The sequence below is a fragment of the Leuciscus leuciscus genome (genome assembly GCF_965113295.1).
Source record: "Leuciscus leuciscus genome assembly, chromosome: 5".
Classification (NCBI taxonomy): Eukaryota; Metazoa; Chordata; class Actinopteri; order Cypriniformes; family Leuciscidae; genus Leuciscus; species Leuciscus leuciscus.
The window spans coordinates 40,850,817-40,915,435 of NC_138729.1; the positions used below are offsets into that span (position 1 = coordinate 40,850,817).

Here is a 64,619-nt window from a genome sequence, read left to right on the forward strand (position 1 = left end):
CGCGCTTGTAGCCAGAACTGCAGTGGGCGCATGCGAAGCAGACCCAGCTGGAGAACTGTGGATGCTGCTGCCATGAGACCGAGCATCCTTTGAAACTTCTTTAGCGGGACTATAGTGCCGCGGCGGAAGGTTTCTGTCATGCGCTGAATAGTCAATCTGCGCTGTAGCGATATTTGAGCTGTCATTGACAGCGAGTCCAGTTCTGTGCCCAGAAAAGATATTCTCTGACTGGGAGACAGTGAACTTTTCGCCCAGTTGACTTTGAGACCCAGATTCTCGAGATGTTCGAGTAAAATGGTTCTGTGTTCTATGAGCTCCGTATGTGACTGAGCTAGAACCAGCCAATCGTCCAAGTAGTTCAAAACTCGCATTCCCCGAAGTTTCAGGGGAGCGAGGGCTGCGTCCATGCACTTCGTGAATGTACAGGGTGCTAGGGACAGGCCAAACGGTAGGACTGTGTATTGATAAGCCTGGCCCTCGAAGGCGAATCTCAAAAATCGCCTGTGACGTGACGCTATTTGTATTTGGAAATACGCGTCTTTCAGATCTATTGACACAAACCAGTCCCCGTGGCGAATTTGCGCGAGGATTTTCTTGGTTGTGAGCATTCTGAACCGGCGTTTTGAAAGCGCTTCGTTCAGTTGTCTTAGATCTAGAATGGGTCTGAGACCCCCGTCTTTTTTCGGAACCAGAAAATATCTGCTGTATAGCCCCCCTTCGCTCTGAGCTTGAGATAAAGGCTCTATTGCCCCTTTGCTCAACAGTTTCGCAATTTCGGTACGAAGTACACTTGCTACTTCCTTTTCTACCGTGGTTTCGACTCGCACCGCACAACGGCGGGGACGTCGAGCGAACTGTGGCGAATAGCCTCTTTCTATAATGTTCAGCACCCATTCTGATACACCGGGAAGCTTTGCCCACGCATGTGCATGCATAGCTAAGGGTTGAATGAGATCGGAGCTCTGGTCGTGACATAGTGGCGACCGGGGAGCTTCGGTATGCTGTATTATAGACACCGCATTTGCAGCGCTCGAGGCGGGGAGTGTTTTGATCACAGCGGGCGGTTCGCCCGCGCTCGGCTCTCTCACGGCAGGTAGCTGAGAGACGGCGAGCGTGGGGGAAACCGAGGGATTCGTCATGTCTGTGAGTGAATGTGGGCGCAGGACAGCGGGCACATTTGCACTGAAAACACCATCGACCTGAGTCGGCTGTATGTGTGTTGGTTTCGTTTTTACAGAAACCGAGAGACATGCAGCGTGTAGTGTTTGTGGGCACTGGGATGTGGGCACGCTCACTACATTCTGTGCGCAATCGACATGAGTCGATTTTATGTGCGCGAGCCCTGTGGGGCGGGCTGTGTCTGTGTGTAGGAATGGGCACTGGGCAGTGGGCATTTTTACTACACTCATAACACCGTCGGCCGTGGCCGGAATACCAGAAAATACGCTCTTTACAGGATTTATCTGGGTCGCCGTGAAAACGGCGTTTGTGTACAGGCAAGCGGGTAATGTAACCGACTTGTTTACTGCAGAGTACACTGGAACAGTCGCATGTAATGGAACTGGACGAGCGAGAAGTTTTGGTGGAAACCCGGCCGCAGCGGGGCTTGAACACCGTCGTTTTCCTAAGCTGGCTAGGAAGACTTTGAGGCCTCGGGCTTCATCTCAATCTTCGGCCGAGTCCCACGCTGTGGGGGGCGGCGGCCGGCAGAGCGAGAGCGTGGTCTCTGGTCCCGGGCCTGTCGACGCTGTGAAGTGGCGGCGGGGGGCGGCGGCTGCGAGCAGACGGCTGTTTAGAGCGGCCTGATGCGGAGCTAGAGCGCTTTGGCAAGAAGTGCTTCATGGCCTGCGACGTATTTTGTACCTCAGCGAATCTGTCCGCGAAATCTTTGACGGACGATCCAAAGAGGCCAGTAGCAGAAACGGGGGCGTCGAGGAACACAGAGCGCTCCGAGTCCGGCATTTCTGAAAGCGTCAGCCAGAGGTGTCTCTCAGCAACGGTGAGAGAGGCCATGTTCCGCCCTATGGCCTGTGCAGCGGATTTTGTAGCGCGGAGAGCGAGGTCCGTAGCGCTCCTTAAATCCGCCACGTTGACTGCTTCCGTGCCTTCCTCGTCCAGCTTTCGCAGAAGGTTAGCTTGGAAGATCTGGAGAGTGGCCATAGTGTGTAGCGCTGATGCAGCCTGCCCAGCGGCGGTGTAAGCGCGACTGTGCAGGGTAGAAGTAGCGCGGCAGGCTTTTGAAGGTAGCGCCGTCTTAGTCCGCCGTCCAGCAGAGGGCGGGCAAAGATGGGCTGCTACTGCCTCCTCCACCAGAGGAAGAGCGAGGTATCCTCTGTCTTTGGCACCGTCCACCACGGAGAATGCCGCTGAAGCAGAGGAGCGCAGCCTGGCTGAGAAAGGGGCGCTCCAAGACTTTGCCAGTTCTTCGTGAAGCTCAGGAAGAAACGGGGCGGGTCTTGAGGGCGTGGAAACGCGGTCCCCTTGTAAGAAACAACCGTCCAGACGGTTGCGTGTAGGCTCGGCGGGCGCGGACCACTCGAGGCCGAGGCTCTCTGTGGCCTGTGTGAGCAGACGCATCAGCTCAGCTTCAATACTGGCCCGTTTTCCTGACGACTCGCGGGCAGAAGAAGGGGCGAGGTCCACAGAGCTCGCCCAATCCTCGCTGTCCGAAGCCAGGATAGAGCAGTTGTCCTCCTCGAAAACTGCCGCTTCTTCCTTGTCATCTCCGGCGGAAGCGGCGGCCAACGGCGGCCACTGTCCGGGAGTGAGAGACTCGAGTGAAGCAGACGGCGAAGCTGGCAGGCGCACCGGCGAGCTTTTCTCGGTGGGAGGCTCAGGGATCCGCTGAGCACGGCGCTTTTTACGGCGCGGCGTCGCAGCGGGAAGTGCAGGCTCGTGGAAGGTTGCCATGCGAGTCCTCAGAGTCGCCATAGGCATAAGCTCGCAGTGAGGGCATCCGCCGTCGGCGAGCGCTAGAGCTGCATGTCCTTCACCCAGGCAGGAAACGCAGATGACATGGCGGTCCCCGTCGCTGAGTGGGGCTCGGCACGAGCCACAGGATGGACGAGACATCTTGAAAAAGACGCTCTGCTCTTTTAGAGAAGGAGTGTGAGTCGCGGCGGCGAACACACACTATGCAATGAAAGGATATGACGCCGGATAGCGTAGCAGGAACGGCGGTTGAAGGCGGCGCGGCCAGCGACTCCAGGTACCAAACTCGTCCCGCTGAAATGCTTTTTCCACGGCGCGGCTTCTTCTCTCTGGATCCAGCGATGCGTGAGCTCCGCTGAAGAGATGAAAAATCGGTAAGCTAGCCTTTCGATGCTATATTTATAGCCCCAGGCCACGCCCGTTTCGGCGGGACGTGACGTATTGGGCGCGAAGCGCCCCCATTGGTGCTGACGTCACGATAGGGCCTTATCGATAGGCTGCTGCAGTTGCCGCAGGGCAGCCAATAGGCGCGCGAGCTGTCTCGCCTATGTCTGCATGCTGCCGCAACGCGTTTTACATTATTTCAAAATTAAGGATAATTTTTTGGCTTCAGTATCTCGCGGAAAAGAGATTTTCCCCTAGCGTAAGATTTACGCAGTACGAGAGTACCTCTCGTAAGAGAACTTACACATTACCGCCACCAACTGTGGAGCATAAACCAATAGCTACTACAACACAGGTGATATATAAATAAACCAATCAAACCAATCAAAATCCTCTGGAAGCTTGTACAGCCCCCTTGCGGCTAAAGCTCCACCCACTTGCTGCTAACCCACCCATTTGCAGCTGGCTCCGACCTCCGTTTATACCCTACTCGATATTCCGAGTAGGGGGAGGCTGCAGACCTGGAGCCCGGTAGATATACGCCCCAGGCAGTTTTACGCCCCAGCAGTTTTACGCCCCTGCTGTTCCTGATGCGTCCAGTAGGGGGAGGCTGTACAGCGACACGAATTGAGGTATATTAAATAATCTGCTAAAGTTATTGTTGTTTAGCCATGAAGAAACATTTATTATTTATAAACGATTAGCTTGATAGAGCAAAAAGTTCTGGACGGTCAGGTTGATGTTCTGTCTTGCTTAAACTTAGCTAACCACGTGTAAGTTTAGCTGCCCTAGTCACTTTAAAAATTAATTTTCTTTTGCATTTTCTTTTGTTGCTTGTCTTTATCTTGCGTGAGATGGCCTCTTCTTCCTCTATGTTTACTCCTTTCTGGTTTGAGTTGTTTCTTATAAATGAGATGATCTAACTATCTAATTTATATCTAAATATACATTTTTCTTAAAATAGCTTACTGATCTGGACTACTGATCTCTCTCTCTCTCTCTCTCTCTCTCTCTCTCTCTCTCTCAACTTGTATAAACTATAATAAACACCCATCTCTTTTTTTAACTGCATTCCAAACCAATAGCTTCTCTAGTAAATAAATGACTTACAGAGGACTTACATTACATACATGGACATGTTTTTAATGTCATTTTCAATTTTCTTTGCACAGTTCATCATCAGTGGCCAAAAGAAATCAAAGTGTCTTGACACTTTTTCCAAAAGTGTTCCACCAACAAGTGCCTGTGCCGTTGTACTTTGAAAATCAGGAGCAAATTGATGCAATCCACACTCACCTGACATAAATTCTGGCCAGCACACACACACTGTGACAAGATCAAATTCACCATGGATGTCCTTTTTACATTTTTTTATGTTTTTTTATTTTTAATTTTTAAATGAAATACCCACAGATATGAAACTCAAATTAAAAAGGCAGTTTGGGTTCTCTTAACTTTCTTTTATGTGGTCTGTGACTCTTAGGGGGTCTACAGTGATTCTGCAGGGTCTCCAATAAGTCTTATAGTTTATCTTATTGATCTTATTTGCTCAGATTACAACTGAAATCACATCATCTTGTCACTGGTGCACATCATAAAAGCAATTTCTCATTATTTTATACAAATTGCAAATGCTTCAGTACATTCATGCAATTGATAATGTACAACTGTCTGCTGTTTCCTACATTATCAACTCTTTATGTCATGTTGATAAAAATATAGGCCTATTATACTATTTCTCTGTTGAATTGTCATACTTCTCAAAACATAGGCATTAGTTCCTTGCATAAGTCATTAAATGCAAAATGGTTGACTATAAACTGTCAAGCATGTTTTCAATACATTTCTATTAGACTTTATTTTGTAAATGTGTCCTGAATTGATGAATTGCAGAGGTGTATTTAGAATTTCATTAATGAAGGAAATAATGAATTGATAAATTAGGAAGCAGCAAGGCAATTCATAATCAGTTGCATGAATTTACCAAAGCATTGGCAATTTGTTCAAAAGTAGTTATGAGAATTTCAGTAGTGATCTGAGAAATGTACCAAAGCAACTGTGATAAAAAATGAAGTATTCAGGAATTGTATAAAAAATGTAACAGTGAGTCCTGCAGCGTGTGAATTTGAAAAAAATCTAATTCACCATGGATGTCCTTTTTTTAATGTTTTTTTTTTTTCAATCAGTGAGCAGAAACATACGGAAGCCCTGAACCGCAACGTAAAAAAAAAAAATTATGTAAAAAAAAAAAAAAAAATTACACACAAAAAAAAAAAAATATGTAAAAAAAAAAAAAAAATGCTATCATTTCGAGATTAAAGTCGAAATGTTTCGAGATTAAAGTCGAAATGTTTCGAGATTAAAGTCGAAATGTTTCGAGATTAAAGTCGAAATGTTTCGAGATTAAAGTCGAAATGTTTCGAGATTAAAGTCGAAATGTTTCGAGATTAAAGTCGAAATGTTTCGAGAATAAAGTCTTCCGTAGAAGTTGTGTGTGTGCTTGCCGTTATTTCACATTGCCGCACATGCGTGTGCGTGTGTGTGTGTGTGTGTGTGTGTGTGTGAACTGGATCTATACAAAATAATAGCTTTTTACTTTTATCTGGGCTTTCAACAAAGGGATATTCTACAACATGACATTAGGCTATAGGACTTTATAAAATATACTGTCAGACTGGATCAAGATCCAGCTTTATGAATGAATGAATGAATGCATGAATGAGGCATTTATATAGCGCTTTCATATGTCTACTGTAGGCCTACACTTAAAAGCGCTTTACAATCATTTCAGGGAATCTTTCCTCAACCACCAGTGGTTATTATATTTGAGGAAATCACGGGATCCGGCCAAATGATTGGATACAGAATGATGCACTTAAAATGTATCCAGAACGTACGGTGTCTATTATAGACGGCAGTTCGACTTCACAAGCGCATGTATTTACACACACGCACACGCATGAATGCCTGTGCGGCAATGTGAAATAACGGCAAGCACACACACAACTTCTACGGAAGACTTTATTCTCGAAACATTTCGACTTTAATCTCGAAACATTTCGACTTTAATCTCGAAACATTTCGACTTTAATCTCGAAACATTTCGACTTTAATCTCGAAATGATAGCATTTTTTTTTTTTTTTTACATAATTTTTTTTTTTTTTTTTAATTTTTTTTTTTTTTTTTACATAATTTTTTTTTTTTACGTTGCGGTTCAGGGCTTCCGTAGAAACACTTTGACAGGAGGATAGAAAAACAGTTAAAGAAGAGTGGCAAGCCATAGGGAAGTCATCTACACGAGTCATCATAATTCATAAATGGTGTTGATAAATAATGTTTTTGTGAACAACAATATTGTCTATTTCTTCAAAATGGCCCTTGGAATTTTAGATAAGGGATACATTGTGTTTGTCTTCATAAAATGCTATGTAGGACACTGTTTTGTAGCTGTATGATGACATCCACAGGATGTGCGAAACAGTGGAAGTCTTCATGTTTTTAAATCTCGCCTTAAGACCCATCTTTTTCGGCAGGCTTTTATGTGAAAATATTTTTATTTTTTTAATATTGGTATCCAAGGTTTAATAATCAAGTATTTGATTATTGTTGATTGTTTTATTGTGTTTGTAAGGTGTCCTTGAGTGTCATGTAAGGCGCCTATAAATAAAATGTATTATTATTATTATTATTATTACCTAATAGTGAATACAGTAGATATTTCATTGAGGATCCATACGATTACACGGTGCTGTATGTCTAATAGGCTAAATATGGTTAATATCTAAATGTAACTTTATATAAATTCACAACAACATATTTCACTCTGTCTCCTGTATATAAAAATATTCTATATTATAAAAATATATCCTATATTCAATGAACTATTCTACAGTAGGTCATATATCATAACTTGTCATCTGATTCAACTATGTGTATTATTAATTTTTTAATTCACAAAAACAAATAGTCTTCTGTAGGCTGAGTGAAGCCCAACTGAATATCTACAGATATTTTAATCCATAGTGCAGATTTAATGTGTTATTTCGCAGTATATCCCCTACTGGACGCATCTGGAACAGCAGGGGCGTAAAACTGCCTGGGGCGTAGATCTACCGGCTCCAAGTCTGCAGCCTCCCCATATAGGACATTCCAGCCATTTTCTTCTCACTGACATTGGTGTAATGTTGTGATATCACCACAAGATGGTGTGGGCAGTGTCCCTAAATGTGGCCAACATGTCTAAGATTTACAAATTTGACTATCATTGTGTCAAGAGGCAAAAATGTCCTCATATGAGGTCGCAGGGTCTCAGGAGGTTAACTCCCAAATAATAACAATTAGATAAAAGCGTCCTCAGAAATAATATGAATCTGAAAAAAAGGAAAATATATATCCTCCGATCTGCTCCTTCTAGAATATAATAGGTTTTCTCTCAGGAATTCTCCGAATAGCTTCAAAATCGCAAGATCTGCACAGAAAATACTCGGCAAAAGTCAATCTGAATTCGCCTCGTCTCAATCAACAGACAGCGATGTTTGAGTGTATATTTTTGAAGTAAGAATTAATATCATATCACGCGTCGCTAATAGCAACTAAAATTAGAATCATCATCGCACGCCAGGGCCGTCGCCAGAACAAACCAAATGGGGGGGCATTTAATTTTCATAGGGGGGCACACTTTTTTTAATGATCTGAGACAGACCAAAACAACAACCCATATTAGGCTATAACTAAAATAGACCACAATAGTCTTGTTTTGTTCAATTATTCAAATAAAATACTTCACCGAATGATCTCAACGTCTCTGTTTATTTTCTCTTAACATTTCCATATTTAGCTAGTAGCCTATTTTTATTTTTATTTTTTTTGTTGCATTTTTCGTCACATACACAACACGTTACAATGTTACAATGTTTACATTGTACTGGTAGTATAAAGTTATTATTATTTCTAAACAAAAATTTCAATTCCATTCTTGTGATTTGATTCCGATTTTGATTCAATATCGACTAATTTGGATACATGTTTATTTTAAATTTTATTTAAAAAAATTATCTCGACCTAATGCTCTAAACATAGAGGGCCTAATCTGCTGGTATTATTAAAGGTTAAAAATAACAAATTAAATTAAATATAATGCAGTTTTTGTTATAATAACAATTATTTAATGGCATAAGTAAAAATATAATAAATATGTAATATAGTGCTCAGCAAAATCTCCTCTCTAGCTATTTTTTCTATTCAATTAACATGCTATGGTCATTAAATGGCTTTTCCTGAGGTAAATGTAACGTTATGTGACATAATTGTTCTCCTGCTGTTATATATTGACCTCTTTCCGTGGTTGAAAAACACTAATTGGTCGATATTATGTATACTTTCGGTAAGTTGTACTGCATCTTTAAATAAAAAAGTAACAGATGATCGGTTCACGTGCACTTGAACTGAGGCGCTCAGTGATCTGTCACGTCACATTTACAAGCGCCATTTTTGTCTGAATTTCGTAATAAAATTGACGGAATCTAAGAGCTGAGAATTAGTTTATATATATATACTTACACACAACTGCATATTGTAATTTGAATAAATAAAAGTACTAACACAATACACAAAAATAACATATTGAAAGGTGTGCTGCTGGAGACTTGCCATTGGCTGTTGTATTTGAATAATTGATGAGGTAGGTCTTTGCAAGGTTTGGGCGCTGTTTTGGGATGTTTTAACAGTCCTTTATGAATATAATTATATTTCAAGTTACCTTCTGTGCAATAATGCGTTGAATAATTAATTTTCTGAATCATTTCTGAAGATAATGTGTTATGCATTTCTAGTGTTACCGTTGTAGAGATTACTGTTCCTGTGAGAAATAATTTTTCTTATAATAAATAATGTTTCTGCTGAAATAATTTTTGTAAGAAAGTGAAAATGATCACAAGTAATAACGAATGACTAAATCAATATTGTTATGTGGTCGTTAGGGGGGCACAATAAGTCATTTGAGGGGGCACTGCCCCCCAATGCCCCCCCCCCCCCCCCCCCCTTGGCGACGGGCCTGACGCACGCACATCTGAAGTCGGCATCAATTAATTTACTACGCAACCAATCGCAGCGTTCGGGAGGAATCACATGACCTCCAGTCAGCTGATCATCAAATTCTGCGTCCTGTAGCTCGGGTCATAGCGATGGTATTATAATCATTTAATCGTCGTGATATTACTTGCAAAACACCCCGATGTACATGCGAAAATGTCATCAAAACAAATCTATCCGGACATAAATACAAAAGATGGAGTATTTGCATGCTGATGATGACTATATAGTGACGTTTAAAGCCCGACACGCTTCTGAAAGGATTGTTGTGTGTGAGAGAACGTCGTGTGTGTGTGTGTGTGTGTGTGTGTGTCTCCAGGTATATTGGGTCAGCATATCTTCAGAAGGCCACCTTCTAAAGCGTGGTATGTTCAAGTCATTTCGAAAAGATCGTAAATACGAGTGGGAAGGGATGTTTTTAAGCCTCGATGTTTACGAGTTGGGCGCGTGTCTGTGAAAAGAAATGTGGTGGAATAGAGTGGTGCAGAACCATAGAGATGAATGCAACTTGCATGTATTTTGAAGCCTAAATGCAGTAGCCAGGAGTAAAATACTAAATGCTATAACGAACTACACCACGGTCTCACGACTTCAATGTCACCACCACTAAGCTTCACACAACTCTTTTAGTTTTTGTCTAAAAAAAACATTTTCCCATAAAGTTGAAGTTTTAATAGTTTATAAGAGCACAATTATAAGCATAACGAGAATGTAAAAGCGGACTGGGCATAGGCTACCTGTTCGCTGTGATGACGTTTAATCTGCTCGACTGCCTCTGTAGTCCCATTTAGCACTTGTTAGCAAGCCTTTTTCAAGACACATAACAGCTTTAAAAAATCACGAGTGGGGTACCACCAAACAAGTGTTTTTTGCAGTAACATTCTAGTTTGGTTCCCTATAGGGATCTCCCAGTCACGTGACCCCTAGCCGCGTGTCAGCCATTTTGAGGGAATACTAGGCTATAGCACAAGCGCACATACATGAGAATGCGGATTATCACGTTTTATGGCTGCGAATTGATTAAAATAATGAATAATGGTCACTGTATACTATTAATTATCTTGAGCCTGCTGAAATGTTCCTATAAATATATTTTCTTTCCAACTGTGCAATCTTAATAATAAATAGGCTAAATATATTTATCTACTAAGCTGCAGCAGTCCTGTGCTCGTCTTCCCATTAAGTTTTTTTTTTCTCTTTCTGACATTTCATACCTGTTGTTACATTTTTTTTTAATTAAATTGACTATAAAAAAGATTGCTTGTGTGTGCTGGTGTTCATTCCAGTCTTTTAAAATAGTTGAATGAATGAATGCTCGCGAGGTGCCTGTAACGATTTTAAATAGGCTAAGGTTAGGCATTTTAATCAATAATGTACACAGGGTAGAGGAGAACGACAGTCAACTACTTTGAATATTATAGCATTTTGGGCATAAACATGTAAATAGTGAAAAGACTGACATTGAAAAATGACACAGAATGATTAAAATGTAATATTTAATCCAAATAAATAAATGTTCGTGGTTCGCACTGATGTTATTCATTTGTTCTCACACACTTCAGCGTCGCGGTCACTGGCCACTATCTATTATTAGCGCAGCGGCCGTCAGCTAACTCTTCACGTCAGGTCATCATAAAAAGAAATATACAAGAGGAAGATAAAATAATTAGGAATCATAGATCCATATGAAGCACCACGAGTTCTTTTTACAGGCATTAAATGTGTAGAAAAACTTCCTGACATTGAGTTCGGTGACATTTACAGCTACCTTATTCACTTCCCATCACGCTATACCGGAGCTTCATTAAAAGCAAATAACAGTTAAAAGCTTAGCAGGCTATCGGTATCACGAGTCCGGATGGGTCAGCAACACTTTGATTTGGACGCCAGCGGGGAAGGATTTTTCAATCATCACCGCAAAGGTTGGTCAATAGATGAATATTTCGCGACGAGCTGTATTATCCATAGACAGTATAAGGTATTATCACCAGCGGTTTAGCATTTTTGGCTAAATTTTCGTCAAGATGGCTGCTCCAAATGGCGTGACGTCACGCGGGACGTCCCTATTGAGAATGAGGACATACTCATAGGTAGCTTGCTGTCACGTGACGAATTGAGGCTGTCCACCATTTTGGGAGGATACGCTATCGGTTGCCAGGGGCAAAAGTGCAAGAGCAATACAGAGACGGAGCAGGAAAGACGGCTCGAGGAATTATAATAGAAATTAAGAAGAAATGGAGAAGAATGCGGCAAAAGAAAAGGGTCCTTACAGGGAGAAACTTACTACCAATGCCAAACAAAAATGATTTTTTTTTTTTTTACTTTTAAATTTTTAAATATGAAAAAACTGTAACACATGGTTCCTACGGTTTCTACGACAATCGTGTGAGACACTGGAGCAGTTTTTTACACAGCAGTGTTTTCCAGGCATTCTAAAATAGTGCGACAACCTCCTCTACTACCAATACAAACAATGAACGGTGCTGGCGGGTATCCTCCCAAAATGGCGGAAAGGGGAGGATGACGCAGTCTCTGAGGGCGGGGCGCTGTGTCGTGACGACACCTCCTCATTCTCAATAGGTCCCTACAGGTCCTTGACACCAGTGGGGACGTTCTGGCCTGGGAACATCACATTTCCAAATAAAACATGGTCCCCTAAACGTTCCGATAACGTCCTGAATGAGCCGTCGCATAGACTGTGCGAACTGTGCAACCGCACAGGGCCTCGCCACTAGGGGGCCTCGCAAATTTTTTTTACCACTTTTTAAAACATCTCGCTGCACGAATAACAATTCTACAAATAAATAAAACATCTCCAGTTAACTGGCAGAGCATTCATTTCGTTCGTTTTTTTTAAATAAGAGACGATCTAGCGCTGATATGTGTTTTTTATCAAGTGATCAAAGTGCTCGTTGCAGCTGCGATCAGTGGCGCGGATACAGTGTTTTCTAGTGTGGCTCGCGCACACGCCGCAGTGTCTTCCTTTGGACGCGCGCTTCAATCCGTTGCGGATACTCTAACATAATGCACACAAATGTGTCCCTGCTTGATATACAACCACTGATGAACATAATCGGTTTTGATAAAAAAAAATATGTAAAAAAATAACGTTATACGAGAAAAAACAACAACATATATATATATACGAGTGCGAGTTCGAACCCAGAATCTCTGACACACTTGGCGAAAGTTCTACCACTGGACCATTAAGATATAGCCTACATTAATTAAGTAGGCGGATCTATTTATGTATTCGGACAAATTCTCGAGCTGACTTTATGTACAGGACTCGTTGCACAGTTGATTTTTTTCCGTCTGAAATAGATAGCAAAAAGTCATAGCTGAGACTATGTGCATGATTATGCTGTAGGCTACTGTTCACCCCATACACACAGTTCAAAAAAAGCGTGTATTCACCGACAATTTTATCTATTAGAATATATACACTATTCTAGAGAATTTAAGTTTTTAACTTTGTTGCAACATTTTAAAGAGGACTTTTTATTTCAAATGTTCTGTTCCAACATGATAATGTCAAAGCAAGCATAGAAATGAACGGGGACTGGTGTGGACTTGTACAGGCCAGTCAAGTTCTTCGATGTCATCTTTTTGTAGTAGCCTATTACGATTTATTTTCACTGGAATTACTGTAATACCCAAACCTGTTAGTTAGAAAGGGGTGTCCACATACTTTTGCCATATAGTGTATTAAAACAAAAAGCACCATTTGTGGTTTCTCAGATGGCAACACTGAGAGAATAGGCTACCGCTCAAAAGTTTGAAAACATTACTATTTAATATTTATATAAGTCTCTTGTGCTCATCAAACCTGCATTTATTTGATTAAAAATACACACACAAAAAATATTGTGATAAATTAATACAATTTGAAATGAATGGTTTTCTATTAAAATATAGGCTACTTTAAAATATAATTTATTTATGTCATGTAAAGGTGAATTTTCAGGATCACTGCCCCAGTCTTCAGTGTCACGTGATCCTTCAGAAATCATACTAATATGCTGATTTATTATCAATGTTGGAAGCAGTTGTGCTGCTTAATGTTTTTTTTTTATAACCTGTGATACTTTTTTTCAGGATTGTTTGATGAATAAATATTTTTTTTAAAGAACATTTATTTTAAATAGAATAAATATTATTGTAACAATCAATATACACTAACGTTCAAAAGTTTGGGGTTAGTAATTTCTTTCTTTGATTGTTTTTTACTTTTATTCAGCAAGCATTTGTTAAATTATATATATTTTTTAAAAGTGATAGTAAAGATTATATTCTTAGAAACGATTTCTATTTTGAATAAATGCTGTTCTTTTTATTCATCAATGAATCCTGAAAAAAGTATCACAGGTTCCAGAAAATATTAAGCAGCACAACTGTTTACAACATTGATGATACTGAGCATCAAATCAGCATATTAGAATGATTTCTGAAAGATTGTGACACTGAAGACTGGAGTAATGATGCTGAAAATTCAGCTTTGCATCACAGAAATAAATTATATTTTAAAGCATATTAATATAGAAAACCATTATTTTAAATTGTAATATTTCACAATATTATCAATAAATCAGGCTTGATGAGCATAAAGGATTTCTATTAAAAACATTAAAAATAGTAATGTTTCCAAACTTTTCACAGGTATACTGATAGCCTACAAAATTAAATATTTGAGGCACCCTGACCCTCAAAAGGGTTCGGCCAGTGTAGCATTCTGAAAATCCAGTGGTAAACCACTGGTAATAAATGTTCAAAGTTATGCAAATTTATATGTACATATGTTCATTCTTTTGACCGCTCTTAAAAAAAACAAAAAAAAACAACAACTCTAATACCCAACCATTTTCTCAAACCATCACTAAACAATCTTTAAGCATGTAATTTCTTTTCTCATGAAACTACAATCTCATATTCCAACAAATTATTCACTCTGAATATTCATTATTTCATTATTCATTATTTTTTTAATAAAAATGTTATTAACGGAACCAAGTGAAGCTTGTTAATTAAATTGAAAGTTCTGCTAATTGTATATATTGTTATGTAGGCCTACATTACATGACGTTTATGGTGGTAACTCATTTAAATCTTTGTATTTACTGTTTTAATTGGATTCTACTTTAGTCAGGGGAGTTTTTCTATTTCAGTAAAGCAGCCAGTTGATCAGCAGAGGGCGCTCATGTGATAACCTGAACTGGGTGATTTTGATGCCAAGGTATAAAAAATACAAGTACATAACAAAAATGTAAAAATTACATACAATGAAATAACAAAGAAAATAATTTTGAAAATGCGACCCCAAAATAGCCGTGTGAGGACAATCCCAGAAGATATGAAGAACAGTTTCATTAGGGGCACAACAAAAAGAACAACTCATGTCTATAGGGTGAAGTATTCATGGCTAAATAATTGGGTCATTAAGTCATTGGGTGAATCGCATTCATGATGACGCCTTCTACTGCACCTTTCGACATTGTTAAACTAAAAATATGAGCAGCCTATTCCACTCATAGCACACCCAACCCCTCCCAGTGTATTTGACTAAATGTAAAAAGAGTAAATGTGCCTGAAAGGTCAAGAGGCTTTTCTGGTTTGCAACCCTTTTCTCACAAATTGAATGTCAGAATGAGATTGCTGAAATTGGGATGATAATATCCATTTTCCATGGATTGTCCATTGTTGAAAAAGTGTGGGAACAGGTCAAAGGATGCTTCTCAGGTCTGGCCCTATAGGATCAGAATAGGAAAGAATACATTGCTTGTGTTTCCACTGCACTTTAAGACATAGGTGCTGACAAATGTGCATATACACATACACTCCTTCAGATGTGCTAACCTACATGCTGAGGCCTGTTAGACATGTGTATACACATGTATACAGAAGATGAGCTGTGTATTTTAATATCTCCACCTGTAGATTAAAGCAAGCACAATGCCCACCGGGCTGCATAAGAGCACACCAGAATCATAGTTTCAGAACCTACCATATTTTTTGTCATGCTTACACACTGTCAGGTTCTGCAAGAGAGAGGACCCAGAATGAGCTTGAAGGGAAGTTTTATTAACAAGTCTGTAGAAAGGGCGCAACAAGGAGAGTGAGGCGTGAAATAGTTCAAACAGTATAGGGCAGGCAGGAAGGATGATCTCTTTGATGTAGCACCAGTCTTGCTTGCACAGTCTAGCTGTCAGACAGTGAGGGTCAATGACCTGGAAATCTCAGGATGCAAGGCAGGGCAGGAATAAACAAGACTCACAATGAACAAGACAAGACAAACAGGCAAAGCACAAGAGAAATTAAATAGGCAAATTAAAAGTAAAAACTGAAACAGAACAATGACTAGAGAAGCAAAAGAAAAGGAATAAAATGACTGGAACTTGCAATCAAAAATTAAAACAATAGAACAAATTTATAGGGAACTAGAAACTAGATAAGCTACTGGATATTATAATCTAGAGTAGAAATAAAATCAAAAGAGAAGAAACCAATGACAAAAAAAACTAACTAGCTAAAAAAAATAATTTTAAAATTTAAGAACAGAACACCCAAAAATATGTTTACATTTACAATTACAACAATTCATATATTCTGTTTTGATAGATAGAGAAAACAAGTGTGGCCACCTAAGCGCATTGTGTTAACTTCGAGTAATGAACCTTTCTCCAGCACAATCCGCCTCAAATGCTTCAGAAAGCCTCAGTTTCCCATCACTATGTTTAACCATAGACAGGCAAGCAAACAAGACTGCACAAAACAAACCAGCAAAAACATGAGGGAAAAAGGCACAATATAAAGGGACCAGAGCACGTGAGGATCAGGTGAGCACAATTAGTGAAATGAGGACTAGACTAAACAAGGGGGTGTGGTATCGGAAAGAAGGGGGTGTGGTATCGGAAAGAAAGAGGCGCGACAAGAGGACTGCATGGCAAACACAAACAAAGACAGGGCCATGTGCTCATGCACAAGACAAACAAGGAAACAGTGACAAAACAGACAAGACTGTCAGGGCGGGACCCTAAAACACTGCTTGAAAGGGCTGAAAACACAGTCTGGGCTTCATTTTTCAGAGATCGTAGAGATCATTGGTGCCAATGGTTCTACTTAGGCTTTAGATGCTTATGGGAAATAACTCGGTATGATTTAGTAATCAAAACGATGATTAAAAATTAATTTGACCACTGAAGCATTAAGTAGGCTAGACTATTTTTGCAAGTATTATGATACAGTAACACACAGCCCTACATTTAATGTAGCCTGCACGACAGACTTTAGAGCAGAACATGCTCCAATACTCTTACTCTTAACTTGTTGTTGAAGGGATAGTTCACCAAAATGTTTAAAATTGTCATTTACTCATCCTCAAGTTGTTCCAAACCTGTATGAGTTTCTTTGTTCTGTTGAACACAAAAGAAGAGATTCTGTAGTAGGAAAAGTAGGAAATACTACCTGAATTCCGGAAAAGTTGAGACTTTTTTTTTTTTATTTGAATAAAATGAAAACTAAAAGACTTTTAAAATCACATGAGCCAGTATTTTATTCACAATAGAACATAGATAACTTAACAGTTTAAATGGAGAAATCTTACAATTTTATGCACAAAATGAGCTCATTTCAAATTTGATGCCTGCTACAGGTCTCAAAAAAGTTGGGACGGGGGCATGTTTACCATGGTGTAGCATCTCTTCTCAAAACAGTTTGAAGACGTCTGGGCATCGAGGTTATGAGTGTCTGGAGTTTTGGTGTTGGAATTTGGTCCCATTCTTGCCTTATATAGGTTAGCTACTGAAGAGTTAATTTAATGATGCGCTAAATGTTCTCTATAGGTCAAAGATCAGGCCAATTCAGCACCCGGACTCTTATACGACGAAGCCATGCTGTTGTAATAGCTGCAGTATGTGGTTTTGCATTGCTGAAATCCTGCTGAAATACACAAGGCCTTCTCTGAAATAGACGTCGTCTGGAGGGGAGCATATGTTGCTCTAAAACCTTTATATACCTTTCAGCATTCATAGTGCCTTCCAAAACATGCAAGCTGCCCATACTGTATGCACTTATGCACACCCATACCATCAGAGATGCTGGCTTTTGAACTGAACGCTGATAACACACTGGAAGGTCTCCCTCCTCTTTTGCCCGGAGGACATGGCGTCCGTGATTTCCAACAAGAATGTCAAATTTGGACTTGTCTGACAATAGAACACTTTTCCACTTTGAAATAGTCCATTTTAAATGAGCCTTGGCCCACAGGACACGACAGGGCTTCTGGACCATGTTCACATATGGCTTCCTTTTTTCATGCTAGAGCTTTAGTTGGCATCTGCAGATGGCACGGCGGATTGTGTTTACCGACCACGGGCATCCAATAAAGGTCTTTGGTCTTGTCCCTTACTCACAGAGATTTCTCCAGTTTCTATGAATTTTGATGATGTTATGCACTGTAGATGCATGAGATTTGCAAAGCCTTTGCAATTTGACGTTGAGGAACATTGTTTTTAAAGTATTCCACAATCTTTCACAGATTGGAGAGCCTCTGCCCATCTTTACTTCTGAGAGACTCTGCCTCTCCCTTTTATAGCTAATCATGTTACAGCCTGATATCAATTAACTTAATTAGTTGCTACAGTAGATGTTCTCCCAGCTGAATCTTTTCAAAATTTCTTGCTTTTTCAGCCATTAATTGCCCCATGCCAACTCTTTTGAGACCTGTTTCAACATTGTCTGTTTAAACATTTGTTATGTTATCTATGTTTTATTGTGAATAAAATCTCCAGTAGCCGATATAAAGTGCCCCAAATAATTAGAAGGAAAGAAAGAAAGAAAGAAAGAAAGAAAGAAAGAAAGAAAGAAAGAAAGAAAGAAAGAAAGAAAGAAAGAAAGAAAGAATGAACCTGATCTTAACCTTCAGATTAGCGTGGCGTAATTTACAGAGGACCTCATCCAGCCGTTGTAGTTGTTCCCCAAATGCTCTCAAAAACAATAATACTGTATAATCTAGTGAAGGGGATTGATTGGAATCCACTGCTGCTTCAATGTATGTAATGAGTGATTATAATCAAGGTATTAATCAATATTTTTTCTTTTAAATATCAAATGAGTTGAATGACTTATCTGGAGATTTTACTTTCTTATAGAAGTTACCAGTTTGATTACTGAAAAGTTCTTTTCATGTATTCTTTAATGTCTGTATTTGATATCTGAATGCAGTAACAGTGCTTGCTCATTTAGCCCGGCTTCCAGAAATGAAATAGGGACTTGTTTTGTGTTTGAGAAAGGTCTTCTGTGTTAAAACATACAGGGATCATTGAAGCCAATAGGTTAAGGGACCATTTCTTTGTTAAAGCCTTACTTTCCAGTTAGACTAAAGTGTAGCTCTCCTTGAGAGAAAGAACGCATTATCTTGATGTTTTGAGAGGACTCTCCTGTTTATAGTTAGAGCCTGGCCAAATCCAACCTTGGAAAAGCTGTGTGTCGGTGTGTGTGTTAGTCTTTTTGGTTACAGGTTGAGGAACCAAAACTATTGCAAAACTCAGCAAAACTATTTCTAGATGGCACAACTTTTAATAATGTGGGAATCGCCTCCAAAAGTTGTTGTACAGATTGTTGCACGGACATTTAAATCGAATGTAAAAGAACGTGATTATCAAACATTAAACAGCGTGTAAATCAAAACTGCTTAATATTACCAAATGAAATGAAGCGTAACCCATGAAGAGAAAACGACTGCAGCTTTGGGGGTGTTGGACTCGATCTACTCCATCTGTGTTTTGATCATCGTTCTGAATCTGATCTAGGCGTAGTCTTTGACAAAACTGTGATTTTCTCAATTTTTTGTTTAAAATGTTGCCTTTCTTTATGAAACTGTACCAACATACAGTTGTACTTTGATAAAAAAAAAGGCTGCATTAAGCTAATCAAATGTTTTTAAAATGAAAGTACAGTTAAAGGTATTTTTCAAGTATAAAAAATTATATCTACATTTGAACATAGTAGTATACTGCAAGTGCTAAAATAATATAGAAATAGTCAATATAATGTTATGTTCACTTAAAGAAAACTTACAAGTATACTTGCAGTATAAACTACTAAACTAGTAGTTTACTGAGAGTACACTTTAGTGTGTGTATACTTTCATAAACTAAAAAATGTACTACTTGTATTCAAATTGTAAACTACTAGTATACTTACAAGTTCACTTGTAGTACAGATGCATTACAAATGAGAAACCTAATGTGTACTTAAAGTTTACTACTCTTACACTTATAGTAGCCTACACTTAAACGTATACTTTTATATACTAAAAGTGGGCCAATTTAGTCCCAAGCAGTTTTGAAATAGTAGACTTACAAGTTTACAACAAGTACACATTGATATTATTAGTATACTTACTACATAAAATATACTTAAAATATACTTGAACAGTATACTTCATAAAATGAACTTGAAGTATACTACTTTTTCGTAAGGGGAATACTGCAGGGGACCCCAAATCTGCACACCCACTCCTGCACAAAACCTTGGCTATAGACGGTGACTATAAGAGCGAACTCTTCTGTCCACATCAAGAAATAATCCCTGATGACCAGAATACATTTTATATTTTTCTCCCCAGTTAAGGGCAGAGGGCCCAATATCTACCGCTACACATTCAAAAGTCCAAGACACAACAGAAGGCTATAAAGGGGCATGAACATTTAGCTCAGAGTATTTATGAGAGAAGCATTCCGTACATTCCCTGCACCACTTCTTTACATCCTCAAACCACCCAGGTTTGATTGATTTTCTGTGTCCCCACCCGTAATAGCCTATAACAAGGGCAGGGAGGCACACACTGTCTGAACTGCTCTCTGCTCACAATTCATTGCTATATTTTTCTTTTTAAACGAGGGACAAACAACAACAAATAAGACTCACAGCATACACAGAGTGACAAAAGCTTTGTTGAAGTTCTGCGTTAAGCCATCAACTATCACAAGGTGACGAAGCAACAAGCTGTAATTTGAAAATTTTGTGGAATGGCAAGAGCTGCCTAAAAATGTCTAATTTTGTGGTGCACTGAATAAATAACAGCATATGGTAATAATATTACTGATAAATTAATTTTCCTAACTTGATTTGTGTACAGTAGATAGGCCTACAGTTGATTTTTTTTTATCAATTTGTTTTGTGTTATATAGTATATGTCAAGTTTACAGATGCAGAAAAGTGCCTAGATTGTGTGTTATGTCATCACTGCTCATTATCACACAATATAAGATTACTTGTCAAATAAATAAATGAACTTGAAATCATTTTAGTTTATAGTGATTGCTGAGAGTGATATAGTCTATATGACCCAGTAAACATGACTTCCAATAATCCTGAAAATTGGTTTAAGTGTTAGTTCAGCCTCATATTGTTCCAAACTTCTTCTGTTAAACACAAAAGAAGATATTTTGAGGAATGTTGGTAATCAAACTGTTTCACTGTAGCCTTACTATATGTGAGCCTTACTATTTCCTTAAATTCCTTTAGTAGGCTAATTTCCATCAGAGGTTTATTTTGTCGTTGGGTTCATGTTGTGTGTTTGAATGGACAAGATGATATATGTATGAGCGCAGAGCTTTTAATTAATTAATTATGTTTTTTTTTGTTATGAATGAATTAACAAATGCAGTTGAGGGCGGGTTTACTTTTTTTTTTAAATACCGCCTTTTGCCTAAAGGGTACCGCCCCTCGCGCCTTCCCATTTCTGCAACTCATCATGAGTCGGCAATTTAATATAAGTGCCTTTACTCGATACGTGAAAGGTAAGATGTTTGGTGTAAACTTAAAACTTTAGGTTGCTGAATTTGAATTAAATTACTGACATACTGGTCTACAAAATGGTCAATCTAAATCCTCAAATTTGTAGTCTTACAGTAGGCTATCCAAACCCTTATCAACATCAATCAAACATTATCACGTTTAAAAGCTTTTATCACAATTAGCATATAATGTTTCAATTCGGAAATACAGGTTAGCCTACATTAACTGTGCACAAAGTAAACAAACCACTACACGTGCATGCTCGTTATTTAGCTCGATTTTAAGGTCACCCGTGTCCTTACTGACCATAGACTAAAAAAATGGTACTGACACAGCGAGAGCGCGCGTTCGCAGCGGACTGACGTCACTCAATGGGCGGAGCCAAAGGAAGCCAGCCCATAATGCAGACAGCTATGTAACATACGAAACTATACTCTAGGGGGCTTGTCTTAAAAAATTGTGTAACTGAGCTAAAGAGCTATATAAGCAGGTAACCACTTGTGCATATTATGTATTCGGAACAGTTAAAAGATAATGCGGTATCTCGTTTTCTTATAGGGGTAGATTTAGTTAGCCAAAGATATGCTGAACAATACATCTGTTGTAATACAGAGCGGTGACAGTGACATTTGGTAACAAAATACCGGCAAAGTGCAACGTTGTCAAGCTACTTCGTTTTGAAAGACTAATGCATCCTCCTTTGAAAAATCGTCATTTTTGATGCGATATTTATATTTTAAGCGCTAATAATAATAATATTTTTCTGCGCTGTAAACGTTTGTAATGATGGGAGTTGGAACTGATAATAAGACCACGACCTTGTCTAGTAAGTATGCACTGCAGCAGCTTGGAGAGGGAAAAGAGGAGGTGGATCTCGGCAAGATGACACCCGGCAATGCTGAAGCCATGAGGCTGGCAAAAGCTGAACGTCAGATAACGGAACCAAGAGAAACGTGGGGTCGACGTCTGGAGTTCGTGCTCGCCTCTATCGGTTATGCGGTGGGTCTGGGGAACGTGTGGCGCTTCCCGTACCTGTGCTACAGGAGCGGAGGAGGTGAGTGAACGAGACTCCTGCTACTCTTCTCTCATGAATATATAGCCATTCCGATGTCACCCATACAAAATTTGCCATGGTAAACATAATAGTTTTCATCAAAATATGAATTATGAATTACAGTTAACAATTGCTACGGGCATTTTGAGTGTCCAGAGATGACAAATTAAATTACTGAGAATATAATTATAAATATTATAAAAATTAGAATAAAAATATAAAATATAATTAAAAGGACAACATTGTGGCTTTATATATATATATATATATATATATATATATATATATATATATAAGAGAGAGAGAGAGAGAGATAAAGTAAGTTTTATGTAAGTTTTACTTTGTTGCCAACCAACATAAACACGCAGGAAGCCATTTTGTTGTCATGTGACAAAAAAACATGAGGACGGACCTATGGGACGGATCCCTTTCAATGTAATAAATTAATTTATATTTATGTATAATCACATAACTCTGACCTTTTTATGAAAAGGCACTTTTCTGTTCAAGTTAAAGTGCGTAAAGCTTAGGAAATTTCTTTATAGGCATGATTAAAAAATTATATTTGAAAATAACTTTTTTGAACATAATGATAAGTTTACATTTAACACTTCTGTTGTAATAAATTATGTTGTAATCAACACTTAAGTTGTAATTAAAGTATTTTTTAATACTTTTACTTAAGGCTCTACCGCCTTTTTTAGAGTAAAAAAAATCGATAGAAAACTTGCGTAAATACAGTGATTACAATTTACACCTTTTTGCAAACTACATTTTTATGACCATTATATTCTGTTTATTTAATCTGTATTAAGATAATTTTTTGGAAGCTAATTTTGTGGCTGTTGTGTAACTATAAGATGTAACAGTAGATCCAGGACAGGCGTGTGTGACATTGGATATGTCTTTTATTTTCTCACGCCAGACTATGTTTCATCTTTGCGTTGGTTCTGCCAATGTTTTGTTCTTTTGACCCTTTTTCCATTGTTAATCATTGACTTAAATCATATTCATTGACTTAGAACGGTTGTTGTTCCCATGAATATTTATCAATCATAAATTTTCCTTTCTGGGTTGGCAACATGCCAAAAATCTTAAAAAGATGTCCTAAAGGCATGCAAAAATTATTTGAAATCTTAAAAAAACTTGAATGGTTAAAAAAGACGCAATATATACTGTTCTGAGAATGACAATAAATAAAATTCAATTTCTGTGATATTTAGAATAAATATGTTTTTATCACAAAGTTCACTGCAGATAATCCTGCCTCCTGTTGTTTCATGTTTGTATATAACCATATAATTCTTTTAGCGTGTTCAGCGCACATCCATATCGTCCAGATGAATGTTTGCTTTCTTTACCTGTGTTTTCATAGATAGTAAAACCATTCACAACCTCAGATTCTTGATTTAAAAAAATAAAAATAATTATCATCGTCTAAATGTTTTTTCATCTAGCATGTCAATCAATTATCTTGCCCTCCTGAAAGACACTTCCTCTGTTCATGGTAAATTTACATTAACATGAATTGCAAGAAAATAGTCTTAACCTCACAGAATGACTCTGCGGAAACAAAAAGGGCATTTTCCAAAGGAAATGGGGAAAAAGACAAATTAAGGGGTAGGAAATGTAATTACAGGACTATTTGACCATTGTTAATAAACTATTGATCTATTTATCCCTGTCAAATGTATGAAGACAAAAATAAAACATTTGTGACCATTGAAAACAGTGATTAAAGAATATTTAATAATTTGTTTATTCTCATTATTTATTCATTATTTTCTTATCTTGCCTCATGTTTTGTTTTCCAATCTTTTACATGTTCCAGGTGCTTTCTTGATTCCCTACTTCGTCATGTTGTTTCTCTGTGGTATCCCACTGCTGTTCATGGAGTTCACTGTTGGCCAGTACACTCGTCTGGGGCCGGTCCATGCTCTGGCTAAAATATGTCCCCTCTTCAAAGGTGAGTGGCCCATGTCTCCCAATCACTCACATATCCTGGGTTCTATTCTACCATCCAAACATAGTACAGCAAATGGGAAGTCTTATTGATTTGTATGTTGTTTGGGACATTCTGGCAATTCAGTCAAACTAATGGCTGACTGTTCAACTCTCAACTGTGTTCAAGTCTGTTGAATTATAATTTGACATCAAATGAGTTTAAGTAAGAAATAAATTATATAAAGATATATTCCTTGTAAAATCTCTGGACGACTTTGCCTGCTGTGCACCTTGTCGCATTGTTTTCTTTATCAGTGATTTTTGTATGTCCAGAGGCTTGTTCCATAAAATAAGTTTACCAAATAAGCCAAGCTTTTTTTTTTATGTTAGTCTGACTCATTGTCAGTTGATCTGGTTCCATAGAGCAAATTTAACATAGCTCAAGCTCAGTCACTCTGGCAACTTATGCTGGGAAACTAACCTGTACTAATATACAGTATAAACTAATATATATAAACCTACAGGTTAATATAAACTTAATGACTGTTTGAATGTATAGTGGACAAGGATTCATTAAAATATATGAATACATTTCACTTTGGTTTGAGTTTATGGCAACTGTAGTTCCTTCTATGGTTAATAGTATGCTTGTTCTCTGTTTCTCTCTCTTTCTCTCTCTCTCTCTCTCTCTCTCTCTCTCTCTCTCTCTCTCTCTCTCTCTCTCTCTCTATATATATATATATATATATATATATATATATATATATATTACCATTTCAGTTGAATGTAATGTTTTTTTCTGGGGTATGTTGCCAGGTCTATCCCCAACCCTCCCCATTACATGATTTGGGACACACACACACTCACGCATTCACACCTATGGCCAATTTGACATATCCAATCCACCTAATCTACATGTGGACTGTGAAGGGGGAACCCACGCTAACAAAGGGAGAACATGCAGACTCCACAGAAAGGACTCCTGGCTCAACCGTGGCTCAAACGGTGATCATCTTGCTGTGAGGCAACAGTGCTACCCTCCAATCCATCAAAGTGCCTCCATCCATGATAAAAGTAATCCACACAGCTCTGGGGGGGTTAATAAAGGCCTTCTGAAGTGAAGCGATGTGTTTGTGTAAGAAAAATATCCATATTTGAAACTTTTATCGACTAAAATAACTAGCTTCCGGCAGATGGCCATTCGCATCGATTTACGGCAAAAGAGTAACGCTTGACCTGACGCACAACGTAATGACGAACGCGGAAGCGTGGAGGATAGAGCAATACAGAACTCCAGTCATGAATTATAGGTCTAAAACGAAATTTTTAAAGAGAAATGTCGGAGGAGCTTGAGTTTGTTGCTCAGCCCTGTTTGTTTGAACCGCGAGAGGCGTCAAAGCTTATGCTACTCCTACATCCTCATACATACAAGCTACAAGCTAGTTATTATAGTCGCTAAAGTTTTAAATATAGATATTTTTCTTACACGAACGCATCGCTTCACTTCAGAAGGCCTTATTTAACCCCCCAGAGCCGTGTGGATTACTTTTTTGATGGATGGATGCACTTTGATGGACTTTGATGGACTATTCACTGCCATTATAAAGCTTGGAAGAGCCAGGACATTTTTTAATATAACTCCGATTGTATTTGTCTGAAAGAAGAATGTCATATACACCTAGGATGATTTGAGGGTGAGTAAATCATGGGCTAATTTTTATTTTAGGGTGAACTGTCCCTTTAAGAATAGTGTGCATATCAAATGATCTTGACTCATTGAACCAGGGTCAAATTAGTTGGATTGCGTGAACTTAAATGGTCCTTTATGGAACCCCTTTAGCCCGACTGATTTGTTCATTTAAAGTGCCCCTATTATGCTATTTTAAAGTTTCCTAATGTTGTTGTGGACTCTCCTACAACATGTTTACATGCATCAAAGGTAAAAAAAAAAAACAGTTTAATTTCCTCATAATATACATTTGCACATCATCACATTTTCAATGACCCTCAAACGACTTGTCAGATGAATCAGTAGGCTTGTTTGAGATGAGCAAAATCTGCGCAGAACCGATCACCTGTGATCAGCGCGAGATGCATGCCGGTTAGAAATGTGTCCGAGTGCGGTCCGCCTGGCTCTGATGTCATGCTGACGTATGTCAAAAATCTCTCGCGAGCGCAAGGCGCACGTGTCGGATTTTGCAGTCGAGCGCAGTTGCTCTCCACCGACTGCGCTGATCAAAAGCACGATGGGAAACGACTTGCTGACGACACAGCTTAATGCTCATTGGTTTAAACAACTGTGATGTATTGTTCTCTTTTAAAATGTTTGATTTTAAAACTCTAATATCAGGTTTTATGTGTATATGTTATGTGTGAATATTCCCAAACTATCTGACAGTGCGATCTCTTTGGGTTATGCAATTAAATTTTTATAAAAAAAGAAAAGAAATAAAAACACATATGTCTGTATTAAAGAAAAAAAATATTGATAAACATGTATTTGGAATGGAATTAAATAACAAGTACTTTGGGTGTCTTGTTAATTTTATTTATTTTCATATAAAAGCAACAGAACTTGAATTACATCCAGTTTATTAGCAACACTGCACGAGCGTGAATCCCGCGATATCCATCTTTGATCTCGCAATGGTCAGATCCACTACGAGAAGAGAGATCTGTCCGGCTTGCCTGCGCTTTTTTCACTCCTCCCCTCACTGCAGCCGCCTACTCTCGCATACATTTCAGGCGAGGCAAGGCGCATCTCAAACAAGCCTAATCTCTCTAAATCCCGCCTTTCTGCGAGCTACTCTGCTCTGATTGGCCAGACAGCTCAGTCTGTTGTGATTGGCATATCGTGTACAGCGCGTCAAAAACAAAACCGCCCATTGCCATAACAACGTCAGCTCTGCTTGTCCTGAGGCTTCCTACACCGTAAACTAAACACAGTAACGAACAATGACATCAATTTTACCATATCAATGCGAGCGTGAGTCCAATGATGAAACATTGGAAGAACTGTTATTCAACCTGAACCTCCATCGCAAGTACGACTCGAGCAGGACTCAGTGTTTCTCAGTGATACACTACTCAGTTTGAGGTACATTATATGAGATGTTGCAACTGTAATTCCTCACCATCAGCATTAACAAGTGCATGTCCATCAACAAACCGATTATTTTACTTGTACTCATTTATTTACAGAGTATTTTTCTAATATATTGCGGTGAACACGTGGAAAATGTATCAATAACAGTGCATGTATACATTAGCCGAGCTCTAGAGTAAATGATCTGATGTAACATAAACGTTGGTAAAATAAATATTTCCTCAAAGTAGTGAGAATGACAGACAATCTGCATTAATAGACACAGTTTTAGGTAATCGTGGCCCACAAACTGATTACCAGAAGTATTTCAGTAAGACAGTAATAACGCAAGTTAGCCAATTAGCAGGAGACCTACACAATATAAAACTCAAAACTAAGTATTTTGAACACCATCTTTCAAGAGCAAGCGGTTTGCGATCCTACATTGAACTCCGAGATTTGAGAAGCAGTCGTCAGTGAAATAAAGGGAACACAGCAAAAGTTTAGGATTATACTGCTGTGATATCGTGGTAAAGATTAACTTTAACCACTGATTCTTCATATGCTCGTCCTTGGGCAGTGAAAAAAAAAAACTGGCTTTACCATCACATTATAGAGCACAGCGCCGTCTTCTCGACATGATGCTGTCCAGTATCCACAGGAATCAGTTGCTAGTTTGAGGTTCAAGTTTTCCCTGGTGTCTCGTTTGAAAAACAATTAATTTCATTGACTCAGAGTCGACTCTTACTTTTGAAAGACAATAACTTTATATACGGTGCACTTTCAGATTTAAAACTTTACAGGATGTTTTCATTCACTTAGAGCTATGTTACACACTACATGAAAAGTCATTTTCAAAAATCCAATATAGGGGCCCTTTAATTCAAGTCAGGTTTTGGACTGTAATCCCCAATTTTCTTAGTGCACTTTATGGAACAGGCCTCTGCTTTGTTTCTATTGTTTCTTTTTTACTGTGTCAACAAAGGTAAAGTAAAAGTAGTAAATTGATCTAAATAAAACAGAATAATTCATGACCACATTCGGAACATAGAAACTGGAATAGGCTACAGTGCAATGGATTGGTTAGATTAATCTATTGTGATTTAATAACAACAAAGTCATGTTTTATATTGATACAAAAAGAATCACCAGCTTAAGTTAGTTAAGAAACACAAAAACACATTAATTGAAATGTTTAAAACATTAAATGCATAGCAGCTGGAATAGAACATTATATAATAACTACTAAACAAGATTCATCACCTTTCTTTTCTTTTTGCAAGAAATGCTTCTTTTGCAGCCGGATTCGTTTGCAGTCCCACTTTTAAGTGACTTTAACTATTATGTACTAACATTTAGATGAATAATTGAATACAATGCACTTATTATATACACACATGATTTTACAATGTACTTCTTTTTTGAAATACCTGCATATTACATCTGTAATTAATTTATATTTATCTATAATTACACTGTTGAGCCTTCCCTTAAACCGACCCATACCAGCAAACCTGTCCATAATCTTACCCATATCCCACCTCAATAGCAGCACAAGTGTTTTGCAAAACAACATGAACAAGTACATCATTCATAACATTTTTGATGTAAGTACATAGTAGTTAAAGACACCTAATATGTGACCCTTTTTTCTTTACTTGATACGATAGTGGCATTTAAAATGATTAAAAAAGAACAATAATAAAACATTTTAGAACATTTAGAACAATAATAATAAAATAAAAAATAAGAGAAATCTAGCTTAAAATAATTGTTTATTTATCTTAAATAATGTTTTTATTTTATTTCATATAAATAATGTTTTTATTTTATTTCATATAAATAATGTTTTTTTTAAATATAGGAACATTCATTGTGGTTGCAACACCTGACTTTTGCAACTTGGGTATTAAAATGTGTTTTGGTCGATCGGACCACAATTTGACAACGGAGACAAATTCCCGTTTACACCTGGTATTTTAATTTCTTTTGTCCACTTTCAACCACTTCTATCACGATTTCTTCGAGGGGAGGGTCTATGGGTGGGTGCATGTATGTGTTTTTTCAGATCTTTCAATTTAATAGACAAAATAAGCAGAATTTACATTTGAATTCGCCCGGAGACTACGGAAAAATATGGAGAGCAGCAGAAATATTGTTTCTGCTCTGATAACCTCAAGACCACGCTGAAAGCTGTGAGTGTGTGTTAGAAATCAAAAATGGTGAGAGAACATTGTGCTTAGTATGTTCCATCTTCAAACCAAACCAAACTTCAGCCGAAAAAAGATGAAATCCTGTTAGGCCAGCACGCTTCCCATGATGTTTACACATTAAGCCAGTAAGCAGAGTGTAGGCGGGCTTTTGCAGCTGTTTAAACTCATTCGACAGCATGAGTGTTTACACTACGAATGCAGTTTGACTACCTCTGGAAGTGGTCGAAAATAGACAAGCTCAAAACTTCTAAGACCTCGTTTTACACCTGTATTTAGCGTCGTCCACTTGTGATCTGATTGACCAAAATGCACCTTAATACCAGTTGTAATATCAGGGCCTGAGAGAGATCTACAAACTTTTCCCTCAGCCACAAAGATTGGGATCCTCTGAATGATACATTATCATGCTTACTGTTATTACCTTTTTATAAAAGACTCATGTTGGCAGTTGTGCCAACCTGACATTTGAGAACATACAAATGGCCTTACAAAAGTTTTTCAATTACAGCTTTAAAACTACTTATATTTATAAAAATTTGTTTATAGGAAAGGTTTCAAACATAAAAGGATGCCATAGTATTTTATTTAGGAATTTCTTCTTATTAAACATCAATAAATAGTTTTCTTAGTATGTTCATTTTTGAGGTTTAAGATACCAAAACATAAAATAAAATAATAGGCATATTTATTAGTTGAATGTTCTGAAAATATATTAAAAATAAGTGTTTTTAAAGTGATACATGTCATAAATTTATCAAATTATTTTAAAAAGAAATAATGCACTTGGACACAAAAGTATGCATGTTATGTCAATGACCCATTATCATTTTGCTGGACTATGTTTTGTGAATCAACACATCTCTCTGCATTGACATGGCAGTTCAAGCATGGTTACAGAGTGCAAAGCTTATCTTCTCACCCTTGTGTTTTACTTTCCCTGTAAAAATATGTGGACCTGTAACTATGGCACTTCATATCTGATGATCTGGTGATGGCTGATCTCTTGTGTCCATCCTGTGTTCTGTACCTGAATCAATCCTCCTCATATTTGAACTCTTACTTTTATGAAAACAACAGTATTTCTTCTTATAAGGAATATTTGGAAATAAATACATTTAATTGTTTGTTTATTTATTTACAGGTCATGTTTAATTGTTATATATAATGAAATATTACAAATGTATTACAAAATATATACAATATATTATACAAAATTATATTATATAAATATAAAATTCAATTTTAATTAAATTAAAATAAAGTTTTTCAATTTTTATGGAAATGAGGGCAACCTATTTGTGACTAAAGTGAGTGTCAACATCAAGCCAGCCATCACTGTTCATCATCTGGGTTTCTTTTCTTTTCTTTCTGTCTTTTTTAAAATTTGACTCTTTTCACCTGCTAACTAAAGGCTTCTCTCCTCAAAGACAGAGATAGTCTACCCGATCAAATCTTTTGGGTCCATCCCTTGATATAGGGCTCATTTCAGCCGATTAAGGCTCCTTGCTAGCAGAGGGACTGAAGTAGGTAGTTCTTTCTGTATATTCTTTTGACTGAAATGTACTCTTATGTCACATTCTTTTTGATGTTGCAGACGATCCACCAGAAAAAGTGAGTAAAGTGTAATTCAGTAGCTCTCCTCTATAATATTTCACCTCCTTTTACATTTGTAATATCTTTCGGGGCTTTTATTAATGGGTTCTATCTTGGTATGGTCAGAAAATTAACCTCACTCACTCCTAAGTAGGATACTCTTTCTCTGCTGGAGTAATCATAGCCTTCAACAGTTGTTGACATCAGGGTTGCATGATTTAACAAGGTTCCTAAGGTAAAAACACCCACACTCAGAACAAAACATTGGAAGGATTTTGTTCTGCACTAAACAGGAAAAAGAGAGTGTGTGCAGACAGGCATTTATGTTCAGTTATATAGCACTAATGTTATACAAAATTGTGGAACTGGTGCAATATTTGTCCAAAAAATAAAATAAAAATTCTTACATATGTTTTAGTAAACTGAACTGAATATTTAAGAATTTGCTTTTATCTAGATTAGATTTTAAAGCTTTGCTCGTTTACACAGTTTAAACTTTGCATTGTGCATTTATAATATTTGGGGCCCAGCTGTTCTCCGTAAGATTATAACAATATGGATATAGGGATTTATTTACTCTTTGAAACTCGATAATACATAGTATTTACATGTCAAGTAGTGTTTTCTCCTTTAATAATATGTGATGGTATTTTAGGTTCAAACTTGTTCTTAAACAAACTTGTTCTCAATTAGTAGCCTAATGCATACAAACCTTTCTATAACCTCAAGTTTAACACAACGTTAACAATAATCTTACATGCAGTGGATCTCATTATAGAGTAACTGTTAATTCCGGGTTTGTTGTTCTAAAGTTGAGCATCCAATAATCCTATAATGCCCCTCGTCTATATTATTGTTAAGCAGAAGAATCATTTATTCATAGTTCAGGAGAACAAAATGCTCTGGGGAAGTCTACATGACCTCAGGCACCACACAGAATGTGCCAACAACAACAGCATTCCTGTTTTCAATGCTTTATACTATTCAGGCCTGAAACAACTAATGAACATTCCATTTAGGTGGTGGGAATACAAAAAAACAATGCCAAGATCCATAGAGAGTGATGATAGCTAATCCTAGGACTTTAAGCTGGCATCAAACATGGTAAAAACTAAAATCAGTGATCTTTGCCTCTTCAAGAGGCTTTGAAGAGGCTTTGCCTCTTCATCCGCCTACCATGTCCTACCAAGTCATGTTGAATAGACATGTCTATATTGGATCCAGAACTGTTCAAACTGTTTGGTTTGGCAAGTAAATCATAAACAGAACACTATGAATAACTAAAATAACATATTTTTCCTTTTTTTAATGGCAAAAGCTTATTTTAAGAACTTGAAATGTCTGGATGGGAATGTTTTTGTTATTATATGACACAAACAAACATTAAACTCAAACATCTTCCGGATGTCCATTTCTAACTGTTTGACTTATATGAGATTTCAATCCTGATTACAGTTTGGCAGTAATGAATAAAAACCGCTGGAAGCAAGTCTGTTCTGTATATCAGAATTTCAGTGAGGTGTCAGCACAAAAGAAGTGTATTAAGTTTACCCCTGGCCATTAAATCCCTTTATAAAGAAGAGCATATGTGGTGTGCAAAGAGTTTAGTTTCTCGGTTTTCTCAGATTGCAATTAATACATGAAATCATTGAGAAACAGAAATACTGTTGCGTAAGGCAGTGGTTCTCAGCTTTTGATGTTAAGTGCATCATGCATCATTAACTCTTAACTATGATATTAAGTTGTATCATGTATCAGTCACTTCATGAAAGGTAAATACCTACATGAACAGGTTTCGTGACGTCCCCTCATCCAACTTGGCAGCATGAAAGATTGTTAAACAAATAGTTTGGCACAATATATTTGGGCATATGCAGAAGTTAGATTTTTTAATATATACGTTTTTGTACAATTTAGGTCACCAATTGATATCCACTGTAGAACCAGTTAAGAACCATAGTAAGCTACAAATAAGTGGTAAAAAGCTATTTGAAGCTTACGTTTTCATAAGATCTACTGTAGATTATGAGACTACTTGTTCCAACAACACATTTAATACCCCACAATATCAATCCAATCGGAATCACATGAAAGCAGGGTACAAATATTTTTTTAGCTTTTCAGAATTGTGTGTGCCTGAAATCTAAGCTACAGCATAACATTGAACAGCCTTACTGGATTTATTCATGCAATCCTCAATAAAAAACTAGACTTTCTGTTTTAAATCTCTAAGAACCTCTTGCATAAGGTCTCTGGAGCCATAAGAAACCCCTGGTGTCTTGGCCAACCAACAAAATATTCACTAAGAAAGAATAACAGAAGAACCCTGAGAAACTGTTTTTTATTTTTTCAATGTGTTTAGAAATATTGTTAGATAAGAGTTCTCTTAATATAACTTGACCTAAAGTAAAATGAAAACAGCTGTCATGAAGATTTGCTTTATCTGTTCTTTTGAAACTTGTACGCCAACCTAGAAATGTACATCTGGAGGTCAACGGTTTTATTCTTTTTTAAACTAAACATTTCAGAGCCTCTGAAGAGCCCTAAGCGCTGTTCCAATATGAGTCTGTTCATCAGTGAAAGACTCGGAGATGGTGTCAGGAAACGGCTGCATTTTCCGGGGTCTCACTGTTTCTTTGTCTGTCCTCAGGTGTGGGGCTCGCCACGGTGGTGATTTCTTACGTGCTCTGCACCTACTACAATGTGCTCATGACCTGGGCTCTCTACTACCTGCTTCATTCGTTCAGCCCCTCATTGCCATGGCAATCCTGCAACAACACGTGGAATGCAGTTGGCAACTGTTCCACTGGTTTTCCTGGCAATGCCACGCATCTGCAATCAGCCAGTCAACAGTTCTTTGAGTGAGTGACAGATTTAACTTGTTTACTGGTTAAGGCTCGCACAATCGGTCCAACGACAGTTTCCAAGAAGCGGGTGATGGGTTTCAGCGTGTTCTGTCTTTTCTTTTATCTGACTCCATTTTAATGCGACGTCGAATTTAGGTCGGAATGGCAATTTGTTATTGGTCATTTATATGATACTTTATCTAGACACTTGATTATTCTGTTTAACTCTTTACTTTATATTTTACTCGTTCATTAGGAATCTATGTCGAACAGAGAGCCTCGCGCCGGCCGTTTAACGTGGGTCTCACTATCAAAAACTCGCCAGTCTTGGTCACTTTGTCACTTGGTCACACTGTGATTGTCACTAGCCAGAGTTAATTGACTATACTGTTTAGAAGGCCGCCTTTATGCTTCCTCTATCTAAAAGTATTTTGTTTAGATCTGTATACACTTGAATTAAAGTAACACTATCTCTAGTCGGAGGTCATGACCACTACTACAGATATAAGTAGACCAACATTACTTCTCTGATAGTAGCTTTGGTTTGGTCATGCCATGGTTTCCCACATACACTTAGCTAGAGTATTATTACATTAAAACAGAGGTAAGGCTCCCCTTTTTAGGTTGGTTGATCAACATTTTGTTGTCCTAAACAGAAATTCCCTTTTTAAGCCTTTACAGTCTGAGTACACTTGAACTAGTGCCAAGTGTTAGCCGGAGCTCTAAAATTGGACTTTAGTACGTTAATAACCTGACACAGATTTGCAGTAACATCAGCCTTCACTTAATCTACTTGAGAAAATAATTTCAGAGTAAGTCAGAATAAATTCAGTTGTAACAATTTAATATTATTCAGGTAAATGTATCATGCCAATTACATAATCAATTCCAAGATAATCAATACAAAACTGTGGAATAAAGAGTAAAAGATATATATACCTGACATTAGGAAAATTACATAATGCTGAGTGTCTGAGGACATTCAGCATTACGGGCTCATCTGACTACAAAAAGCATTTTTCAGCATATCTTTAAATATCCAGACTAAGACAAAACATTCCCCAATGTGGGTCATGAACTTAAATAGGAATGTGCATTGACTAGGGTCATAAACCTAGGGAGTTTACACCTTTTGAGGATAGAAAGTAATTTACATGAAAGACCCACCCTCCTCTGTAAGCTAGATATCGGGGTAGCTAGGGGCGAAGGGAAAGAATTTCTAAATTAAGACAATACTGAGATGATTGACTGTGTGATTGCGTCTCGGGTGGGGATGCTTATCTTGCAAGAGAGAGTTCAAATGTTAAATTCCAGAAACGTTTTCTCGGGGAGTAGTCGTTTCTTCACTCTGTATAGGGAACGATTCAATCCAATACGCTCTATGCACGAACGCTGTGGTCGTATTTCCGGTAGAATCTCAGCCAGCGTCTTTACTTCCACGTAGCGCGTTCTATAGCGAAGTGTATCAGCGGCAAAACTTTCATAAAATTAATTTTCTCAGAAACGGAGACAACGATTTTAGAAACCGATTCGCTAGTCGGATTTCCCATGATATGAGAGAATACTCACCCTCAAAGTTGTCGATGTAGCTCGAAATATATAATTTAAAGCCCTTTGCTTTCTTACTCTTAGGTGTGACAGCTAACTGCCTCTCAAAATATTGTTAACATCATTCACGTTAACCGCTGGAAGTTCTTGTAAACAGCGAGTGTAATTTACCATTATCTCCACCGAATGCAAAAACGGCTTCGGACGCAGCACCGGATGTAACTGGGCGTGCTGAGACAAAACGCGGAAGCAATCGTGCATAGAGCCTATTGCAATGTGTTCTGTTTTTTGTTTTTGTTTTTTAGCCATAAGGTCCTAGAAATGACCAAAGGGATTGAGCACGCTGGAGGGATTCGCTGGGAACTCTTTGGCCTCCTAGTCCTGGCCTGGGCCATTGTTTATTTCTGTATCTTTAAAGGTGTCAAATCCACTGGAAAGGTCAGAGTTCCGAGCTCACATAATTTCTGAATAGATTCAATGTGTTTTAATTGTCTAAATGAAGGCAAAATGGAATATTTAAGATACAACTTGTTAGTTAGGGGTTTTGTCTTTTTAATAATATAAATAATGTGTTTGTGTGTTTACAATAAGGCTCAGAATGTTAACTGTTAGAGTAACTATATTTGTTCAAGTGAATAAACCTCAATAAATTATCTAGTTGATAAAGAAACTGATGGGAATAAATAAAATATACTTTTTTTGTGGTTTTGTCCTTATCACAAATAAAAATCCCTCTGTTGACTGACTCTGTCCATAGGTTGTGTACTTCACTGCCACATTCCCTTATTTCATACTATTTGCATTGCTGATCAATAATGTCCAGTTGCCTGGAGCAAAAGATGGTATCCTCTTCTTCCTCATGCCAAACTGGAGTAAACTCTTGGAAGTCCAGGTGAGATCATTTGAATAAAAATACATGAGTCAAGTGGTGTTAAAAACAAACCTACCAGTCAACATTGCATTATAGCTTGTAGAAGAAACATATAATTACTGTAGTACCACTGATAAACATCAACATTGTTGTGGGAATTGTGGCTGTTTACCATTTGACATGTAAATTGACACTTGGTTAAGTGGTCTGGAGTAGGTTTGAAATAACTTTAACACTGTCAATCTTTGAAAACACCTACTATGTATCATGTGTAGGTCACTGAATGAATGGCAGGTTCTATTTTTTTATATTTATGTTTCCTATATGTCTGTTTGTGTTGCTTGTATAAATGCTTATATACATTGCCAAACCCAATAATTACACATTATATTGTTTTCTTTTCATAAAAAGGATCTGATTGAGTCTGAATGTGTTAACTACAAATATGTTGTGATTAAATTGGGATTTAGATTGATTGACAGTGCTTTTATGCCCATAAAATAAAGCAAATGTTAAATATGATTACTGGTAATGCTTTATTTTAAAAAAACAATTAAGATGTCTATAAATGATTTTTTTTATTTTAATATGGACAAAAAGACAAGAACAAAACCCTGCGCTTGTGTGTCTTTGTTAATCTTACGTTGTAGGTGTGGGTCAATGCTGCTGCTCAGGTCTTTAACTCCATTGGCATCTCCTTTGGTTCTATGATATCTATGGCCAGTTACAACAAGTACAACAACAACATCCTTAAGTAAGCAATATGGCAATAAAGTGTTCAAAATACAAAGTGTCTGGGGTGGCTTTGTCCCAGCAGCTGATTATACATTTAAAAACATATTTTTACATTTAAATAAAACAAATGCATCTAATTGAACATAAAACTAAATTAAAATAAACAAATTTGAAGGTTTGGAAAAACCTTTTAATTGCTTTTAAGTTTATTGCACTAATCAGAGCTAAAGGGTCTGTTATCTTCAATAAATGCTTGATTCTCCTCATCACGATTACCTTTTATTTTACAGGGACACATTTATCGTCTCTCTGGCAAATTCAGCCACTAGTATCGTAGCAGGCTTTGTTATTTTCTCTGCCATCGGGTACATGGCTCACATTCACAACCTACCTGTAGATGACATTGCCACAGATGGTAAGTTGATTTTTTTTTTTATCAGTTTCTGCAGCTGTAGAACTAGTCCTCCCATGTCCTTGCGTTTTTCAAGGTTTGTTCACAAGCAGTAAAAACTAAATCGCATGAACTGAAAATACCACATTTCCTGTTATCTTTTATTGCTGTTTTCATTCAGCCATGAATCACAGCTCAGTTTCAAGGACCAGGATCACACAGACAGTGGCGGAGCTACAGGTGGGCCTAGGCCCATCCAGATTGACAGCTTGCCCACCCTGTCAGATCAAGGGAATTTTTTATATTTTTTTTACAAAACAATTTACAGCTATTCAATATTATAGTTATTAATTAAATATAAATGAATTACATTTAATTATTTTAATGACATTAGAAATCCTAATCTTAATAAGAATATGCTAATTATTCTCTTCGCTCCAACTAGCAGAGCCCTTTTTATGTTATTACAAAAATGGCTAAACAGCTATCTATGACACATAACCAAGTATTTGAAGGTTGAGCATGTGAGCTAATTGGCTACTGATACAACAGGAACCAATCAGCTGTGTGCTATAGAGAATGATGTGATTGCACGCAGGTTGAGTTAAGGACCTATTAGCCTGCGCCATCTAGAGTTTCATGACAGAACTTTGTATTTTGTTTCTTTCTGGTTATTGACATCCTAAAACTTTTTATATCCACCTCTGCACACAGGATCTGTTATTCTTCTTATATGATCTTTGCTGTTGTGCTCTTGTGATGGGTGTGAAATAATGCACTGTACATGAGTAGAGCAATCACATTTACAACCAAGTCCTAATGAATCTACACAGGACAGGACACTGGCAATGTGAATACCGCTGTACACTATTAATGTGGGCGTTGATATAAATATGCGCTGCTTTTGTGTGTGAAACAGGCCTAAGGAAGTCAATATCAACACTATGCAAGCTAAGGAAATGAGAATTCTGTGGGGAATTTCCAGCTTCAAAAGTTGAAATGAAGTGGGATGATAAATGAAAAGTTTAGGAGAGGATAAGTTTAAGAGGAGGTGAAGGGTGGATGGGATTATGCCAGAGAAAGAGAATAAAAGAGACCATTCATGGGTGAAACAGAATCAGGAAGAAATGAGCAAAGTGGGCAGAGTAAATCAGTGTAAATGCAAAACAATGATAAAAGAATGTCTTTGAGTTTTGAGCTGCCCTCAGGAGAACTTCACAGCAGTTTGCAATATCATAATATTTGTGTTTATATCACATTACTGTTTACTATATGATGTCATTCAAGTCCATCAATTTATACCAGTTAAAGCAGAGATGCTGCCACCCAATGAAACCTGGGTTAGCTGTTCGGCAGTGTTATACTTCAGAAAAAAAGTATTAGTTTGCGCAGTTTGATATCCTATTTAGCAGTTTTTGTAATATTTGTTTTGTTTTATTTTGGTAGTTTTGTATTTTGTAGTGTTTTCTCATATACATTTTTTGAGGAGGCACTTCCTCCTTTGCGTCCTCAGAGGAAACACCACTGCCTCAACTACGCTCACCTTATCAACACGATTTCACCCAACAGTCTTCATCATTTCTGAGCAATGCGATTATAGTTGTGCTGTTCAGCAGCTTTGCTGTGCATTTCTTAATCATAATAAATGGTTTAATGTCTTTGCAACTTTTATTCTTTCACTCTTTGTTTAATCTTTGAAAGACCAGCAACTCATAATGTAAAAACGGAACATAATGTAATAAGTATTACATTATCATTGTAATAAAATGTTCATAATGAAATAATTTTCTCAAAGCGTACACATTTTAAAAAAAAATTACATAATGAGAAAATTATAATATTATGAACTCACAGAGTTCCAAATACCAAACAGTTTTAGCAGGGATGTGTGAACTTTTTATAACCACAGTACATGATTGTTAGTTGTACCGTATTTTTCAACTTTCCTCTGATGTACAATCAGGCTTTGTTTTGCTGTAACTTATATTAAAGTGAACAGCCTAAATGTTTGCTTTAGTTGCACTCTGTACTGCCTTTGGCTGAAGCAGATAACATGTTTTATCTCACACACACACACACACACACACACACACACACACACACACACACACACACACACACACACACACACACACACACACACACACACACACACACACACACACACACACACACACACACACACACACACACACACACCTCATTGCTATATTGTTTTCTTCATAACATGTTTACACAGTGTTGGTATTTAACACTGTTTGTCATTTTAACAGTATGTATACCGCATGTATACAAGAAGTAGTAGTAGTAGTAATAATAATAGTAGTACTTGTCTGGTGGAATTTGTTGGTAGGTTAAGACTGGATTTAGATGTTTTAAATGTACTGTAAAGGAATACAAATGCTGTATGTTTAATACAAATATAATAATAATAATAATAATTACATGAACATCTGTTGCATTTCCCAGGTGGTTTAAGACTGGATTTAGATTTTGAAAAATGTACCTTAAGGGAATACTAATATTTTTTACGTTTTAAAAGCTATTACAATTATGAAAATATTAAGTTTTTGGTGTTTAAGTTTAATAACTTTCTCATAATGTAAAATTTGTTATTACATTATGAGCAGCTGCACAGCCTTTTCCAAGCCAGTTTCTCCAGCTCTTTTTCCATTCTATTTAGTCTCCTTCTCTTCCTTCCTGCAATATCTTATTTTTGGGTTTGAGTACTGTAGGAACCTAGAATCTGCATTTTTATTTATTTATTTATTTATTTATTTTGCACTGAATGTTGAAAAAAAAGAAGTGTAAACGGTGTTAAGCGGAGCTGAGAGTACTAAACATTAAAAGTACTGTGTGACAGATCTGGTTCTTCTTGATAGCCAAGACCATTGTTGTTAATGTTTACGTTTGCATAACAACTAGTCAACTAGTGTCACCTTTCTCCTGATCAGTGTGATATTTGTGTGTATGTGTTTTTCTGCAGGGCCTGGTCTGGTGTTTGTGGTATATCCTGAGGTGTTCTCCACCATGCCGATCTCTCAGCTCTGGGCGCCTCTGTTTTTCATCATGTTACTCTGCCTTGGACTGGACAGTCAGGTAGAAGAGAAGAGGTCTCATAGTACAAGCATGCACAAACTAGCTCTGTTCTAAACCCTAGAAAGCTGCCTTTCTGTCTGATACCTACATACAGCAGACAGCTGCCTTCTAAGAAGCCATCCGCACAGGAAACACACTCTTGTTTTTCAATTGTTTTCTCTGTAAACATGCGCTAAACTTGACTTTTGCAATGGATCTCACTGCTTTTTCAGCATCGTATACTTAAATATACATATATTTGTATCTTTGCATCTTATACTTAAATACATATGTAAATATTTTTATAATCTGCAATTTTTTGCATTCATCATGTCCAACATATTGGATACATTTAGTCACTGTGCATTCTGCAATTATCTTCCTTACAAAGGATAAACATGGTGCGGCCTTGGTAAAGTTTGGTAGGCCACAGATGTCAAATTTGCTCATTTTATGTTCTTTCATAAAGGTTTCTCAATGTTTGTTGAGCAATACATTCAGTAAATCTCATGGAGTAAAAAAGGATTATATTTAATTTATCATCTGCTTTTATTGCTATGTTTGTATGATCACACAGGATTCTTATTTTCTCTTTGAGCTGTGGAAAGCTGTTTCCTCACACACCGAAAAGACGCAACTGTGTCAATGTCAAATTTGAGTGCAGTTGCAATATCTATACCCATGTGTTTAGATGAAGCAGGATAATAAATGAAAAAGTCTCATTCTTTTGAATGGAAAGGTGATCAGAAAGTGCCCAGCTCACCAGGTTTCGGAACAGAGCTATACGCATGGGTTTGTGCAATTTGTACATTCACATGTGAACATTTTGGACTATTGTTTGTGTGAATGTACATGTGTGTATCTGTGCAGTTTGCTATGGTGGAAGTGGCTGTAACTTTCATCATGGATGGCTTTGGCAAGAAAGCTTTGCAAGTTTTTAAGAGGAAGGAGCTGATTGTTCTGGCAGTGTGCAGCGTTGGCTTTCTGCTGGGGATTCCTCACATTTCCAGGGTAAATAGGCTCTAGTTTCACTTTACAAACAAATATTGTATTCTTACTTTTTGATTTTGTTATACTTGGATCATTTGGATTTTATACAACTATTCCTGACCTAAACATAATTTTAGTTTCAGAAGAAAGATTTGATTTTGAGATATATCTCAGGATTTTTCTGTATATTTTCAAGTACTATATTCAATATATATTTTTTAAATTAACATTCAAAAAGTCAAATACAGTACATCTAAGTTTAAATAAAGCCATGTGAAAATGAAACAGAACAAAAGTGTTTGGAGGGAATGATATTACATTTTTAACAATGTTAACAATACAAATAAAAAAAGGCAATATCTACATATATTTTTTACTAAAACATTTTAATATGTGAAAAATGCTGTGTGTGGACTTCAATAAGCATTCGGGTAGTGAAGCAAATGTATAAAAAAATCTGAGTTTTGAGTGAAGTAATTGAAATGGACAACTGAAGTTTACATTTGGCAGACGCTTTTATCCAAAGCGACTTACATTGCATTGCAAGGTACACATTTATATTCTCATCAATTCTTGCTTTCCCTGGGAATCGAACCCATGATCTTGGCGTTGCAAGCGCCAATGCTCTACTGTTTGAGCTACAGGAAGTTTAGACACCATAAAAATATATAAATCATTTAAAATATATCCTATATATGTAGTCCTTGTTTTGATTATGGACATGAAACCTAACCCTCATTTCAATACTAATGAAATAATATTGTGTGTGTGCAGAGTGGGATATATGTGTTTCAGCTGATGGATCACTACACAGCTGTGGTGTCTCTTATGTTTCTGGCCTTCTTCGAGGTGCTCGCCGTCACTCTCATATTTGGTGAATGTCACTTCCTTCAGTGTGTACTTCAGACTATAAAAAACTCAGATCAGATGTGTCCATTGTACAGAGATTTGACAGTTCATGCTTTTTTTTTGCTTTTCATGCTAATCTCACTTTTTTCTTGCTCTCTTCCACATCTCATTCTCTCACACACACGCAGGAGTGAGACGGCTCAGTTTAATGGTGGAGAAAATGCTGGGAAAGAAACCAAACCTCTTCTTCCGTGTCTGCTGGCAGTACCTTTCACCCATGCTTGTGCTGGTGAGGGAAAAAAACATCAGGATTCTCTATATTTGATAACTGACAACTATATCGATCTGCGTTCCAGAGTAAAAAGCTTCAAAGTGCAGATAGTTTTAAAATAGTACACTTTTTCCCAACAAGATCTTTTAGTAGCAGTGAAGTGAAATATAAAATCTGACAAAACTCATATTTTGTGAGACTGTATTGTGCACACATCCTTTTACAGGGAATCTAGGCATCCTCAATGCCCTTACCTTTCCACATTAAACAATCTTTAAAATCTTAATTGGCATTGAAAAAAGGTTGTACATTTGTTGATAGTTATAGATATTTATAAAGTGGAGCCCGGTTAGTGTCTGTTGAATTTCAGATCTGAGAGGTTGGGTGAGGTATAATGCTTTGCTTTGAATTAAATGGATAGTTCACCCAAAAAAAAAAAATTGTGTCAGTATTTACTCATCCTCAGGGTGCTCTAAAAAGTTTTGTTGTTCTGTTGAAGTTAAGTCAAGTCACCTTTATTTATATATCGCTTTATACAATAGAAATGTTTTAAAGCACCTTTACAGTGATAAACAGGAAAATTATGATTCAATGATGCAAACAAAATTGAGTTCTTCTGTAAAGCAACTCTAAACTGAAAATAGTGTCATTGTTTAGCTGAGGTCAGTTCAGTGTTTATTCAGTTTTGTTAAATAACTGTGTTAAGATCATCAAATATGAAATGAGTTCAATTCAGTTATAAAGCAGCTCTGTAGAAAACAGTGATATCATCGTCCAGCTCTGTTCAGTTCTCATTCCAATAGTCTCAGTACAGTCAAATCAATAATATTGCAGAATATTAAGTGTCCCCATCTAAGCAAGCCAAAAGGCGACAGTGGCAAGAAACCCAATCTCTTCTCAGGAAGCAGACCAAAATACCTTGGAAGAATCAGGCTCAGGTTTGGTTTAATTCTAGGCTGGATCATAAGTCAGACTGGATTGTAGATTGATCATTTAAAATACTTCATCCAGTTCCTCCTGCTTGAATAACGGGATGCATAATGACAGCATTTGGTGGGAAGGAGTCAAAGCTGGCCATAGGGTCTGTGCAGAGGACTTGTCTGGTTCTCATGGTCTCCACTGAGCATCTGTGCCGATTGGCTGTCGTATCGACGAGGTCTTCACAGGGGATCTGTCTCTAGGGTCTTATCATGGTCTCCACTGAGGATCTGTGCTGATTGGCTGGTGTATCGATGAGGTCTTCTCGGGGGATATGTCTCTAGGGTCTTATCATGACCACCTGTTGTGGTCATCCACCATCTGATCTGGATACGGACCGAATTCGGCTGACTAATGGTGACCTCGGGATAAGGATGAAACTAATACAAGCGTAGATGCCATTTTACTGAAGATGTAACTAGTACATCGGATGTTATGGGAAGTGTTCCCGGTTCCGGTTGACCTAATTCATGCAGCTTTATTGATTTATAGAGATGTGATGGTGCGTTTTGTGTATGCTAGGTTAAAAGATGGATTTTAATACAGATTTATAGATAAATAGGAAAAGGATCTACCGCCCGCAATCGATTTTGATATTCTATGTATTATCAGCTGGCCAGAATTTTGAGACCCCAATAAACGTGAAGGCCTATAATGCAATAGGAGCTTGCTCAAGTACTGAGGAGCTTAACCAGATATGTTGACGAATGTTGGTAGCCAAACAGTTGCTGGTCCCCATTGACTTCCATAGAATAAAAAAAAAATACTTGAGGGTAAGAAAATGATGAAAATTATTATTTTTTGGCTGAACTATCTTTCTAATCTAATGACCTCTTTCCGGTCTCTTTCTCTGCAGGGTATTCTGATCTCCAGTATTTTTCAGTATACTCCAGCTCGATACGGTAAGTCCTACACATACCCGCTCTGGGCAGAGGTGGTCGGCTGGTTCATCTCTCTCGCCTCCATCATCTGGATTCCACTTGGGGCTCTACATGAGCTTTGGACCACCAAAGGGTCTCTGCTGCAGGTATGTACAGTGCACAAACACTAACCCTTATATCAATATTTGTTGTGTTTCTCCATGTCAAAATGAACCCAGTGCCTTTCTCTATCTCTGTTGCAGAGGTTGAAAAAGTCCATAACTCCAGCTATAGATCTGGAGTTTGATTCAGAGAAACCATCTTCCGAGTCCATTGCGATGTTTATTGCTCCTTAGACACCTGCGTGTGTGTGTTCTTAATATGTTTACTCATAAGAAGTGCAAAGTAGTTCTGCTTAAACTGTAAAAAATAGCATTTCATGTTTTTACTCGTATTTATATTCCGTTTATTGCATTTGAAATTAATGCTGTAAAGTACAAACATCACGATACTCCTAGATTTACAAAATGGCATTAATATTGATGACAATCTGTTTTTTTTTTTATTAAATTACTTTTTTACGTTTATTTGATTATCTGAAAGCTTTGTAATGTAAAAGAAAAAGAAAATTTAATGTCAGACATTAGAAATGTTATGCATATGTTTCTTCAAGTAAAGAAATCTAAAATATATAACATTGTTATGACAGAGAAATTACATGATTTTGGTTGGTTTTCTCTGTGATTTATGCTTTAAAATTATTAAGCATCAACCTTTTAAGCCTTGTTGAATTATATATTTGTATAGACTGACAAAACCTTGAAATTGTTTAGAATGTTAGGGACAACATACTTGATTTTACACAACAACATCATTTCAAAATTCAAAAACTGCACTAGCAAACACCTGCACAAAATGTTTTCATGAAACTCCTAAATTTCTTAAGAACTTAAGTTCTTAAATGTCAACATCACTTTATTATGTGTACAACAACATTCACTCTCATAGGCTTTAGCCAAGAGAGATGCTTTCAGATGCCTTTGTGTTAACTGAGGACTAAGGTTACGTAAATTGAACACCACATTTACAGCTGCTTGTGACGCATGCAGGTTTTGCCTCTACTTTGTAACTTGAACTGTGGCACATATTCTAAAGCATATATAGATGGCTGAGTAGCAAAAAACCTTTGCCCACGTTTACAGAAAAAGGAGGAAACTGAGGAAGGTTTCAAGTTAAATGTGTGCCCTTTTTAATAAGCACTTTCTGATGTCACCTGTAAGGCCTATCTCTGATATAGATAAAAAAATAAATAATGTTTACTGTTTTTTTTATTTTAGTAGTCACTGTTTTATCGAAAAGTGAGCCAAAGTTTAAATCAAAATTTGCACTAAAATTAGAGGAACATATATTTAGAAATAACATGTTATATTTTAAATTTGCAATGTTCCAAATAGTAATTGATAAATCAGAGATAATAGTGTCCACTGAAGGATTGACAAGGAAATGCAATGCAATACTGTTATTATATAATTAGTAATCAGTAATAATTAGTAATAATCTGTAAAAAATGTGTCTTCACTAGTTGTACCAAACCTTAGCACTGCTGTTATTTTTTTAGTTTTTTTACTTATGTATATCATTGGTCATATGTCATCTTGTTTGTGTTATCTTGGAATGAATAGTGATAACCACAGAAGGATAACCATTCATATTCAAACAGTTGTTCTCTTTTTTGTTGTCATAGACTGTCTATAAAGATGAAACCTTTTTTTATATATTTAAAATGTCACTTTTATGTCATGGCTGGCAGTTTTATATGCAAGTGATCTTATCAAAATAAAAAGCACTGCTTTTTCCGTTTCAGAAACTCTTGTTTCAGATTCTTTTTGCTTCTATTGTGCAGTTCCATATTATGACGTGTAGTACTGCCGTTTCACCACCAGATGTCACCCCAGCTCAATTAACTACTGACATCATTCATTCATTTGTCACAAACAAACAAGTTCAGTAACTTTATCATTTATATAATATAACAATAATTTGCTACATTTAATTAGGTCTTTTCTGGGTACTCAAAGCGCGTTACATATGGAAGGGGAAATCTCCTCAGTATATGTGGATTATTAGGAGGCCCTGATGATAGATAGAGGCCGAGGGGAAAATTTGTGGATTTGAGAGAGTCAGGACCTCTGTTTAACGTCTCATTCGAAGGACGTTGTTTTTTTTGTTTTGTTTTGACAGTACAGTGTCCCCATCACTAGGACCCACACAGACTACAGGGTGAGCACCCCCTGCTGGCCTCATTATATAATTATGTAATATTATTTCTAATATTAATTTCATAATTTATTGTTATATTTAGATTTTTTTTTTTAAACAATTGCCATATAAATATCTAATTTTCTATTTTAACAGTGGCCTAATCTTCCCTAAAGTGACCTAATAAAAAAACAAACAATTATTTTGTTGATAATCCACAAGTTTAGCAAAAGATTTGAATGTGCATTGATTATTTGTCACATTGCAATGTGGGCTAGGGATTGACTTCTTCCTCTAGAATAGATCAATTGCATTTCCTGTGTCAGTGCACTATGTAAGTGAAAAGCGGAAGCACTAATAGAAGTCAGTTGAGACTGCAGTTGGGATGGCAGATCAATACCCTCGCTCAGTGCAAAAGCAGGCAGGATGCCACCACAGCGGCTCATTTATAGCCAGCAGCAGATCAATACGCTGCGACAGAGCAGTGGCTCAGTGGGAGAGAGAGATGTGCCACACTGCTGTTAGCGTGTGCAAGCAGAGGACATGGATGTTTGTGTTTACAACAGGCATGTTCGTTTTCTAGGAAGTGGAGAGGTGTGTCTTGTCTGTATTACAGAGTGTGTAGGCTTTGGATCTGTGTGGCATTGGGAAGTGATATCTTTGTGACCTGACAGGACCGAATGCAATGAGAGAGGAGCTCTGGGAGGTGCGTAGGTCTTTGGAGAGCTGCCCTGGGTCTTGGCCGACCTTTCTGTGACCTCTGGCTGACCCCTAGCTGACCTGTGGGATATATTTGCAAATGAACTCCAGCCAAATCGGCCTTCTCTTTCTCTTCCCTGGCGTGGGAGAGCGCAGGTGCACTATATCACACTCAGTGTAGCTGCAGGGGAGGGTTCACATTCAGTGGAAGAGGAAATCAGGCATAAAGGGAAATGAAGACACATGTCCCTCTTTTCCGTACACACGCACACACAAAACAGGCTGTGCTGATTGGGGGGGGAAACGTTTCAGCATTTGCATTGGCTTCCAGTAAAATTGCTACTGTAATTACTTTCACAGTTGTCCAGTTTTAGCTCAAGAGCTGATCCTGGATGATATTTTTGTAATTTCTCAACTGTTTGTCTTTTAAAGTGTGGCAATTTTTGTGGGAAAAAATATGTCCATCAATCAATCAGATTCCCAGTCAACGTGGCGATTTTGCGTGACCAACTTCAACCCGATCCTGTAGATTCCTATTGAGCGCATTTCACCCCCATTCGCCAAACAACGGTGAATGTAACCACAGCTTTAGGGGGTGTTTACGCCGTTTTCAACTAAAAACAGAAAACTTTGGGCCTTTTATTTACACACCAACAGCATTTTGGGGAGCTGATAACGTAAAAAAAAAAAAAAAATGGGTATCAAAGTGCAAGTGCAAAATTAACTTGATGGACAAAGCGTGTAAATATTAAACTTTTGTTGATCACAGAGCTTTTATTTATTTATTTATTTTTAATCCAAAAGCCTATGGAAAAATCCTATTAGGTTTTTGTCGAGGGAACCAGTGTGATGCTAACTGCCGGTTGGCCCATTCACGCCACTGGTTGAGTAAATGTATACGGAAGGTCTAAAAATTACACAATTCTCTTTCTTTTTAATTTCTTTACAAGCAAATTATCCCAGTAGGCATATAGAGTTTCAGAAGAGATCTCAAATATGTCTCACATTGTGCTCATATTTACCAATTTGCTATCAAAAGTTAGATAGCCTACTATTTTAAGATAAAAAATATCCTCATATTCCTCTCACACTGTAAAAAATATCCTGTTATGGTAAAAAAAGTTAAAAAGTCAGCTGGTTGCCAGAAAAAATACGGTGACGTTTCAGGTATTATGGGTGGCATACTGATGCTTGTAGCCTATACAACTTATAACCATATATTTATTTCATTAAGTGATATAGTGTTACCAAGTATATATACCAAGTTACTTAAACTATCAAAATCTGCTTTTTCACCTTAAAATGTACTGATAACCACTATAATATTAGTAAAACAGAATCAGAGTTCATATTAAACTATAGACTTCACGGAGCACATTGGAGACACAAGACAAAACACAGGCAGGCTAACATGCATGACACTAAAATAATGCAATAGGCCTAAACATTAACTAAATAGCAAGGACTTCTGGAAATGTCTTTGTAGATTATATAATTCATGGTTTTTACTTGCAAAAAACATCAATTTGACAGTATTTTATGGTAATATTACATCTAATGCAATGTCCAACCATTTATAATTGTTCACTGAACATGTGTAATGGTCATAGGCCAGTAAGAGCCTCAAGAGGCACCCCCTTCGAAGTGGGTCAAGTGGGACCGGTTACATGTAGTACATACTTAACCAAATTTATAGTTGTTTTCTGTAAAAATTGCTAACATTTTTACAGTGTACATAAAAGTATCTGAGCTATGCAATCCACAATCATTTATTTGCTCTTTATTCTTACTGTATGTCAACAATTCTCTCCTTTGTTTGTATTTTTTAGTAAGTAATTTTTGGAAAACGAGACGAAGTTGATACTGAGAATTGGGTCTCTTGATTTATGAAACAAACATAAAACAATATTTACTTTTACAGTGAATATTTCCTCTGTAATGCTAATCAAGAAAGACAGCAATAAGATTATGTAAAACTACAAGCAAATGATAAAATGAACGAATGAATGAATGTTCAAACAAACAAGGCTCTTACTGTGGATTCCCATTAGGGAATGACGGGGCAGCTGTGTAAGTGTTAACAGCTGAGTGTACACAGTCTGCCAATCTGTGTATTTGTGCCTGTCTTAGAGTTTGCTGAATGAAGAAGGTCTGCATGTTTGTGCAGGGAAGCTCTGTGTCTGAAAACTATAATAAGGATGAATCAGAGCAGCTCAAAGGACACAGAGAAATAAAGCTGAGAATACACACTCATCAGTCACCTTTACTCTTACCTTTCAGTCTGGTGCCAGAGTGTTTGTCTGTGTCCTTCTCAGATCTCATCTGTCACTGGAGGACATTCTATAGATTTACTTCCTTCAATCTCTCTGAAAGACATTTTAAACTCTCTTACAACACACATTTCACACTAATTTCCTTAATGTATCTACTAACAATACAGCCACCAATCTATATACAGTACATGCAACTCATATTCATTTATCATTTAATTCATAATCATATTCATTAAACGTCATTGACCACAGTGTCATTTCCACCACATCTAAAATTGTATTGTGTGTGATATCATTCTGCGGTGTTATCAAATGCCCTTTTAAACATTTTTGGAATAAAACGGTTGACTTTGTTTTGTTTTGCTATGGCTAATTTCATAGCATGTATGCTAAATGCGCACAATTAAATAAAGCTTTAATCATTTTTTTATAATTTTGACAAAATTACTTGATATTATGTTCAAAATTTTTATGATATTTCTATTTCTCCTTGGTAAACAAGTTCACTAACTTTTTATAAAACTTTATTTGGGGCATGATCATGGTTGATCATGATTTAAAAATAATTTAAATAATTTAATCTAAAATAACTAAACAACTACGATTTAAATAAAAATGGTAAAAACTTAGACATATAAAAAAATAATAAAAACAAAAATCTAAATGTTAATACTATTAATCTATATACTAAAATAACACTTATTTTCACACAACAGACTGTACTGTATATATAAATGGTTTATAATTAATACTCTATCATAACTTCTAAAATGCAATAAAAAAAAAAAGTATTAATTAAATTGGGTCTGAAACAAGGGTAAAAAAAAGGTATTTGCAGTATATACACACACAGTTGTAATCGAAATTATTCAACCCCCATTGCAAATCAGGTTTATTGGCAAAATGTACAGACTTTCAGCTGTTTGCAATGAACAAATCAAACAAAAGTAATTGAAATATCTCAACACAAATGTTTCAAGTGGTTTCACCAAATTCAACTAAAAATGCTTATTTTAATTACATCTGCAGTCTAAAAATTATTCAACTCCCTGAATAGAATCCCTCACAACAGCACAAATCTGCAAAACAGGTGTTGTCTCAAGCACACCTGATAATCAAGGGCTTCATTAGTTGCACCAGGTGTGCTTGAGCTAGAACACATGAAATATCTGAACTGACTAGGTTTGTTGAGTGTCACGTTTGACTGTATGTTAGAAATATGGCTAAGTCAAAAGAATGGTCCAAAAAGTTAAGAGAAGATATTATCACCCTTCACAAACAAAGAACAGGATACAAAAAAAAATTCGAAATGTTCAAAGAGACACCGTTGGAGTAGTTCGCAAGTTCAACGTTAAAGGAACAGTTGTTACACTGCCTGGACGGGGCAGAAAAAGGAAGCTATCAACGACTGCAACCAGATTTCTGAGAAGGCAGGTTCAGAAAAAGCCCAGAGTGACTAAAAAAGACCTGCAGAAAGACTTGGTCGCAACAGGCACTGAGGTTTCAGCTGCACAGTAAGGCACGTACTGGCACTGGAAACCTGCAGCGTGTGGAAGACAAGATGGATTTATTGAAGTATCAGGAGTCATGCCGTCAGTGAGTAAGCTGAAGCTTGGGGTCATTGGACCTTCCAACAGGACAATGATCCCAAGCATACCTCAAATTCCACCAAGGCTTGGTTGCAGAGGAAGTCATGCAGGACTTCCATGGAAGATTCTACAGAGGCCATTACAGTCACCTGACTTGAACCCCATAGAAAATCTCTGGTGGTATTTGAAGAAGGCGGTTAAGTACGTAAACTCAAGAATATTATTGTAAACTGGCCATTGCTCATGAAGATTGGGCTACGGGTGTACTCACACTATAGGCGTATCTAAACCGTGCCCAAGCGCGTTTGACCACCAAAGTTTGGTTCGTTTGACTAGTGTGATCGATCCGTACTGTGCCCAGGCGCGCGGTACGTTTAAAGCTTGGAAGAGGTTGGCCAGAGCACGGTTCAGTTGGGCTCAGGCCCGGTACGCATGTAGTGTGAGTACAGAGCACGGAACAGCTGTGCGCTACTGTCATCATTACGACAGCAAACATCTTCTATTACTACTTGGACACTTTTCAATTAAATTAATTAAATCGAGTATATTTAAGTTTATAACGGGTCTGGTTCTCACGTTATTGATGCAAAGGAATTGTAGTTTGCAAGTAAAGCTGCAAAGTCCTCCATCACAGTCCTCCATAATAATATTCTGATACTACCAGCACAATCAAGTGAAAATCACTTTGCGGCATAAATGATAAATCTATTAGGGGGTCTATTAGCGAAAGTGCTTTTCTTCCTGTTTTCTTCAAAACAAAAAGTTGTTTCGTAAAGGACGTAAGCGTGCTCTAGCCCGAATCGTTACGTGCAATGTGAGTGCAGGCCAGTGGGGGAGTGGGGAGTGGGGACAATTGCGCCAGAACACGGTACAAGGCAACCGTGCCTTGTGTGAGTGAGTACACCCTTAGATTCCTCAGAAACGCTGCCAGAAGCTGGTGTCTGGTTATACATGTTTGCAGCACGTCATGACAGCAAAAGGGTGTTATACTAAGTATTTGACGATGCTTGCCATGAATGGCTTGAATAATTTTGAGACTGCAGTCATTAAAAGTTGCATTTCAAATACTTTTGTTTTTTTTTGTTCATTGCAAACATCTGTAAATTTAGCCAATGTACCTAATTTCGCTTAAAACAGTATATATGTACGTATGTGTGCGTGTATGATGATAAAAATGATGTGACCTTCAAATATTAAAAAGAATAATCTATACTTTTAATTAAAAAATAAATCAAGCCCTGGGAAATACAAGTCTCTGTAGGGACACCCTGATATGTGTCTCTGTTGACTATATTTGACTGAAGGTGGATTAGAGGTCAAGGGCTTGATCTGGTACCATAGATAGACAATGCTGGTTGAATGCACTCAAACGGATCTCAGAGAACCATCATTCCTACTGAGAGTATAATGTGTGTATTTTTGAGTTTTATTTGGCCTTTCCCCCCAAAGCTGCTGTACTGCGCAGAACCTAGTGCATAAGTGCATTTGAAAAAAATTATACTTGCTATTTACATTGGTTGGTAGTTGAAATGTTGGTGAGTTTGTGAGCAGTAAACATGCAGATGTGACCTTTGGATAAAATAATGCTATGATGCCTCTGCTTACTATCTGCTAAGAACATTTGTGTTGGGTTTATTGTGTGTGTACAGACTACAAACCAGGCTTTGCACTCCTAAAATAGAGCTTGCCTAAAGTGTGCATATTTGTGTGACTTCACTGTTCACAGGATTTTAGCTGAGTGCAGATCTTTGAGTTTTGGCCTCTAGTCAGCTAATTGTATCTGTGTATTTTTTTTATTTTTTTTATACGTTTTTCCTCCCACTCTGCATAACACGTTTATTGTTTGCCACAATCTTGCGAGAGTGTGAGTTGTGTTATTTTTCTCTGTGTAGGAAGCAACAACAATACATCTTGCTGACCTCAGGTTTGACCTTTTCTGCTTACAGGAAATCAGCAAATGAATGCAATCCTTTATTTCACATAGTCAGCAGGAGTAGAGAAAAGCATTTTCTCTTTACTTTTCATTTTAATAATAGCATTTTTCTTATTAGTTTTAAAATAGATAGTACTATTAAAAAAACTCTTGTGAATAACACTTCTGTATGCCATGAGTTTTGTGTTTGGATACAATGCCAAAGATCAAGCCACGCGGGTAGTGAACTAATCGACAATTGCGATAATATTGACGCTAAATAGAGCGGATTGATCCTCACATAAAAGTATTGATACTAAATATTTTAACTAGTCATTATATTATAAAAGACATACTTGTATCAAAATGTGAAAAAATATAAATAAAACATGAAATCAATTTAACATGATATTTATTTGTATTGGCTGTAATAGCCTTAACAAATAATATATACTTTCTTTTTCAGATAAATAAATTTAGGATTCAGTGTGTAAATATATTTAATGTTTAATTGATTCGTACCCATAAAATAAATTGATGTATAAAATCTTTGAAGGTTTTCACTGCCATATTACAGTTTAAATACAAGCCGTAGTATTTTTTTTTTTTTTTTTGCTAAACGTTTCAGCAAAGATGGTCAAGATGTTGTGAAAGTATGCTCTTCATAAGCTGTTATTAAAGGGTAACTCTCGCCAAAATTGAACCTAGGCTCTTTTTTGTTAAATTACCCGAGTCAAACTTTCATGTAAAGGCATAATTAGAATAGAAACACCACTTTTAAGATTGACTGTATTTTAGTTTTAGGTCAAAATGCCTTTTGAATGGGAGTGCATGGGGCACTTCTATGATAGCATCAAAATCGCTATTTTTAAAACACTAAGAAGGCTCCACACAACATAAAACTGTGCTCGAAGTGTCACCAGGGGCTCTACACATGAACTTGAGCATTGACTACATTGTTTGTGTACACAAAGTTTACTAAAAAGAAAGGTTTTGTACGACTCACTTTATCAGTTAGTGTTTCCGGCCACCGGCATTTTGTCAGTCAAAAATAGTCGATCTCCGAATGCAACGTAACCGGGAGGAGAGTAAAGATGGAAAGCTTCTAAAGCTTAGATCCATATAAATTCACAGATAATTTGTTGTTTTGTCGTTAGTGAAAATCAATATCGACCTTGTATTTGAAAAAGAATCCTAATAATGAAATAATTCAGTGATACAGATCGACTATTTTTGACTGACAAAATGCCGGCGGCCGGGAAGAACAACAGCTACAGTGAGTTGTTCATAGCCTTTCTTTTTAGTAAACTTTGTGTACACAAAAAAATGTGTCAATGCTCAAGTTCATGTGTAGAGCCCCTGGTGATACTTCGAGCACAGTTTTATGTTGTGTCGAGCCTACTTAGTGTTTTAAAAATAGCGATTTTGATGCTATCATAGAAGTGCCCCATGCACTCCCATTCAAAAGGCATTTTGACCTAAAACGAATTACGGTCAATCTTAAAAGTGCCGTTTCCATTCTAATTCTGCTTTTACACGAAAGTTTGACTCGGGTAGATAAAAAAAAAGAGCCTAGGTTCAATTATGGTGAGAGTTACCCTTTAATATTGTAAACATTGTGACTCTGCAATGCTTTCAAAAGCATTACTTTCTTTCCACTTAATTTGAGCATGACACTTGTGAGGTCGTCCGTTTCAGAGTATTTTGCTTTTTATATAACCATGAAATATGTTGTTGCTTTCCATGAGCTTTTGATTCTATCATTTTCATTCATTTAACTGCCCAGTTGTTTATGTCAGACAGCAGATCAACTCATTCTGTTTTCTGATGTTTATTTTGTGAACCCACACAATGCAATGATCCTGAAAATATCTACTTATAATAATCCTCTTTCTCAGCCTTGCCAGATAACCAGTTTGAATAGAAATAAACACAAGCGCCTCTTCAGAGAAGAAATAATTATTCACATTTATTTAACAGCCCAAACAGTTTATTCTCATTCCCTATAAAGATTTTTTCTCCCTCTCGACTTGCTTCTTTTCTCCACAGGCTTCCCAGTTCCCATATGAGATTTAAACCCTTATTTCCTGCATGTCTGCAATGCAGATACTGACCTCATCATCTCTGAGCCATGAGCCAATCACACATCCAGCACAGTCATTGTAATGTGAGCTGCTTTATCTTGGTGCTGCACGTCTACATCTAGAAAATTATTTTTGCCCACCATCGTGGAATAACACTGCAAATGTCACAAGTTCATATTAATAAAAACTTAAAGGTACCGTATGTAAGAAATATATTTCAATTAATCATAAAATTGCCCTAATATGTCACTAGACATTAAGAAATCATGTTCATTTCAAATACTTATATCACTGACAACAGTAGTATGGCTAGGATATTGTCATTTAAAAAGTGGACTTGCAGCCCTCAACTGATGTTGATGTTGTCATTTTGTGTTTTGGCCTGAAGCGCCTCCCTCCACCATCTACCAATCACGAAGTCAGTAGTGTTTCGGGATCCGGGTTGCCAGCTTTGCTCTAACCTACCCTAACTCTAGTCGGATAAAAATGTCTAACGTTAATAAATCCAAAAGACCTCGTTACAATTCAGAAATTCTTCGTGACAAAGTCCGAAATAAAACCAGAATTTGTATTGGAGATGCTTTTGACAGATGGAGACGGCTGAAAACGGAGAAGAATTTTAAAACAGACGCCAACGTTGCTAATTTTCTCCTGGACAGGTAAGATTCATCTATGCTTGGATAACTTGTACTTGATGTCAATGGACATTTCATATAACGTTATTCATGACAGTCGAACAAAGTTATGCATGCTCGTGCAAAGTAACGTAACAGCTCACATGGACGTATGCTAACATTAGCAATGCATTATAGGAGCCCGTTTCTCTGTACTTATGCTGAGACGCTGAGGAAAACAACATTAGCACACCCATTAACTTATGGCAATTTGAAACGTAACTTAATTGAGACAGCAGCCTAACTTTACCTCAGAAAAAAATTATTCGTCATTCGTTCTTCTAAGTTACACATGCTGCAAGTTGACCTATATGACCATTGCTAATGTAATGTAGTTACTCTAACAATATATTCTGATGGGACTGAAAACAACCCTGTGACAGCCATTGGTGATATTGACTTTGTCCAGCTAAATGTATAGTTGTATCTTTGATATTGGTTACACATAGTGACATAGGCTTGTACTTACATTAATGACAGATACATAACGTAACAAAAGATTAGACTAACAGCTACCGTTCTGTCTGTCACATACGAGCATACATCTTTATGATTATACTGTCACATACAAGCATAAATCTTTACGATTATATTTAACTAATGACAATTAGTACATTTTTTAAATAAATAATGACTCATCAAAATATCTCTCATGAAGCATAAACACAATTAACAGAAAAAAACTTACTGTGTACGTCTCGTCGTCACTTGCCATTGGAAGCTCATTGAAAGCAGCATACGTTTCTGCTGAATCCTGCAGCTTATCTGGCAACCTCGAGTCAGGGGGGAGGGGGAGGTGATACACGGCTCTACAGTATTTTTAAAGTGATTGCAGTACCAGTTTTGGCCACAATCCTACATACGGTACCTTTAAGTAAAAAACCAAAACAAAAAACCAACAACAACACAATTTACGTATGGCTGAAATAGAATGGCTTGAACACAATGATGATGTCAGAGTTTGAGGAATAACAAATTGGTAAAGTTTCTTAAATGAAGCAGTAGTAACACAACCCAATGAAGGTAAGATCGGAAGAGATGGATAATTTGTTTGCTAAGTTTCAAATGATTATTAAACATTAAGCACAAACTGCAAAAGCTGCAGCCCTTCAGGCACACTCAGTGTCCGAATTTGCTCTCTCGTTTTAATTTACTCCTTCAAGAGTGGACTATTAGTCAGGTAATATAAGGAATAGTGAATTAACACAGCTGTCTTCTCTAGCCGAGGCCAGAGAACTTGTGATGGGGGTGGGGGGTGTTTGTGCTTTATAGCAGTGCTGGTGATGTGGGCTGATGAGTGGCAGGTGTGCGTGGTTAGTACTCTGGTGACTGAAGGCTGAGTGAATGAGGGAGAGTCCAGCGTGTTCGCGACAGGCGGAAGAAGAGTGTGAGGTTATTTATATCTTTGGTTTATAACTGGTGGCAGTAATTTAACAAGCTCTTATGAAACTTTCATTTGGAGAGGTTACAGTATGGCTGTAAACATTTTTTTTTTCTAAATAGATCTTAATTTAAATGTGAGTGGTACTTGTTCGTGAGAAACCCATTTTGCAAGACTGTTGTGGGGGATTGCTGGGGTGTTGCTATATGCAGTTGCTAAGGTGTTACTATTTGGTTGCTTTTGGATGGTAGGGTGTTGCTAGGATGTTTTAGGTGGTTGCTAGAGCGGTTGTACAACCCCAATTACCATATTATGTGGATGATCTGGAATCTGCTTTGGAATGAAGCAACTTCAAAAGAAATGAACGTAAAGGTTAGTAGTAATGGGTGCATGGTTCATTTCTCCCATGGTGTTTTTAGTATGTCTGCCAAAAAGTCTGTGGAAAGGTGTATATAAACATAGATTAGGCTGTTGAAACATGAGATAGTCAAGTGAATAAACCGGTTGACCATAGCCATGCAGCCATATTTATACTATCTGCAAGTTCACTGTAAATTATTTCTTGGATTTATTCCATGTTGCTTGTTTTCAATAATAGCAGAAGTATTTAACTTCCTAACATTTGTCTTTCATTTTCTGTTTTAATATTTGGACAATTTAAAGCCTTTGCAGTATGTGGGATATACTGTATTCTGTGGGATGTATTCTCTTGGGGCATTGGCCTCTTTTCTCTCTGAATTACAACATATTTGTGCGATATCTCTTAGAGTTCCTTTTGTTGGACTGGCCTCAGATTAAATGTCTCCACCTGATCCAGTGGCAGGGTCCAAGTGAAATGTGATGAACTTGTAGAAGATAAGGAGTATCAAGATGTGCTGGCAGGGAATGAGATCTCTTCATTTACATGTATAGAGTTTCAGCTCCCTTTAAATAAGACACACATTTTACCGTCTGCTGTAGAGGAGGATTTTATGAAGATTTTATGTTCCTTTATTTATTTATTTATTTATTTATTTATTTATTTATTTGACATGAACTCCACAAGTGTGTGTAAAACCTGATGATCACATTCTCCAGCATGATTCAATAATGATCCACAGAGGATATTTTGCTTTAATGTAAGATGAAACATCTGACTCTGTACAAAGGAGTTAAACATATAAATAGTCAAATGTTACATTATATTATTGATCTGGAAATCTGAATCTAAAATACGTTTTATTATTTATTTTATGTAAAAGCTTGTTTTCTTCCCACCAAATCCAGGTTTCAATAAAAAAAAAAAAAAATAAAAACGAAAGAAAGAAAGAAAGAAAAAACTAGACTTTGTTTTGCACTGTATACTGTAGGCTATTTATATACAGTATATCGTTGGCTCAATGGTAACATGTTATATGAAACCGATGCAGGCTTTAATATGCGGTTTCAAATCATAAGAGACTTGGTTACTATGAGTTCACTGCAGTTCTCTTGAGATTGTCAACTGAATGTCAGATGAAGTTTTGAAGATACAGAGAAAATCTGAATCTTCTGAATTGGCAAATGAGACATTTGTTTGTCAAACCATGAGCTAACATGAAAATTTTAGACACATTTCACACATGACTGCATGTCCACAAATCAGTGCATCGATTAGCATTTGTCAGCCTTGATTTAAATGTGAGATGTTTACCATTGGGTATATTCATCATGTTTTTATATTCCTGAAAATGAGCTGTGATATGGAGCGTATGTGCAGTGAATATATGAGCTGTCACTGAACCCCATCAATGCTCCCATGATTCAATGCAATAAATTCAGAAAGGCTTTCAGCACTCTGTGTAATTTTACCTGAATTGCACCTGCCCACACTGCCAAAAGAACCAAAACCTGATTCAATGACCATGGTATTACTGTGTATTTACTGTGTGATTTCATGTAATATTCAAATTTTTTGAAATCCTGTTTTCGTGGGTTTTATGAGCTGGAAGCCCAAATTATGTACAAATAAACAACTAAATACTTGAAATCGTTTAAGTTGTGGGCCCTGAATCTATAATCTATGGAAGTTTAACGTTTTGAATGGAATTATGGAAATAAATAAACTTTTCCATGATATTCAAATTTTTTGGAAAGGGTCTGTACATGACAATAATCGCTCAATAAATGAATAAGAAGTTGAACTACTTCCATATGTAAACATGTAAAGAATAAGTAGGAAATAACTAAGATCCTGGTGGATGAGCACTGATCTTCCAGTTGAGCACTTCTGTTTATGGTGAAATATACCATGGCAGAGAAAGCTCAACGAGCTGCAACTGAAGAAAACACATGCAAATAATAAAAACACCAGCAAATTAAGAAAACATCATCAGTTTGACAACACATGTGCTGCAAATACTCACAATGCAACCAAGTACAGAAAGGCGCTGTACTATTTGTTCTGTCGACAGACTCAAGCACGTGGAGTATGTCAGAAAATGAACGCGCTTCTGTATACTGTATCCAGTGTAGACGTCAGTGATTATAATGGGTTCTGTATGTTTTAGACACGAAGCAATGCTCAAATCCAGTGTTAGGGAAAAGTCGGTTGTATGCCAGTGGGCGGGGCCTATATTAATGATGTATAACTATTCGTCAATGTCTTGCTCTGTGGGCAGTCTTGCTATCTGAACGAGCTATTTTTGAAGCTTGATAAAAAAATTATTTGTTTATAATCAGGAGGACGCTGAGAAAATTTAAATTTAATTTAAGCTATGAAACTTGCAGGATGTTTTAATGGTGCAAAGACCTCTTTTAAAGGTCAAGGCAAATTTGATTTCTCATGTCATGACCCCTTTAATATTTTTGGTGGAAACAGTGCTACATTTTTTTCAGGAATCTTATATGAAAAGAAAGTTCAAAAGTACAGCATATTTGAAACAGAAATCTTATGTAACATTATAAATGTCTTTATGGTCACTTTGATCAACTTAATGTGTCCTTGCTGAATAAAAGTATTTATTTCAGAAGTGCAAGGCAAGTATAGATAGACGGTAGATATGGGTTTGCATATGACAGTTTTGTTACCTGTGGCAACCTTTTAGCTTGATTGAGGACATTTACACATTATGATCATTCACTCTCTCTCTCACTATGGATCCTGTTGTCTATTCACAAATAAAGGGATGATTAATAGTTTAGTGGTGTAGGATGTCTCTTATTAAAAATAATCCTTTTTGAGTCTTTAATAAATGACTGGTGCCCTTGATGGTCATGACCTGAAATTACCTGTTATTTAGTCATCCTTAATACCCCGTAGTCAGTCAATAATAATTGCAGTGATCGTTTTTATAAATGATGTGCACAGCGGGAACTTGAACTACTTGAAGCATTAAATAAAGGCACATATGTGTTGAAATAAAGAGGCATAGAAAAGTGTGGCTGACTGTCAATGGGCCTTATTCATGAAACACAAGTAGAACAAATTTCTGAGTAAAACATTTTCAAACCAAAATATGTAAACCGCCGCCTTGAATTGAATGCAGCAAGTCGTGTTCGAATGGTTTTACGAGTAATTTACACAGAAATTAGTTCTGCTCGTGTACATGAACGAGGCTCAATGTTTAAAGCTTTGAAAACCTAGAGGAAATAGAAATATTGTCGGCATGTGGACAATTAAAAGAAATGTAATTATTATAAAGCCCTCACTTTTCTAAACTATTTAGGTCACTGCAATATTCACTGCAACTGAAGTCTTTAATCTCAAGAGAGTTTACGATATTTGAAGAGAGTAAAGAGTAAGTGCTGACTAGAATCTTTCTTGACACTCCAGGTTCCAATCCCTCGTGGAATAAATCCATAGCCATCACTGAATGATTTGCCTAATAAAAGCTGATCTGGCTCTGTGGGCCAAACAATGAGCATTTCCTGAATTCTGATAATGAGATCTACATTCCAGAACTAAAACTCAAACTCCTCCGTGCTCCTTCCTGATAGAAATCACATACTGGATATTTCTATTTCTGTTGGGGGGACTTTGGATTAAGGGCGAGTTTAAGATAATCTTGTTATTTATTCATCTGACTGCTAATTAATTCTGCATGTGTCTTCAATAATTCACACCCTATTTTATTTTTTTTGTCATTTTCCGCAAGTGCCAAGATGAAAAATGTATACCAACAGATTTTTCTGACTGTAATAAATGTTGGTTGTTATTGCCATAATTTCCAAAAATATCCTTATTTTTTTATAAATAAAAGCTGACCTTAAGTTATCCAATGTGCGGCATGAAACAATGTAAAATATCAAATATCGGCCATCTAAGCAAAAGACATTTCCTTTTTTTTGTATTTCTGATATTTGGTAATTGGTACAAAAAAGTATGAATCATAAAAACACATGAAAAGAAAAACAGCTTAAAATGTGATCTCATGTACAGTAGGAATCTACACTTGAAAACATGCTCTGAAAAACAAACAGATATTGAACACTGTGACAACGTTTTTGAGGACTAGAGTTTTAAAGTGAGAGCTTTTAAATTCATAGAAGATCTTCTGGAAGGATTTACAGTTCTACAGTCAAACTGAGAGAACTGAGACATGAATTTAGTTTTTGATTTAATAATTTCGTTTTCACTCTGTTTGCTCTGTTCCCGTTCTATAGTCTCCTTAGTTTGTTAATTAGTTTACATAGTTCCTGACTCTACGCACCTGTTCTGTTTCTTTTTTTTATTATGTTCTCTGAGTATATCAGCCCTGAGGCTACGTCTACATTAATCCGGATACATTTGAAAACGCCATTTTTGTTTCAAAACACCTCCATCTCCATCCACACTAGCGTTTTCAAGGGTTTTCCAAAACTTTGTTGTCCACACTGAAACGTTGGAAAACGCTAAATTCAGCTGCGCATGCGTAAAACCTTCATAAAATCTCACTGAAATGATACAGATGGAACAAGAAATAAGTTATCACACAATTCTCCTGGCAGGATCATTTTATTTAGCACATTATCTCACCATTCACTGATGCATCCTGGTCGCATTCAGTCGCCATTATATGTTTGGTCTAAAACACAACTGCTCTCATGTTTTGCCATAGGACAGCAAATGCGAGTACAATTTTCTGTCATCTTTGCAGGACTGTGATATGAAGAGTGTGCAAGGTAACATATTTTAGCAACTGTGTGAAAGTGAATAGCACATAAAAGGCACAATACCAGTATAAACATGAATATCTATTGGTAGCCTACAATATGTGTCACACATGACTAAACGTGTGAAGGCTGCACCATTAATCGCAATTTTCATGAAATCGTGCTTAAACTGATTTTGCTTATCACAATTTTGAAATCGCAAAGGCTGCAATTTTATAATTTTATGCACAGCTTGTCATTGATGTACGGCTCTGAAAACACTGCTCCGTCTGAAAGCACTGCGAGTCGCTTATAACGTGCATTTGATAAAGCAACACGCGTCAGACATCTTTCCAGACATGAGAAGCATTTATGAACCTCTTGTCCAACAAAAGACAACATCCAAAACTCACTTCATAATGATAGTTGAGCATCCTTCTGTGAGATGATGTGGCTTCTTACACAGAATAAGCCAGTCGTGTTTTTATTAGTCATGTTTAATCAATCAAAGCGTTTCGATCTTCTGTTTATTCAGCTACAGTGATAGTATGATGCCTACAGGGATTTCCTGGAATGACGTGCGCAGTCTACTTCTGCGGGGAATATTTGTCATACACGTCTCAGTGTGGACTGAAGGCCAAAAACAGAGAGAAAATTATGCTTTTTTCAAATGAAAATGTGGACAACTGTGGACAAGGCCTGAGTTTCCCTAGTTCATTCGTCCGATATTGTTTGCATCAAAGTGGTTGTTTTCCTGTTTATTTCCTGAGTGTTCTGTTTGGATTGATTAAAGACTGTTCTGATTTCCTATTCCCACATCGTGCGCTTCTCTATAGAACCCACTGTTACAAGTAGTTTGTGACTGAAAATATTTAGGACAATGTAGGACAATGTCCTTTTATTTATTTTTTCATCATGTGTAGAATCTGCATTTTGGCGGATAACTGCTCAACAGATGTCTATTTTAAAACAGAGGGTGAGTCATTTTTCACTCATTTATTTGCTTAATAAAAGCCTACTTTAAAATATCGTGTCTATAGTGCATTTTCAGTTTGTTTATTCCCCCAATACACTGATATTAAGGCCTTTTATGAATTTTAATGAGAAATATTTCCCAAGTAATTCAGAACATGCTTTGAAGTAATGCAATTATACATGTTAGATCGACAAACCATGACTCCACAATAAGACTGTGTTCAACATGGTTTGAGGGAGAGAAATGTCTCTGTCTGGCCAGGATGAATTTTTTTGACTTTAGAAGAGCAGAGAGACTCTGGCCTGCAGGTTGGGTTCACTTTTTTCTGACCATTAAAAGTGCAGAACAGTGATTAGACCTGACAGTCAGGGCTCAGCAGCCAGAGGAAACCAACCTCTAACCCTCTCTGCGTCGCCTTCCTGATTGCGAATTTGCTTCTACACTTACCAGTAGGATTATTCATCCTCCAAAATAGCCCTGTACCCTACACTGCATTTTACTGTCCTGAAGCAGTACAGAGGGTCAGCTAGATGCTTTCAGCAAAAATGTCTGATCAGCATGAATCATCACATTACATGAAGAAATAGCTGTTCAGCAGTCATTAGGTGATACATAAACAACTGGTAAGAACATTTTTATTATTATTCCACTTCTGATATCACTGAAAGACACATGTGCATGCATGTATTTCAGGAAGATTTACATACACATAAAAAATGACAATCTGTGTTTGTCAGTTGAAATCCATCATTGTCTGATCATTGTCAGAACTGGACACTCACCAAATTAGTCATACGACAACACACAAATGAATAAACCAGACAGAAGCTTTATTCAGTGCAGGGCATGAATAGAGCTTATAGATGAAGTATTGCATGAACTCTCTGTATTCCCCTTTGAGTCGGGGGTATGTGGGCAAGAAATGTCTTCAGAAGGATGAGATCAGCCTTGGATCAGAAGGGATAAAGTTTCATTCATTCCAGTGAGCTGGCAGGGGAACAGTTAGCATGTGAATTGTCATCAGAGAGCTAATGAATCCTCAATCAGATGCTGATACAAAGAAGACCACATTCTGACTTCAGACTTGTGATGCAGCCTGGAATTGAACCACACCATGTTGCTTCGTTTGGCCAGAGGATAACTCTCCCCCCACTGAGCCTGGTTTCTCCC

General features: G+C 37.2%; 1 protein-coding gene and 2 long non-coding RNA genes across 4 annotated transcripts; 2 read left to right on the forward strand and 1 right to left on the reverse strand.

Moving 5' to 3' along the window:
• The first annotated feature begins 21,602 nt into the window (after window positions 1-21,602).
• Window positions 21,603-46,378, forward strand: LOC309499166 (sodium- and chloride-dependent GABA transporter ine). Of its 2 annotated transcripts, XM_082170309.1 has the most exons (14): window positions 21,603-21,695; window positions 22,033-22,259; window positions 24,091-24,225; window positions 33,745-33,955; window positions 35,794-35,926; window positions 36,246-36,380; window positions 37,010-37,113; window positions 37,385-37,509; window positions 40,472-40,584; window positions 41,434-41,574; window positions 42,328-42,427; window positions 42,591-42,691; window positions 44,508-44,678; window positions 44,775-46,378. In XM_082170309.1, exons 2-14 carry the CDS (start codon window positions 22,088-22,090, stop codon window positions 44,865-44,867), a joined length of 1,734 nt encoding a protein of 577 aa, XP_082026435.1. In that variant the 5' UTR covers window positions 21,603-21,695; window positions 22,033-22,087; the 3' UTR covers window positions 44,868-46,378. The 2 variants fall into 2 exon arrangements, with proteins under 2 accessions (XP_082026435.1, XP_082026434.1); XM_082170308.1 differs by having other exon boundaries at window positions 21,617-22,259.
• On the reverse strand, window positions 24,430-33,749 carry LOC309499260. Its single transcript, XR_014206181.1, has 2 exons — window positions 26,502-33,749; window positions 24,430-26,460 (listed from the first exon to the last, which is right to left on the reverse strand). It is a non-coding gene; the product is annotated as an uncharacterized lncRNA (long non-coding RNA).
• LOC309499261 lies at window positions 42,698-44,442 on the forward strand. The gene is made up of 2 exons (XR_014206182.1): window positions 42,698-43,829; window positions 43,911-44,442. It is a non-coding gene; the product is annotated as an uncharacterized lncRNA (long non-coding RNA).
• Window positions 46,379-64,619: the final 18,241 nt, after the last annotated feature.

Bases quoted from the DNA above. Each gene is read 5' to 3' on its own strand.
- LOC309499166 (XM_082170308.1), top strand. From the start codon at position 21,989: ATGATGGGAGTTGGAACTGATAATAAGACCACGACCTTGTCTAGTAAG. The intron at 24,226-33,744 runs GTGAGTGGCCCA...GTCTGTCCTCAG, and splicing joins AATATGTCCCCTCTTCAAAG to GTGTGGGGCTCGCCACGGTG. The intron at 42,692-44,507 runs GTGAGGGAAAAA...CTTTCTCTGCAG, and splicing joins TTTCACCCATGCTTGTGCTG to GGTATTCTGATCTCCAGTAT.